Here is a 72,089-nt window from a genome sequence, read left to right as displayed (position 1 = left end):
ATTTAATTTGAATAAAATAAATTAGGCATCAAGTGCGTTAGAAAGCCAAATATTTTGGTACGTTTCGGTATGGCTGATCCGGCATGGCCAATTCGGCTTCAAATTAGCCAAAGTTTATAGTCAAAGTTTTGTTTATAGTTTTAAAATTAATTCAGTTTATAGTCAAAGTTTTGTTTATAGTTTTAAAATTAATTCAGCAACCAAATATATTTTTGTTTGAAAAAAAAATGAAATAAGTATTATTAACAGAAAAAATGTGTGCATTAAAAACTGAAAATATTTTTGTAGTTTTTATTCCTTAAAAAATTAATTAGAAAATAATTAACCAAAAAGAGTTTATTTTCTGTTAATTTTAAGTGACTAAAATGTATACTTTCAGTAATAAAACAATATTCTTACTTTATATTTCTATTTATATGAAATAAAGAACATACTTAGTAACAATATAAACCAAAAGCAAGAACGAATTTCACATTATATTATTTAAAGAAATATTTATTTATCAACATAACTCCAATTCTTCAAAATCACTTTGAATAGCCTATTGTCAACTGATGATGTCAATCGGTGGATTTGAGATGATGTGGTGCTGTAAGAAACTTCCAAAATCTTCCCATAAAGTTCATCCTTCGACGAAAATTTAACACCGGCTTCATAAACTTTCATCTTTATTATTGACTAGAGTTGCTCAATTGGTTTTGTCTTGAAAACAAAAGGTAGCGATGTCAACTAATTTCCTCCACTACTGCCTAATGACTTAATGTAGGATTTCGTAGCCTTGGCTAAGTGGAATGGCACATTGTTATGCATAAAAACCAATTTGCGGTGATGCGCCAATGGAAGGTCATCAAGCCATGGTGACAAATGCCCACTTAACAATAAAATAAGACTGGCCTATTAGTTCGCCACCTTCTGGCACTCGGAATGGTCCAATTAGTTGAATACAGATTATTCCAGCCTAAAACATGAAACATAAAGCCCTTTGTTATGCTCTTCTGGTGGAAGAAATTTAACTTCTCTGCGTTTCATAGCAATTTCAAAATTATATCACCCACACCAAAACGTGCCAAACTATATATATATATATATATATATATATATATATATATATATGGTTTGACACGTTTTGGTGTGGGTGATCCGGCATAGCCGATTCGGCGTCAAATTAACGGTTCGTCTTTATAGTCAAAGGTTTGTTTATAGTCTTAACATTAATTCAGTAAACTAAAATATATTTTTCTTTGAATAAAAATGAAATAAAATTATTATCAGAAAAATGTCTAAATTAAAAAAAAATCTGAAAATATTTTTTAGTTTTTATTCCTTAAAAAATTAATTATGAAATAATTAACCAAAAAGAGTATTGCAAAACATGATTTAAAAAAAAACAACAGTAAAAGTGATATGAATATAAAAACTTCGAGCAGTGTTTATTTAAATCACAACACAAAAACATACAACAACAGTTCGCTAGCAACAGCGAGATTATATTTTCATATTTTTTTTAATTAAAAAGAACTTAAAGATATTCTTAAGTTCTTAATATTTAAAAAATAAGTAAAAATAATTAACCAAAAAGAGAATTGCAAAAACATGATTTTCTCAAAAACAGTTAAAGTGATATATTTTCATATTATTTTTCTTATTTCTTAAAAACAGTTAAAGTGATATATTTGCATATTATTTTTCTTATTTCTTAAAAAAAATATTTAATTTATATAAAATGCTGACTGGTGTTGTAGTCACCGAAGTGTCCATCCGTCGAATCAGCCAAGCCGATCCGTTAATCAATTCAATAATAAAAATCTTACCTGTGTGTTTACATGTATGTGTGTATGTATGTTTGTATGTCTCGCAAAAACTTTCGACAGAGGCGACGGATTTTTATGAGACTGATATCGTTTTGAAGCTCGACCCTTTGGACGATAAATATCGAAAAGTTAGTTAAAAACATTAATTCCCATACCGTCAACTGGGCACTTTTCTACTGGGAGGGGTTGCTTTTTTCGCCGAGTTTTTCGAAAGTCATCCCTCTTTTCGATTGACTAGCCTTAATTTAAACATTCGTCATTTCCGGTTTGGCGATGGGCGCAACAGCAAAGACGTCACGTTTTTTTCATGTTCTATTCCTCCTTCGCGGTACGGGTTCGAGCCTGCCAGACTACTACCACTTATTTTATTTATTTTTTTTCTCAACACACATCTCCAAACACCCGGGCAACACCGGGCAACCAGGCTAGTATGTAATAAAGTAAAAATGATTTTCCACTATTTCTGCACTTCTTATAGAAAAATATATAACATTTTTGAGATAAATATTTCATAATAATTAAATATCTCATAATAATTATGTCATCTAAATATTAATTTAGTTGTCTGTATGTCTAGTGTCAAAAACACCATCATCATCATCATTGCAAACATAAATTAATGAAAAACAAATTACATATCTTTATTATTCGCTCTTTATATATCATTAACACCATTTTCTCTCCCAAAATTACCCCCTAAAAACATGGCTGTCTTTTTACGATTTCGAATTAGCTATTTTTATTTCATAATTTAAGAAGAAAGAAGTAATGGGGATAAAAAACCCTTTAATTAAAGAAATAAAATAAAAATTTGTGCCTATGTTACAAGAAAAGACCCCCCTTTCTTGGAAGTAAGAAAAATCATTAGATATAAAAATGAGATTAGATAGACCGAGATTCGAACCTTGTCACCAAGTTTCGGAAATAGATTCAGACAGGAATTCGCATTGTTTAATTTAATATAAAATAGTACATATGTTTGAGTAAAACGAATTTTGATTGTTCAATTCTGTTATGAAAACGGAATTAAAATAAGGTCAGTTAGAAGAACGAACGATAGAAAATTAAAAACATATTGAAAAATAAGTTAGGTCGAAAAGTAGGTTAGTGAAAGAATTCTTGTCTGCAGACATGTGCGGACCACGCATGTTCAGGTAACGTGGGTCATGCACGTTTTTGGCCATGCGTATGACGTCATGGCAGAAAATGAATTCTCAATATAGTTGGCTAGTTGGAGTGAGATTGGGAGTCGGGGAAACAGAGACGAGACAGAGAGACAGAGTCCAGAGTCGAGTCGGTCCGGTCCTTCTTTAGAAGCGAAGGGATAGAACATTAAACATGTAGTCGACTTTGAATTTCTGGATGTCATATTCATTTAGACCGGTCGGTGGAATAAAAGACACATCATATTTTGTAACAGCAGTCTCGTGCCTTCATTCTACAACAGATGGTAATGTGAAATAATATGAACTTTGTGTTCTCTCATATTATATGAATATTGTCTCTCTCATCGTTATAATGGTTGTATATAACTCATCTAAGTAATGTGCTCCCCTCTCCGTCTAAGTAATGATTGCCCTCTTCTCTGTGTTAAAGAACTGATCAATATTTCCACTCTCTAATATCTTTGTTAAAAGAAGAAACATCTAAAGAACTGTAAAATGTATAAATGCCGTTCTCCTCTTTCTCCTCTCTCTTTTATGTCTTCCCCTCATTAATATGTACCCGTCATCACAATATGAACCACCCGACTATACAACTCCTACTTACAAAACTGAAATCAGAGTGAAACAAAAGTCTTTCTTAATAAATACAAAAGATACATATAGATGTTTCTGTTACATGAAAACACAAAACGCCTTCAAGTCTCCCCGCTCCAAAAAATAAAATAAAAAAAAAGTAAGAAACTGTGATTATAAAACGTCCTAATATATTCATTGATCTTACCATTTCAGGTTGAAAAGTAAGATAGGACTCTTTTTTAACTCTTTGATTTTGTAAAAGTTAATTTCTTTCAGAAACTTTGTCCATTTAATATGTAATTAAGCTTCTCGTTTCGAATTGGACAGAATAGGACTTGATAATGATTTTTTAGATTATGTGTGAATTTGTCTACATCATCATCATCATTATCATGTATTGCACACGTGTGAGCCTAAAACAAACTTTTTATTTTAAAAAAAATCCAAGTGTCTGTAATTCATATCAATTGGACTGTTGTTTTTCGTCGATTCGTACGTTGAGTTATTTGGAAAATATGTGTGAATTTGTCAACATCATCATCATCATTATCATGTACTGCATAAGTGTGAGTCTAAAACACACTTTTTATTAAAAAAAAAACAAAAAAAAAAGGAAGGAGAAAAAAGACCACGAAGGAAAAAGGACAAAAACGGTCCAGCCGCTGATCACTTACTATGTATGACTTTTGGAATGTTCCTTCATGTGTATTTTACATGTATATGTGTGTACGTATGTATAGGCATATGTATGTATGTGCGTATATGTGTGCCTCTACATGATTATGGTTGCATGTGTGTGCACATGCATACGTATGTTGGCGTACATCTGTATGTACGCATGTGTTTATTGTCATGTGTATGTGGGGTGGAGAGGGCTCCCGTAACCGTGGTGAAGGCAATCCCTCTAGATAACATAAAGCGGGAGACCAGTACCCGCATTAAGCTGGTCTGCAGTTTGACTTGTTGATGGCTATCTTGCTTTTGCTTGTTGCTTGATGTCAACATTTTCAACTGAGAGAGAGATTTAGCTGTCGTACAAAGCTAAAACTCTGTAACATCATCTGTGTATAGATATTCCCTCAGCCATGGAAAAGTTGTGACGCGTGAAATGCTGGAAGCATGTAATAATTGATCTTCCATCATTATATGTATATATGTATGTATAGGTGTATGCATGTTCATCTACAGGCGAATGTACATGTGTGTATAGCTATGTGCATATGTATGTATATGTGTATATGCATGTATATATGTATGTGTGTGTATGTATATACGTATATATATTATTTGTATGTATGTGTATATATGAATGTGTGTACGTACATATATATGTGTGTGTATGTGTATATATGCATGTGTGTATGTACGCATATGTATACATGTATATGTGTATGTATGTGCATGTTTGTGCATGAGTGCATATTTATGTTTGTGTATGCATATGTAGGTAAGTGTATGTATATATATGTGCATATGTGTACATATGTGTATATGCATGTATATGTGTGTATGTATTTGTATATGTGTGTGTGTATTTATATGTATGTACATGTGCATGTATGCTTGTGTGTATGTATATTTATGTATGCGTATTATGCATTGTGTATGTTTATATGTGTGTATGTTTACAGATATGTATGTGTTTATGTGTATATATGTATATTTGCATATATATGTATGCCATTGACCGTCTTGTGTATGTTTATGTATGTATATGCATGTGTATCATGTATTGTGCATGTATGTATGCATACATGTGTGTTATATGTATGTGTGTATATGTATGTATGTGTGTATGTATGTGTATATATGTATGTATGCGTGCATGTATATATATGTATGTATGCTAGTGACCGTCTTCAGTGTCATGTCTGTCTGAGCATGTGAATTTTTCCGGCAGGACTAAACTCATTTTCGGATCATGGACTTTCAGTGCCTGACGGAGTGGCACTCGTCTGAGAAGACGTTGCAATGATCATCATATATATGTATATATATATATATATGTGTATATATGTATGTATATATATATATATATATATATATATATATATATATATATGTATATATATAATGGGTTTAATAAATCTGGATAGATTCTTTATATGTAAACTTATGAAGATATTAGAATCTCACCATATGAAGGTGGTGCATAACACAAAATGCATTTATAGATAAGAAAAATAAACATTGGTATATATGAAATTGTAAATCAATAAACTCATATATGCCCATATTTATTTTATCTTGTCTATAATTTTATCATATATGTATGTACTAACTGGGGGGGGGGCGCCCGGCTTTGCCCGGTCGTAGATTACGCTTAAGTACAATATGGTAATTTCCAGATTTCGTATATATCATTTTAGAGTCGTGATTTCAAACGTAAATAATGTACTTGGGCGCCATCGATTAGAATCGAAACCGAAAGCAAAACTGATGCATTCAAAGTTGGTGACGTTACCACTGTACTAACGTGACACGCATATGAACTGATTAAACTTAAACTAAAATGAATGTAACGACTGTATAACGATTTATTTCAATTTTGACCCATTTTAGATTCCTTAAATCTATTTTTACCGGCAAATGACCTATAAAACAACGGTCCATAGAAACCCAATCATTTCAGATCTATAGCACCGCTCTGCCACTTTCAGTTTTGGAAGAGATAGCGTTTTAAAATATGAAGATGGACAGCAGACAAACAGTAAGTTTTATTTATTATTGTGTGTGTGTGTGTGTGTGTGTGTGTGTGTGTGTGTGTGTGTGTGTGTGTGTGGCAAAACACCCAGTTACTGGTGACAAGTAGAATCTCATGTTTTGCTAGAATTTAACTGTGACTGAATTGATTATACAAAGGTAACATACAAGTGATAAGAAAGATAACATTAATTAAGTGATATATATGTATTAAATGCAAGTAAATTACCTTTTTTTAAAAATAAATTCACGTCACATTTTGTAAAATAAAATAAAATGAAAGCGCATGATTACTAAGCTTTTATCTACTTACAACTAATGTCAAAATTGTTTGTAAAATTCGTATTTAACAATCCACAATTTAATTTTAATTATCAAACAAAAATCAGACGAAACCTTCACATTCTAGGAATGGTAACTACAATTAAATAACACCTAATTTTCATATATTTTTAATCATTTTTTCTATGGTTATAATCAGGATTCAGTTCTGGGGTTCGAGAAGGAGTGAGTCACTCTCTCGACAACAGCACGTTCTGCCCTCTTCTTTTCCAATCAACCACACCTGGCTTCTCGCCACCAATGTCACACCGCACAATCCGAATACAAAATTCTTTTCAAGAGAAGATGTTCACGACTCTTTTCTCTCTGCTGACCCAGGTAATTTTTCCCTGCTTTTATATCCTCCTATCTAGAAAAAATAGGAAGAGACAGGGAGAAAAAATAGCTTCTCCAATCATGCTCTGCCTTCCCAAGATGCCCTTCGCGTATACAAATGCGCTGGCCATCCTTTCCTTCTTCTTTCCCAAAGAGCGATGCAGATACGCTCGGTATGTTTCTTTTTGTTTCTTCTTTTCTCACCATATACTCCACATTTTTAATCATTATGACATCATCTTCCTTAAGTAAAAAGCACATGATTAATAAACTTGAGCCCAACTACATCTCTTTGCCGAAATACCTTGTAAAATACGTATTTCGACTCAGCATAAAATAATAAAGGATCTCGATCTAATTATTACACAAAAACATCCATACGTGATCAGGGAGATAATAGCTATCAAATTCGAACACAAACCGAAACAAACCACATTGTTGCGTTTGGTCTCAAACTTTTACTCGTTATAAAAATAAAATGGTATCACATATTACACCAAACGGCGTAATAGGTGATGTTCACAATTTGTTGTCTGTCAATGCTATTTGAATCTGATGAAGGTAATCATTAAACCAAGCTCAATTGTCTTACATTTGATAAGAAGAACAAAGCCATCAAAGTGACATATACAGTTTAGATAGACTATTGTTCTTCATAAACCATCGTCATATCTTTGTTAAATCATATAAAATTACATGATTAGTACAATTGTTACGATATACGGCTATTTCATAGATAGATTATAAAATACATAATCTTATTGAGCAATAAATCATCTACAACGTTGATCTAATTCTTACACAAACAATTCTATACACGATCTATAACTACCCCTCACTAAACCACATTGTTTGGCTGCAAACCTTTACCCCTTTAAAAAATAAAATGGTATATAATTACACAAAACGACGTAATAATCGATGTACTTGGCTTATTGTCTGTCAATGTTGTTTAGTCAAAACTATACACAAGGTCTTGACTCGTTGACCTCAAATTCAAATGTTCTGCGTTCGACAAGCGAATGACCAATGTATCCCTTGCTAATAATCTTATTTGCCAACCTTAATTACGTCTCACAAAAACCTCTTATTTACAATGACAACTAATGTTAAATAATTGGACTCGGGGGCAGAAAACTTGATTACTGCGATCAAACGCAAACTTTTCTGCAGAATGTTTGCGATACTAAGTCACACACACATAAATTATCGAAGCTGAAATAAATAAAATAGTTTATTGCTATCTAGTTTCATTGGATAATACTAATAACTGTTAAAAATACGATATGGAATTATCTTGCCTAACATGTGATAACATTGATTTATTGCCGTCTTATGATAATATTTTTATTCATATATAATATCATTTAATCACACCGTACGATATTCTCTCCTGTCATCTGTTTCATAATTGATACATCTTGATTAATAAATCAATGACTAGCCCCTCTCCATTTCGACAGCGTATAGGAAACGATTTCTAAGCTAACTCTCGAACCAGCGCAGTGTTTAATTAATGTGATTCTTTTACAACTGCTCAACTTATGTTTCCTTTAGTCCTCAAATTCCATTAGTTATTTTTCTCACGAAGCGGGAAGAATTGTTGTTTTATTTAACGGTATCTATCAATTTAACACTTATCCTTGGTTAGTTTTTGACCTTTTGGTAAGATTCTCGGTGCAACTTTATTATAGTATGTCTTCGAAAAAATATATTTCAGATAAAACAATATTACCCACTTATGTGTCATGCTGAAATTAGTATAAATTCCAAGAATTCCAAAATATGGTCCAGTAGAAATAGATTATAAGTAAAAACAGAACTTTTTGAAGTTGCGATTTTTCACTGTAAATTAACCTTTAGAAGATCGAAATCAGGGGGGAGATAACTGCATTCCATCATTTAAGTTGTTTTGCGCAGAATCCGATGGCACTATCTTTCAGGTGGGGCATCTTGTTTTTTCTCGATCTACGGCGCGCTTGTTTCCGAAACACAGCTATTTCAGGTATTTGAAGTCATCAACACAGATCCATCCGATGACAGCAACGGTGCGTTAGGAGATCAATTTATATATATATATATATATATATATATATATATATATATATATATATATCTGTAGAAATATATTTTCTTATAATATAGATTAATCCTTATTTAAGAAGTGCAATATAATTATAGAGCAATATTGAGAATAAATGACAAAAACTTATATTCCAAAATTCATGATGCTGACCATCTTATAATTTATTCCTTTAATTCAGTTAACTTATACAATTATTGACAGTATCTGTTTCGTAGCGAAAAAATCAATCACATAATTATTATATCAATCAGTGAATCTATTATGCCCTTAACTCATCAGTGGAAATAGCAACAATCAATCCGTCAAAAGGAATTTAAGTGTGATTTGAAATGATTAAAAGTTAAGGACATAATAGAACCACTGATTGATATAATGATTAAGTGATTGATTTTGCGCTACGAAACAGATAGTGTTTAGAATTGTAAATGCCAACTAAATTAAAGGAATAAAGTATAAGATGGTCAGCATCATGAATTTTGGAATATAACTTTTTGTCATTTATTCTCTCCCCCCCCCTCTATCTCTCTCTCTCTTTATATATATATATATATATATATATATATATATATATATATATAAGTAGTGTATATATGGCTAGTCTAGTGATACAATTCTGCTTGAGGGGGGTTAACATCGACCAATAAAGAACATACTTTATATATCTGGATTGGAAAAGCCGCAAATCAAGAAGCCTTTGTTGTATTTACAGCAGCTTGATTTACCGACATATTCCCAATTGTATAGCTACACACTTGTCTTAGATTTTTATTATCCACATTTTCCGACAGTCTCCCCTGCTCGGAGCCATTTCTATCAGTAGATTGTCTTTCCCTCTAACTCCCTGCTGTCGACTAACCACTCTGATTGTAAACTCTTAATATTTTCCACGTGTCTCTTCAAAAAACATCTCTCTATCGAAATGACGTCATGAACGCGTATCACCACACGACCATCGTCGATCTCTAACGTTTTCATCCGTGTACATTTTTACCTATCAAATTCATTTTCCCCTAAGTTAAATTTCCAGGGAAGTATTTACTAGGGGGGTTTAATAAGTTTCCAGACTTTTGTGTACAGGCATATTAAATTGTTGTAGACTTTTGACAATTCAGTATGTTATTGTGATACAGCTTATGAGATGACTGACCAATTTTTATGATTTCAGGTTAAAATGAACAGCTACAGCAGGAATTAGAATACACCCTACTAAAGGTTGATAGTCACAACTATTGAATTTCAAAAATGTAATCTACAGGGTGGTCAAAAAGTCAGGTAACATGTTAAAGGTAGAAAAAACAATATGATCCATTATAATCTCTATTCGTTTAATATTATTTGTTTAAATATTTGAGTGTAATATATAAACTACCCCTCCTGATTTCTGGCTTTGGGGCTATGTAAAGGATAGCGTTTATGGCAAGAAGCCTGATACAATAGCGTCTTTAAAGTTATTTATTGAAGAGGAGATTGCGCGGATATCAGCTGACATGATTACACGTGTTACACAATCAGTGGTTAATCGCTTCCAGCGATTGATAGAGAGAAATGGACGACAATTAACAAAATACACATATTTCATGTTTGTTTCATTTTATATTTCAATGTATGGTACTTAAATATACGTGTATTGCTAATATCGTTTTTCTTTAAAATGTTACCTGACTTTTTGACCACCCTGTAGACATTAGGACACGTTAGAAGAATGAGAAGCAATAAATTCTGTTTTAAACTAGAAAAATACCACAGAAACGCATGAGAGGAGTAAGGAAGTCAGAACACCAGAGTTTATTGTCTTAATAAATATAAGGACCTTCGCGTTTCTATAGAGACAATGTGCATAGTTAGATGTCAGTGTGAGAACGGTAATAACTGTTTGTGAGAAACTGAAAATGGTCATGATCTGCTAGAAGTTTTACCGAAGGGTGCTCAGAGGAGATTAAAAAAAAAAAATGTCATGAAAGCAGGAAGATAGTCGAGCTGATCAATTCACATCCCTACAGTTTAGAACTTCCTACTTGTGACATTTGGTTTTCCCTAAGCTAAAGAAAAACCTTAGATACTGTCGTTATGAGACAATTGAAAAGATGAAAGAGGCTGTGACAAAGGCTATTGACTTGTACACACAAGCGGACTTCCATAAGGCCTTCCGAAGTTGTTGGGACGATACAACAAGTGCACTGCAGCCGGAGGAGATGACTTTGAAGGGAACTAAATTTTCATGTGTGTACTATCAATAAAAGTGTCCATGCGATAGGAGTCTGAAAACTTATAAAAAGCATATCGTATATATTTTATTTTACAACATGAATGGCAACCATAAAAATAATCGTTCAGCTTACTTTATGCTGCTCAGAAAAAAAACTAGATGAGACTACCTTTTCAAAAGAAAACCGGTAAACATTTTGTTTTAATGATTTCATCCATTTTCTCACACATACATACTCCCACATCATATATATATATATACATACATACATACATACATACATATATATATATATATATATATATATATATATATATACGTATGTGTATCTTCTATCGGATTTTTTTGATTATCAATTACTGATACTTATCGAAGAGAAAAATCTTATTTAAGGACACTTCCAGGCAATACAGTACATTCGTGTAAAATTTCAGAAAAATTGACCCTTTCGTTAAAGAGTCCATAGAGAACGAACTCACACACACGGACGAGGTTTCTTATACACACACACACACACGCATACACACACACATATATATGTGTGTGTGCTAGTGCGTTTGTGTGTGTGTTTTAATATATAGATATACATGTGTGTGTGTTTTAATGCTTCTATGTTCTGATTTTCGCTTACGAATGTTAAAATATGAAAGTTGGATATGCAACGGACAATTTAAATTTTGTCTCGACTGCTTTGTTCGAAACAAAATAGCAAGAGATAATCAAGCGTAAGTATTGACTGCGGTATTGTCCGATAGGTCACTTTCTCAAAGCAACGAGATGAACTATAAAACGAAGGTCACTCCAAATGCGGAGGACACTGAATTAGTTTAACCAATGTCAATCGGTCATTGATTGTTTCATTATATAATGAGAGGGAATCACTTATAAATCAAACGGAAACGTAATTTTTGTAAATTCCTTTTGAGTTTGTGCATCTTTAACGCCATTAGATTCATTTGAGGCGATCAATAAAATGAACACAATAGCTATTGAAAACTATTATTTATCTCTCTCTCTCTCTCTATATATATATATATATATATATATATATATATATATATATATATATATAGTCATCCACATACAGTATTGTTTCGCTGTATCAGAGCTCATCAGTCCGGCGAGACAGGCAACTACCTCAAGCCAGAATCGAAACTCGACCGCCCGTACTACAGCCAAGGCTCTAACCATTACGCTAATCGGCTGTTCATAATATATATATATATATATATATATATATATATATATATATATATATATATATATATATATATATATATATATATATATATATATATATATATATATATATATATATATATATATATATATATATATATATATATATATATATATATATATATATATATATATATATATATATATATATATATATATATATATATATTTTTCATGCCAGACTTTTATGTTAGATTGTATTAGGCGTTAACTTTAGTCAAAATCGCCTTTTACTTCTGTCATCGTTTTTTTTTTCGATATACGATCATCGACACTTACTTACGATTTTCCCTACCAGACCAAACTTCAGGAATGGAGAACTGTGATTTTTACTATCCTCGTGTTAGCCTGTGAAACTTGGTTCGTATATACCAAACTTTCAAAAGAACTGAAAAATGTTCATATTACCTGGCTTCGTAGATTGATGAAAATCAAATAAAATTACAAGATACCACGTACAGAGGTTTTAGGCGGGCCAAGCCTCTCGTCAATGTGTAGCCTATAGCAGCAGTCTCAGGTTCTTTAGGCGGGTCATATATGCCGCACGTAAATTTAGATTGCCAAAAGAGCTTCTTTTACGGTGAGCTGTTCAAAAGAAAAAGATCAGGGAAACGGGTTCGACGACAGCTGGAAAGTCTCTTTCAAACAGTTTGTATTCCAGTTCGGGGGGAAAACCTTGCTTACAACAGATGTACTAGACGTACCGCAAGACATAAAGAGTCTACAATTACTGAATCAGCACGTATTGAAAAACGCGATAAAAAAGGAGACGTATGTCTGTGTAAATATTTAACAAGTATACCCTCAAACTACTAGCCACATAAAACTAAGATTAACAGGGAATAGTAATTATACACACAGTATAATGAGTCAAATCTTTGTTTGGCTTGCTGAATAACGCGTACAGACATATATCGGCAAGTTGAAATGCGAAATGCTCACATAAAATTAATTTCTTCAAATCTGTTAATAATAAAACTTTATTATCGTTCTTTAATAATGGCAAGTGTAGAGAACCTTGGTGGAAAGCTGAATGTTTTGCTTTCGATTCTAGCTGATGGCACCAAGTCATTTCTTAAAAAAAATCTTTTGTAGTCATGCTATTGAATTAATAAATGCGGATGCATGCATGGCTGTTAATATATCTAAATGTATTTTACAGCAAGCAGAATAAAAATATTATATACAAGTTGTAAAAATAAAACTTTTTAATTTCTTACGTCTTTAAGACGATAAATATTTTTGACGATTATTTTTTGTCGTAAATTCGTCATAAATAAGCACAAGATTAAATGAAAAAGTCATACATTTTAAAGTAAATCTTTCACGACAGAGGACAAATACTAAGGCTTTCGATATGCCAAGAGCAATTGCCTTAGAAATGAAGCCTTTGTCGAGAGATTCGCTAATCATATGAGATATAATTGTTAGAACATCTGCTGTAGATCTAGCAGAACTGAAACCATATTGTGTGTCACTAAGAAGGTTATTTCTGCTGAAGTGGTTGACTACTTCTTTATTTAATATGGATTCCAGAAACTTACCCATGACACACAGGAGACTTATTGGTCTGTACTGAGAGGGAGATGACTTTTCGCCTGAATTCTTAAATAAAATGTATACTGATGAGGTTTTCCAGGGTGTTGGAAAGCACTTCTCCTTAAGGCAACGGTTAAACCGTTTTGTAATTATGGGGGCAAGTTCTGGTTGAAGCTTTTTAACACTATAATTGGAATACCCTCAGAGCCAGTTGCTTTACTAGAATCAAGGTTCTTGATTAGCTTGGTGACCTCATGCAGATATATTTGTATGTTGCATAGTGTGTTGTGTGTGATAGGAAGAAATACGGATAGATGATGGCCTTCGTCGGATAGGGTAGAATTAGCTGCAAAGTTCATGGCAAATAGTTTGGTCTTGTCTGATGCTGACGAGATTATCTCTGGTCCATTGATAATGGTTGGGATAGAACGCGCGCTTCTGTTCAGGATCCTATTGTAATATTATGACCCTTAAGGCTGTGATCATAACGTAGTATCTGTTAACTGTGGCAAGCGGGGTCAAGGGTCAAAACATTATTATTATTGTTATTGTATTCTTGTTAATTGATTTGAGCGACGGATTGCCGCTGGATCAGTTATTATGATTAGAAGAATAAACAATTAAATTGCGAAAGAAATAATTTACGTGTGAATCGCAAAAAGAATGTGAAAATAGAAAATATATGTAAACATTATTTTGGGGTTTTGAATAAACAAATAACTAGGTGGATTAGATTGGTATGAGACACGTAATTAAGTGACGTAAGAGAACACGTGATGTAGTTAGTTTTGGAGAGATTCAGGGAGTTGAGGATTGACCACCAGAGCAGACAGATGTCTAGGCAAGGGTGGACAGACAGCTAGGAGCGGGCTGTAAGAATAGAAAATGTAGAAAGTGCAGATCGTGTGAAAACCAATTGAGACAACTGTAATAAATTTATATTACAAAAATATAAAGAGTTGTTTTAATCGTTTCACAAATAAGAACAGTTGTCTCAATTATATGGTGCTGATCGCTTCATGGTTCGTCACGGAGCAGCAGGAAGTTAAAAGAACTCTTCAAGAAACAGGTATGAAGCATATATTATTCTTCTTATATATGAACTGTAAAAATGTCCCGTGTGATAAGTCTGATACAACATGACTCGGTTTACACGTCAATATCATGTCCCCTGGCTTAACAACATACATACGATTTATACGTTTATTATCTGTCAGTTAAAAGGACAATATCTTACTTCCACTAGATAACACATGACACGTTTTAATATATCATTTCCTCCAATATAAACCAATATACAACACTATTTGCAATTATCCAAAACTGGTGGGAACCAAGCCGCTGCTCAGTTACTTTGGATTTAACGGATTGAGCATATAGCCCTCTTGCATTTTTTATTACTCTTTTATAGTGGTTTCTGGCGGCCCTGAAAGCAGCTTTAGTCTCAGTGCATTCTAACTAACAGGCAGTTACATAGTTTATTTACAATCATGCTTCATAATTGTAATATTTTTACGTAATAGATCTGTGGGAGAATCATAAGACCCATCTCAGCCGAGATGTCTTGTACAAAGTTCAGCAAAAATTCTAATGCCACAATTTCAAATGAAATCTTAAATGAAGTTTTGTGGGATCTTCAGGAGAAGCCTCACTATTTAATTGGAAAAGATCTTTCAGAATATCGATTGCCATCATCTCATAGGAATGAACATACTTTTCATCATGACATTGTTCGTGAAACGTCATCCAACATACATGAGCTGAACAATCATGTGATTAGAAATGAGTCAAAACATCTAAATGGACAACACGTATATATGACTTCATTGTGTGTAGAGTAAATGATAATCTATGTGGCCTTTTAACCTAGATGCTCTAAATGGTACAGGGAAGATATTCTTTTAAAATCTTATTCTTGCAAAAGTAAGATCTAATGGTACCATTGCTGGTAGAAAAACAGCTGGGGTCATACTGCACACTCTACTTTCATGTGGCCTCTTGATTTAGCCTAGACATCTGAGAATGAATGTGCTTACAAAATTCCGCGAGGTTTCAACATGGCCGGTTTATTACAATGAACATGGAAACTTGGAGACTTGAAAGAAAATAACACTATAATGGGAGGTTTCACTGTTTTGCTCTCTGATGATTTTTGTCAAACCTTACTTGCAAAGGCACTAAATCAGATGAGATAAATGCACGTCTTAAGATATCACCTCTTTGGCCCAAAGTTTAAAAGTTCACCATTAATGTCAATATGAGGACACATTTATTTGATGGTAACCACGTTTTTGGTTTTCAGTTTGGAGAATATTGTTATGAGAACACATATTTATGATTGTCAGTCTACAGAACTTTTCTCAAATCAAATCCTTTCCATTGGCAATGGTTCAATAACATTGCGATCCTCGTTTTATCGTAATTTCCATGGCAAGTGCTCGTCTGAACTCCAATCTCTGGTCGCCAATCTTTCACGAAAAACACCCGTCTAGCTGAATCCACTGTGAAAAATTTCCCCCACTCTTTATCTGTGCCTAAATCAAAACGTGGATTCCATGAACAAAGCTTCTTTCTTAGAACTGCACGCCTGTGAAACTCTGTTCCGTCTGCCTGCTTCCCACCTGACTACAACTTGGATGTCTTCAAGTTCAACATTAACAAATTCCTAATGAACCGCCCCCCTAAGTAAACACTTTCAAATCTCCACACTAACTTACTGTACTTGCAATAACCCTTATCCCTGAGTGGCTTCCGGGCCTTGATAAGTGGTGACCACCGTGTAAAAAAAAAAGAATAGCGATATTCAAGCGCAAAAATTAGCATTTGACCAAATGTTAAATTCAGTTGTTGACCTAATGACTAAAGTTTCCTCTGATATTGCGAAAATTTCCACAATGGTGGATGGCTTTGTTAAATAGCAATTGTTGCTCCTAGAAATGATGCTGTTGATATGATCAGTTATAATTTCTTACAAGAGTTGCCTGGGTATGAGCATTCTCATAAGTTCATTGATTGTGTTCTTGATGAAGATCAGGAAGTAGAATTTCCTGTAGAATTTTTAAATTCATTACGACCTCCTTGAATGCAACACTATAACCTGATATTGAAGGAAAGAGCTCCCGTTATATGATCAAGAAATTGATCTACCAAAACTGTTATGACTAGGGCTATGACAACAGAATATTCTTTTCATTGTTTTGACTCTCGAGTATATATCCCACACAGACACAGTTAATCAATCGAGAACCACATCACTGTATATAAAAGCATATAAGATATAGACCAATACACACTCGCAGGTCAAAACAATGAAAAGAATATGCTGTTGTCCTAGTCCTAGTTATGACACCCGGTTAGCAATAAAATCTAGGTAAACTAATGTTGTGGAAGCCAGTATAATAACTGAAAATTTTAAAAAGTGAAACTATTAATTTTTCGGATTCACCTTATTCTTTCTGACATGCCATTTTAGTTCAAGCGTTTACAATTTCCAATAAAAATTAGTTTTACCATATCTATACATAAAGCTAAAGGACAAAGCCTAAAATGTGTTGGACTTAACTTCAGACACGTTGTTTTTCTCATGGCCAGTTGTGTGTTAGTCGCTCACGCATTGGAATCCTCTACATTTACACACGTTATATGGCCCACCCAAAATTCACTTCAAAATTCATTTCACTTCAAAATTAATGCTGCAGGTAGGTTTACCAGTTTTCAGATATGTACTGCTTGAAACTAATTTTGGATTACTTTATTAACAGAATGATGCAATCTTTACATATTAAATAATTAAGACAAAACATTTAACAGTTTTCAGATATACATTAAGATATAAAAGAATAATTGCAATTCGTGCATCGTATTTTGAAAGAAGAATGACTAAAGGATAAAAGATTAAACTGGACAAGAGCATTAGGACTCAATAAAATAAAATCCACCTAATGTTCCCACCTCATGAGGAATGTGGAAAAAGAAGACATTGTGAATTTGTAGGAAAAATTTTGGTGTGACATCAGTCAAAGAGGCAGGCTGTCAAGGGTGGAAGGTGCGAACTCGAAACCCGACCGATAAGGCGACAAATCATCAGGCTCGATCGCGTTTTAATTAGTATATTAATGAGAAAATATAAGTCTAATAGTGAAGATGTCGGCGGTTGAGTTGAGTTGAGTTGAGTTCTCGAGAAACGGACTGAACGTGCTAGAGCGGAGAATGTTCGAATGCTGCCAAGAACCCAGCCCAGTTTTTTTCTATTACGAGGGGCGTGCGATGAGTAATGCTTCTGACCCACTTTCCATAGTAGTAGAGCAACGAAATTTGGCACAGTTACTAGTTTTTCTCTACACAGGAACCACACAGAGTTATGCATTTCTCCCATGGTTCGATGCAGATCTGGAGACCGTTTTTGTATAACACCCGAGGCTGGTCCTCAAACCACGACGTGACTTCAGAAATCAAAGCTGCATCTTCTGGGAAACGCTTTCCTTTCAAAAACAACTTCATGGCTGGGAAGAGGTGAAAGTCAGAGGGTGCAAGGTCAGGAGAGTAAGGAGGATGGGGATTTCATAACCACACGCCCGAGCTACTGAACTGGCGACATGCGAGTTGTGGACCGGAGCGTTGTCCGGCAGAAGGAGGGTACCTTTACTGACCTTGCCCCGCCTCTTTATTTTGATAGCTTTCCTTAATTTACTCAAAAGTGAAGCATAATAGTCTCCTGTAATTGTGGTTCCCTTTGCCAGGAAATCTGTCATCACTACTCCGTCCTGGTTCCAGAAGACTGAGCATGACCTTGCCAGCGGAGGGCTGCACTCTTGCCTTCTTTGAAGGTGGTGAGTCCGAATGCTTCCACGTTCTCGCTTCTGGAATGCTGTGAGTAACCTGGGAATCCATCTGGTAGACACCTTATGCATATGCAATTGCCATGAATGATAGTTTCCACAGACCCTGTACTAATCTTGATATCTTGGGATATTTGGCGAATAGTAATACGCCGATCTTCCAAAATGGCAGCCTCAACTTGACGAACAGATGTCCCATCAATGGCAGAAGGGGGGCGACCATGTCTGGGAGCTGTTTCCACAAACTTCCGGCTATGTTTGAATTCACGATGCCAGCGTTTTACAAGGTCATATTATGAGGCATTATTACCATAAGTCTTTCATTTCATTAAAAGTTCCCTGTGGTGTGCGTTCTTTCAAATACAAAAACCGGATCACCGCTCGACATTCAACAGGCTCCATTTCACACCTGACTCAGTTCAAACACCTTCAAAACAGAAACCACAATTAGTTCAGAGGTGTAATTTGATACCTATCCCGTAGAGATATAACTCATTACACATGCAAAATTTCAGCTAGATCAGACATCTGGAAGTTGGTCAGAGGCATTACTTATTGCACGCCCCTCGTAGAAGCTTTCGGCTTTAAACATGGGCCGATACGGCCGAGATGTAAGTGGAAATTTTAAATGATTCGCGGAAATGTAAAAGTCGTGTTGAAAATTGAAAAGCATTGTCAAAGGAAGAATTGAATGAGTCGTTTCAAACTGCGAAGGTTGAAGACATGATGAAGTGAGTTGGACTTTCTTGTCTTTTTTTGTTTGTTATTCCAGTGGGATTCGTTGGTTTTTATTTAACTGTCATAGTAAAATGAACGTGTTGGAATGCGAGTCGGTCTATTTGTATATATTAAAAAGTCGTCGTTTTTAAACGAGGAATTTGGAATGAAATTCGGTTATATTTGTTGAAATATTTCGTTTGATCAATTTAGTAATTATGCACTTGAGGAGACGGAATATTTAAATATATCAAATACAATCTGGTAACGCCGAGTGCTTCGGCTAGTACATAATATTTCTAGTTTTGATTCCGTGAATTCTTCCGTTTTTTTTTCACGTATCCGTACATGCCGCAAACATATTATGCTGTTGTTATCCTTTAATAACCTCAAATTAATTTTAACCCCTTGAAAATATCATTACAAATTTATACGTCAGCAGAACGCAAATATTTAATAATTTTCGTAATTACATTAAATAGAGACTGATGTTGCGTTTCAACTTTGTGTTATATATGAGTCCATAATACTATCTTGTTAATTCTATATTTTAATAGGTAGTGACCAATTAATTAGACCTAAATGCCACTCGAGGTTAAATTCCTAATTCTATATTGTTATTACCTTTGGTATTATGCCAAGAAGCCACTAAAGGATGTGCTTAATGACTGTCAGATGAACAATGAGACAATAACGTGATGATTCTTAACAATGGAAATTTTGCAGAATTATATTATCTAATATATAAATGGCAAAATGTGTGTGTATGTCTGTATGTCTTCCAAAATATTTTTCTCAGCGGCATCTAATCGGGTCGAATCTGGTGCCATCTGACAGAGCGATGTCTCGGTCGAATATTATGTGAAAATTAAAAAAAAAACGGTAAATTATTTCGTATAGATATGATCGTTTAAAAGAAGGGAGTGTCGCAAAAATCGTTCCTTTTTAACCGACTTCGACAACCACGCATGCGCGTCTACCGTTCATTCGTGAATTGGTTTGAATAGCAAGAAAGAAAAAAAAAACAACGTTCTCTCCATGATCTCGTAATGGAGCAGTCGATATCCCGTCCGCGTCGTAAGCTCCGGGTTTCACGTTCGCGCCCATGTAACAGATTGATATTTTTTGTTGTTGTTGAAATTTGTAACATATAAACAGGTTTATTTATGTCAGTTTTTTTTATTTGCTTCTTGTTTATTTTCCCGTTTTTATCTCTTTTTTATTTTTCCATTCTCTTTTTTACGCTTCACCCTTGCTCAATATCCTTACTACACAACCTCTCCACACCCGGGCAACATCGGGTACCCCGCTAGTTTAAAATAAAGATAAGAATAAGGATAGGAGACATTATTAACAATTGAGGCGTGCAAAGAATTCGCATGGATGATAAGTTTGTGTTTTATAATATATAATCCCGCTAGTTTTATTTGGCGAATTCTTCCGCCGTTTTCACGTATTCGTACATCTCCGAAACATATTGCGTTGTGTTTTTTACATCTCCGAAATATATTGCGTGTTTTTTTTACATTTCCGAAACATATTGCGTTGTCATTTTCCTTAAAAAATCCAATCAGTTCACACATTTGTAAAAAACATTATTATTGCAAATTTATGAGTCTTCAGAACAAAAATATTTAATAATTACCGTAGTTTATTTGTTTTTTTATATGAACTTGTGCTCCGTTTCTACCTTGTGTTTTATATGGGAGTTGGTAATCCAATTTTGTTGTTGCTTTTATTTTTTACCCGGGAAGCAATAATTAATGAGGCTCAAAGGCCTCTTGAAGATAAGGTTAATAAGTATAAGGTAGACGATGATACAACGATGTAGAGATTGGTAGAATTTGGATATTTTAGATAAAAATAAGAATTGGAGGACAGCATTAATAAATGTGACTTGCGAGGAATTCGCTTCGATTATAAACGGAGGTTTTCTTTTACAATATACAATCGTTTTCGTTTTTAATCGGCGAATTTTTCACCATTTTGTTATTTTTCATTCAAAAACACCAAATCAAGTCAAAACTGTTGTAAAATATTTGCATACACGATCTACAGGGCGTACCACTTAAAAGTACCCCACAAAAGGTAGTATAGGGGAAAACATTTTTTATTGTTTAAATTACAAGTAGCATTGTTTACATTTCATATAAAATATGCTGGAAGTGCTACCCGTTTACATCAATAGACTTTTAGGTGCGTTTAACATTTGCAGATACTGCCTGTAGATCTATGATTATTCTCTTGATGGCGTTGATAATGTTCTACTTTAGTTGGTCTAGATTGTGAGGAATTTTTGCATAAACTTTTTGTTTTAAAGTCACCCAAAGATAAAAATCGCATGATGATAAGTCCGGGGAACATGGTGGCCAAAACGCTTTACCTGTTGTTCACTCTTCCGGAAACATGTCATCAACTAGTGTCAGTGATCTGTGAGACGTGTGGCATGTAGCGCTATCTTGTTGAAAACTGAATTGCATTTTGGCTTGTTCTGTAAGTTGGTCTTTAAGAGAAAGATTAGAGAGATCAGGCTACTTTTATGTGGGCCGCTTAATCTGAAAAAATAGAGAAAGATTAGTGATTGGGCTACTTTTAAGTGGGCCACCTTGTATATTTGATAGTGTTCGTAATTTATACGTTATATTAAAACTGGTGTTGTATTACAGGAAAGTTAATAATCTCTTCTTGTGGTTGCTTTTATTGTTTAGGAATGATTTAATAATTATTAAAGCCTAAAGGCCACTTGAGCTTAAAGATTAATACCTGTCAGATAGTGGGTGATATAACTACGCATCCGTTTCTAATGATAGAAATTCAAACCTTTTGTAAAATATTATCAAAAGAGCAAACGTATGCGCCTTGGAACGCAAATATTGCACATCTTCAGCGGAGTTGCTACGTGCATCAATGAAACGTAATTCAAAATGGCTAACAAACAACGGTTTCCTATGTGACCGTAAAATCAGCGACCGTCCAAAGTTATAAACGCAATGGCATTGTGCAGCTCTAACATTGCTAACATTGAAGAAAGCAGAGTAAAGATTGTTATAGAAAGCAAAATGCTGCGATGAATATTTGAAATTAAACGACCACATCTACGAGTAGCGTATTCGAAGGCATTTCAGCTTTACATATTCTGGTTCAGTCGAAGTTCTCAGAAGTCAAGGGGCCCACGACCTGGGGCTAACACTTGAATCGATATGCGATACATAGATATTCGAATATTCCATTTAAGTCTTTATCTCTCAAACACTGAGTTAGTAAAGAAATTGAGAACATAATTTTCCTCTCCCCAATTAACCATTTTCATAGGTTGTAGTATAACTTACGTTTTGGTTTCTTGGTCTTACTGAATTCCAGGACAACAATTTATCTAGTCTGGTGGAGTATCAAGCTTCGTGCTATTACTTGAGGTAACATCACTTGGAGAAAGTGCACCATTCCTCGGAAAAGTTAATGTGGGTTAGCCATAGTGAGGAAATCTTATTTGGGCAGCGAATACTATGTGATTTTGAATATTTGGTCAAGGTTTACTTCTATGGAAAAAATATCCTCATGCCAGGTTGTCCTTATAAGCTCCTGTACAGAGAGACCTTAGACACTCGAGGATTGTGTCTAGTAGGCATTCAAGTTCTCTCCGATCAGAAGTCACTATTCGTATGTTTAATTCACCGAGCTGGCGTTTATGCGACGAATTTGATTTGAGCCTGGAAGTCACGATCTCGTTTTTTTTTATACAAAAGTAACTTCGGAGTAACAGTGGCATAAATAATGCAATATAAGTAATACTCACCAGTAATTGATTTGGTATTTATAACAGTGGAAGATACGTCTTCGACTATCAATCCGGCGGGTTCATATTACAAGAGACATAAACAGGCAACAAGCTATAAATACTCGCCGAATTGGATCTTAAATAATAATAGTTCTCGTCTCTTAGGATGCCTTTATTGCACGGTTTACGTCCTACTCTGCTATTTTGTGTTACGATGGTCGCTCGTAATACCTAACATTGCCAAGCAAACTATACATAAATCTTTGGCCATTCTTACATTACTGTCTTCTTAAAGAGACCCTACAGAAGATTGTAGTCAACTCCAAATGTAATTGTGCTTGACATATTAGGATTCTTGCCATTAAGTGTGTTTCACGCTTTGGACACTTCGCCCGGAATTCACGTAATGATATTCTGAACGGATATCACTGCTTGAATGTTTAATCAATTAATCTGACCATCAAGTGACGCATTTGATTCGTGCCTGAAAGTCATGCTCGGGCTTTTATCCGAAACAAACATCGGGATAGCTGTGGCATAAATTATAAACATGTAAATACAGAAATAAGGTGTCGCTTACGTCATAGAAAAAGAGCATAGACGAAGAGTTGCTTATAAATGATATCAGTAGAGAAAACAAAATAAAAGCACTTGACTACTTAAGTATATTCTTATGTTTGTCCCACCTTGTTATCGTGACCGAATAAAAATCTTTATTATTTAATATAAAAATATTTTAGCCCAAATCACTGTGATCCATTATTAAAGTTTCGTAATTTACGTCACAGCTACTACAATGTTAGTTTCGTATAAAAACTAAATTGTGACTTCCAAGCACGAATCATACATCTCACTTTAATTTAAAATCGATTGATTAAACATTCGAACAGTAATTTCCGATTTTAATATAATGATTAGTTAAATTCAGGGAAAAGTGTGCAAAGCGTGGAATGCATTCAATAAGAATCGTAATATATCACGAATATTTACATTTGAAGTTTACTAAAATTGTTTATTGAGTCTCTTTAGAACGCAGTAATGTAAGAATGGTTAAAGATTGCTTCATAGTTCGTTTGAAAATATTATTTTCTAAAAAGTAGACCATGATATGAACAGTAATATAATGATTCCAAACTTATTAAGATTTACACAAAAAGTAGACCATGATATGAACAGTAATATAATGATTCCAAACTTATTAAGATTTACACAAAAAGTAGACCATGATATGAACAGTAATATAATGATTCCAAACTTATTAAGATTTACACAAAAAGTAGACCATGATATGAACAGTAATATAATGATTCCAAACTTATTAAGATTTACACAAAAAGTAGACCATGATATGAACAGTAATATAATGATTCCAAACTTATTAAGATTTACACAAAAAGTAGACCATGATATGAACAGTAATATAATGATTCCAAACTTATTAAGATTTACACAAAAAGTAGACCATGATATGAACAGTAATATAATGATTCCAAACTTATTAAGATTGTTGTCTTTAATTGTCTTACACATTTTGCACACTTTGCCTTGAATTCAACTAATCATGATATTTTGATCGGAAATCACGGATCGAATGTTTAATCAATCGATCTAAACTTTAAATGGCTTATTTTATTTATACTTGGAACCAATGTTCTGTCTTTAAGCCCAAATTTACGTGGATGTAGCTGTGAAATAAACTAGTAATTTTAAAAATTTATTCGATTGATGCGTGTACACATTTAGTTAGCACTTAATACCAGTTGGGGATACGTCTTTGACAGTCAGTCTGATTGTGTGATATAAGGAGAGGCATCAACAGGCAAATAATCTACAATGCTTGCCGAATCCTAAATTAAATATTAGTAGTGTCTTTTCTCTTTGGAAGTTTTATTGCACGGTTCATATCATGCTTTACTTTTTTGTGTAACGATAATTGCTTTTTAGTAAATATATTTTCAAACGACCCTGAAGCAATCTCTAACCATTCTCACAATTCTGCGTTCTAAAGAGACTCAATAAACAATTTTAGTAAATTTTAGTTTAGTAATTTAGTAATATTCTTGATATTTTACGATTCTTATTGAATGCATTCCACGCTTTGCATACTTTTCCCTGAATTTAACTAATCATATATTAAAATCAGAAATTACTGTTCGAATGTTCAATCATTCGATTTTGAATTAATGTGAGACATTTGATTCGTGTTTGGAAGTCACAATTTGGTTTTTATACGAAACTAACATCGGAGTAGCTGTGACGTAAATTACGAAACTTTACTAATGAATCCCAGTGATTTTGGCTAAAATATTTTTATATTAAATAATCAAGACTTCTATCCAGTCATGATAACAAGGCCAGACAAACATAAAACGATACTTAAGTTGTTAAGTGCTTCTATTTTGTTTTCTCTACTGACATGATTTATCAGCAACTCTTCGTCTATCCTCTTTTTCTATGACGTAAGCGACACCTTATTTATGTATTTACAAACTAAAGATAGATTAGAGCTTATTACCTGTTTCCTTAATTTTGAATCTCAATGAATATCACTGCTACTGTTGCTATGTATCTGATCAAATTTAATATTTTCGCTAGATTTAAAACAATATTTTTCACTAAACTCTCTCATTACATGCATACGTATGTTTTTATGATTCGGTAAATCAATTATTATTGATATAACAACGTAAAGTTAGTATGTTTGTCAATATTTATCATCGACTCTGTCCATCTTACAAAATTAAAATTTTATGTAGAATAGCCAGTTCCTCTTCTGGATCGTTGCACCATATTCTGTAAAAGAATAGTCTTTAATGTCTAATATTTCATATTAGCTTTTGCGATATCATTTTATGTTTTATAGGCGAAACATTTGTTTTCTTATACACATAAACATAAATAATAGTATACGCAGAGAAAAGCAGACAATAAAATCTTAGATTCTGATCTTAGTGAACTCGAATAAAATAGTGTAGCATTACTGCTAATAGAGGATTTTATTGTCTGCTTTTTTTTTCATCCTATTCTAGTTTGTAGTTCAACGGCAATAGGGGAACCTGGGGCAAAACGAGATACTTAAGGGAAAAAGAACTGTCGAGTCAAAGGTAGCATTGACATGTAAACCATATTCTGTGTACTGAGCATCAAAAGTATTGGAAAACAATGCGACAACAACAACAAAAGAAAAGATGAGATATTATTTTCAAAAGAAATACGGATGATTTATTCAGCTAACTGTATTGTCCCGTTTTCCCCTATGCTTGGGGCAAAACGGGATGGATCTTGGTCTCAATAAGTCAGTCTTCACAGAGCTCACAAATGAAGATTGGCGTTTTGTTGCATTCGTCTAGACATGCACAGCCGTAGTGTGTCCATTTCCTACAGTCCCCTTGACAGGCTACCCAGCTTTCTGCACTCTCAGAGTACAGTTCGTCACAGATCAAAATAGATAAACGGCAAGGCGTTACCACGTGATCTCTTGATCAGACTCCTCACGAAAGAGCTCTCTCTCTCTCTCTCTCTCTCTCTCTTTCTCTGTTTCAGTTATCTGTGGTGTCGCGTTTTACCCTGCTATCTCATTTTGCCCCAGGTTCCCCAAAGTCGCAGAACATCTCAGTTCTACATGATTACAAAACAACTTTGAAGAGAAAATATTTTACTATATGTTTAAAGAGGTCCAAGAGAATATTTTATAAAACATGAATTGTAATAATGTTAGACATTAAAACTGTTATCATTTATTGTATTCTATGATTTGCACATTTTGCTCAGAATCTAACTAATGATATTTCATTGGAAATCATTGCTTTAATGTGTAATCAATTGATCGCACTTTTAAGTCACACACTTTGCAATCGAACACTGACTTTTATACGGCACTAACATCGGAGTAGATGTGGCATGGCATATGAACGTAAAATAATGTATTGCTACGATGCATGCACACATTTTTATCACTTAATAACAGCGAATTCTAATCGTACATGACAACCAGACATAGGAAATATAAAAATATATTTAAGTTGACAAATGTATTGGCATTATTTTCTCTACTGACATCAAATAAGGCGGATTGTTTTCTTGCCCCTCCATGTTATTTTTTTATTATAAAACTAACTATTATTTATTTTATTATTATTTAATATTGTTTCTTTTTATAATAAAACTACAATTTATTTCTTTTTATTATACAACTACAGAAACCTATCAGTTTCGTTCACTACGAAACTCAATGAATTTCACGTCTACTATGATTAAGTATTTAACTTAATTTAATGTTTTCGCTATATTTAAATACTATTTTACACTAAACTCTCTAACTGGACGTATACCTTTTACTTTTTTTCATAATTCGGTAAATAAAGTAAAGTTAGTATGCTTGCGAACGTTTTCATCGCCTTCTTTCGTTTAGTTTCGTTTTTGAATAGCAATTTCTTATTTTGGACATAAAATAATAATATAGCATTGGTCCTAATTGGCAACTTGATTGTTTGGTTTTTCTTCTTATTCTGATTAGTTATACACTTTACTTGGCTTATGAAGAAGAACATGAAGTCCTACCTAACTAATATTCCTGGTGAACCAAGTGCAAAAGAGATCCAGACAATTACACTTAAGGGAACAGCGAGGATACTAAAAAGATCTCTCGGTTGGTTCCAATAAAAAGCAGGGCAATGTTAGCAGCTTGTTTGGCTGTACCATATCCAGCATTACAATCTTCAAAGGAAGAAAAGTTAAAAAAAAGAAAGAAAAACAGAAATGTGAGCAAATCGACCGCACTAATATTGAAATCAATGACTAAATTCTTAGAAAATAATACTAGCATGGTGATTATCGAAGGGTTACATTTAATGCTATTAAGACAAATATCCGTTCATTTAACAATTATAAGGATCTGTTGAAATGACTGAGTGTCATTCTTATATATTCGCTGCAGCCGATCGTCAAACTGTGTTTTTTCAGTCAATATAATTTCTAAAAATCAAACTTTTCATTGTCTCGAGTAATACAATCGGCAGCGTAATTAAAACATACAGTTGGTTATAAAAATATTTTGTTTCTTTAAAGTAACCTTTTCGTTTAGCGAATGACAGTTTTGACATTAGAGAAGACGTGCGAGGTGGGGGTCGATGTTTTCTTGTAATAAAGAAAAAGTATGTCAATTAGCTCGGCCGCCATGATCTCTCTCCCTTTCTCTCTCTCTTTCTATTTTTTCTATCTATCTTTCTCTCTATCTGTTGTCTGCTATCTATTTTATTGGCCCAGATGACGATGAATTGTCTAGAATTGTGGGTCAATCTCGCTGACCCAGTCTCTAGGGAATCTACGTCCCACATTTTGACTTCTTTGACGTCATTCTCAGGCATCAGCATCCAGGCTACTGACCGACTTTACTTTGATATCACTCCCGGGGGGAGTTGGATTATTCAACATCATGACGGATAGTATCCCACTCAAGAATCCAACATTCAAATACTTTGGTTCACGCATAATATAAATTTAGACAAATACATAAATGATACTGCCAAGTCTGATTTAATCAAGATGAGCTTGTATTTCTCACAACTTCATGTATGAAATATTTCTACACAGCCATGGATGATGTGTTATTGTCAAATCTGGACTGGTGCCTGAGACAATAGTCTCTGATTTTTTAACAGGGTCATAAAATATACCTTTATCTAATAGGTTTCAGACTACCAAGCTCGAACCCCTGGATTATCGTTGCAATGTTGCATCCTTATGCTTTTTTTACAAGTACTTCCACAGAATGTGTCTTGAAAAACTTGCTGAATTTCCCACACATAAATTAAATATCTTCGACAAATTTCACAAGCAGAAATATCACAATCTAACTGTAGATATCGCTGGTATCGATGGTAAGTTTTCCACTCTAATGGTTTCTATCTTTAACCCGTCGTTTGTACAGATCCCTTGTGTTTATACAACTGTACAAACTTGTGAAAAAACAATGTGTCGTGTTTCAAATTTCATATTTTAAAAATATATTCCACAATGCATAATGATCTGTTCATTAGTTTACGTAGTAGTGCTTCACTTAGAGGAAAGAAGATTTAAATCATACTTTAGAAGTGTGATACAGAGCAAAACAATTCATAGTTATTGATATTTAAAAAAATAATAAAAATGCTTATATCGGTTCAGATTATGCATTTTTAAAGAAATTATTTTAAAAAACTATTGTTCACCTAATATTAAATATATTGTCACTGAGGCGTAAAGGCCTTCTATTAATAAAGGGTCAGGCCTATAAAGACATTCTTTATGCTGAGTTGTGCCAAATATGTTTTTCACATTATATTAAAATGTTTGATTATTGTTAAATCAAAGAAACAGGGAGCAGAAAAGAATTCGAAAGTTAAGTAATTCGAGATCAAGAGCTATTCGAGTAAAACAGTTTTCTATGATATATGAATCTAAATAGTGAAGGGGTGAGATTTTATAGTGAAGGGGTGAGATTCTACTGCTTGTCGCATCCATTGAAATTATTTAATTTTGGAAGGAGCATATGTGCAGCAAGTTCATCAGAGAACATCCCGTGAAGTTTATTTTATCATGGAAGTCGCTCTGAACAAGGTACACAACTACTTGACACAATGAGCTAAGAAATACTACTTGAAAAGAAAAAAAAACTCATGATAAGCGTTAGATGTATAGAATCCGACCGAGAAAATAGTAATTCTCGTTTGTTTGTAAGAAATATCGCGTGTAAGATTTGGGAACTTTGGTCCTAAATAAGCGAAAGCAAGAGTTACGAGACTGCCGAAAATAAACCCAAGTCTACTTCATACTGTCTATAAACAAACACAGGTATGAAGCATTTTAGCGATGAGTCAGTGAATATATCTTCATAGACGGTGAGGAACATATTAGGTTAGAAGCTGTTGTTTGGACTCTGTCAAAAGACGAGAATAGTGGTTTGTACACCAACCACGATATAGCAAAAAATACGTAATGCATATATTTTCTATTATAGATTTTCCCGGGAAACATCAACGCACAGGTAGTAGATAATAAATATTTAAGTCGTTTATAAGTGTCTGAGTTAATTGCATTGGCAAGGCAAAGGTCTGTTAAGAAATCTGGAATGATGTATAACGGCTTCTGGATTTTGGGACAAGAACTGATTCATAGAATAGATCGGCTGGTGAAAGCATTCATAAAAGATGGCAGTTTTAATAAAACAATCTTTAAGCCGGAATTTATTGGCGCGACCTCTGTCAGTATTTTCAATTTTCTTTTTAAAATACAAAGGTGAACAGTTTTATCACTCTCGGTGTTATGTACGTTGCCATCAATGGCGAGTAACTACGAGAACTTTGTAACTAGGTCATCGGTTGTTGGTAATCGATTTTCAGTATAAAGATGTGGGTCACATGGATAAAAAGGGAAGTTGGTATCATTATCATAAGAGATTAAATAATTAATTAGATTTCAGCTAAATACAATCGTTTTATGCACTAGTTTAATACTCGTTCCCTTAGCAGTTTTCGCTAATTTCTATCTTAACATTGCGTCAATTGCTTTATAGATGCAACAAATGAAAAATATAAACATTTCTTACAAAACAAAACAGTACATTTTATTGGAGAAAAAGTAACTACGATTTTTTTTCTAAATTTTCGTGATGGAGATTGATTTGTATTATTTGGATGAATTAGATTTCTGCTCTTTTCTCCAGTATTGTCTTTAAAAGTATAACTTGTCGAATTCGGGAACCTTTCCTCAAATCCCCGTCACATAACAAATAATGTACAATGTAAAATTTTGCTTTAGATGTTATTCTTCTAGCAATCGAAGGTTCAATCTTCAGTGCAGGCGATGTTAAGTTTATATTGGTGAATTACTAAAGACTTCTACCTACTCATTGATTAAATAAAAAGACCCGTTCAAAATTTCGTGCAAATTTCGGAGTTCGAAATAAACAAGTCCTTAGGTCGACAAACTACACGGAAAAAGTTTGTAAATTACATCAGATGAAAATTGTAAGAACAACACCCAATTTAAGCTTAGTAGTTCGAATAATCAAAATAATACGATAAATATATTTACGTTCATCTCTTTTTAGTAAAACTCATAGGAAATTGTGTTTTTTAAATATACTTTATATCTACTTTCGTAAATAATTTTAATTTTAGAAAGCACATATCAATCAAAAAAGCCTTTAGACTCGTGTAAAAGATACTAGATAATTTGCATTATTTCCTAGACTACTGGTCTAATCTTAGATATTATTATAAAAAAAGTTTCTTTAGATGCGTCTTATCGAACTCCGAAATCTTTGTGCTGAACTCATTAATTGACATCCTAAAAATACTGCTTTACTTATATGTACTATGCCAATTCCTGTTTTGTTAAACATTTACACTTATGACTTAATAATAGTACAGAGAACGATAGATTATGTAAATAAGGAGTGGATCTCCTTCTAGCGGAAGAGTAGGGAAAACGTGAATGTAAATAAGGAGTGGATCTCCTTGTAGAGGAAGAGGGAAAACGTGAGAGAATAAAATGGCAAAAAGATACGAGAGAGATAATTAGATCATAGAAAATAAGTGAAATGAATTGCGTAGAAGGAATGACAGAAATATGGGGAATAAGAGAGTAAAGGAGAGAGAGAGAGAGAGAGAGAGAGAGAGGGAGATAGAGAGAGAGAGAGAACATGAATAGTATAGGCAGCGAAAACTTAATCTCGCTTTATTTGAATGCGTTCAGGCGCGTGTTTCTACTTTTTTATTTATTTTTTTTTTTACACAGTGATCACCACTTATCAAGGCCCGGAAGCCACTCAGGGATAAGGGTTAATGCAAGTACATTAAGTTAGTGAGGAGATTTGCTGATGTGTTTACTTAAGGGGGCGGTTCATTAGGAATTTGTTAACATTGGACTTGAAGACATCCAAATTGTAGTCCGGAGGGAAGCAGGCAGACGGAACAGAGTTCCACAGGCGTGCAGTTCTAAGAAAGAAGCTTTGTTCATGGAATCCGCGTTTTGATTTAGGCACAGATATAGAGTGGGGGAAATTTTTCACAGTGGATTTAGCTAGACGGGTGTTTCTCGTGAAAGATTGGCGAGGGGGGACCAGAGATTGGAGTTCAGACGAGCATCTGCCATGGAAATAACGATAAAACAAGGACAGGCTCGCAACGTCTCTTCTGTGGAAGAGAGGTTGCAGGGTAGAGAAAAGGGCATCCCCCACTAAGCCACGAAGTCTATTTTGTACTCTGTCAAGGCAGGATAGGCTGTTTTTAGTAGCTCCTGCCCAGATATGGCAACAGTATTCCATCCTTGGACGTACTTGGCTTTTATATAGATAGAGAATTGCATCAGTAGTGAGATATCTTCTGGAGCGGTATTCGATTCAGCTTTATTTATGGTACGAGATGCTTAAATATGTTTCCAGACTTTTTCGAATAGGCACTTTTATTAATCGTACACATATGAAACTCTAGTACACTTCGAAGTGATCTTCTGCAGCTACAATGCACTTTTACCGTTCAAAAAACTTCTTGAAGGCTCCATAGAAGTCCTCTTGTGTGGGCGTATCAATGACCCTCGTCACAGCCTCTTTCCTTTCCTCAATCGTCTCAATATGAAAGCCCCTAAGGTTTTCTTTGAGATTAAGGAAAAATAAAAAATCACAAAGGCAAGTCTTGACTATAAGGAGGTTAGGGAACTGCCTTGATGCTTATCTTGTTGTCATGACAACGTCTTTATTTCTGATCTTCTCTGAGTATGCTTTGGATAAACTTCGCGCAAATCTTTCGCATTTTCAGTTACTAACGAATAATTGTGCTTCCAATTCCCACAGTTACATCAAACGGTGCATTATGGTCTCTATAAATACATTACGGTTCTTATACATTAGATACTTTATTTGGTCCATCAACTCTGGTGCTCTGACTTCCTTACACCATTCCACACTTTTCATCGTCCCTCACTGACTTCCTGCATTTCTCGAATCTCCTGTGTCACTCCAAGTTTAAAACATATCTTTATTGTGCATTATTTTTCTAAATTGTCCTCACATCCAGATTGCATTTTTGATATTCACCAGTTGTGATAATCAGGCTTTAGCAATATATTCCAATTTCTGTTGTAGATTTTCATTTGAACCTTAAATCATAAAAAATATTGTCAGTCACCTTATAAGATGTATAGCAATAACGTACTGAATTTTCAAGAGTCTACGAAAATTTAAAATGCCTGCACAAAATGTCTGGCTTCGGAAAGAGTTGTGGAGCATCGCAGGCGTCTAACCACACAGCTGAGTATCGCTATTTCTGGTAAAAAACACACTTTTTATAACAAGTCACAACCCGGTGGAGAAACGGATCGTTCTTGCTGCGTAAAAGAAGGGAAGATGATACGTTATAATAGCGTTGCTTTTCGTTGTCTTTCCATTTGTGAGGCACTCATTTGTCAAGTTTATTTTTCTTTCCAATCTCTCTCAAGTGGTTAGAAATTGTAGTATACGTTACGTCTAATTAAGAAGCAAGTTCTGGAATAATTGTGCGGATTGGTTTTTACTAAGGCTCTTAATTGATCATTGCCAACATCCCATGGAAGATAACAACGCTCATTATCTTTAAGATTCTCGTTGTCGCCACAAAATTACTTAAAACACCATGCGTACGCTCAGTAATAGACTCTGGACGAAAAGCCTCGTTTATATCGCGAAATGTTTCAGCAACTTTTCGGCTTATTTTGAATTGAATTGAGAAATTAGTGCGAATTTGTTTTTTTTTCCATCATGTATTTCCGGGTGGCGGCATGTCCTTTATAGCAGCGGTTCCATCGCGATCTGAATGTCTACCATTCTTATCTGTTATGTGTCATATATATTTGTTTATTTTTGTAAGAAGAATTCCCATATCATTTCCTTTATTTTGAAACCAAAATGTTGCATTTGTGTGAATACTTCGTAGATATGGTTTTTGTGTCATGTTCTTGCTGGCTAAAACAATATGGTCAATTCATGTCGTGACACAGTCAAGACTGCGTATCATAGTGTCCATGACTTGTTGGCTCCAATTGCAAGTATTACATAGCTATAAAGGCCTTTGTGGATATTTGCAAATAGTAATTAAGAACTCTCATTTTTTACCGAGATTAAGACGTATGTGTCATTTAGGTTGATTTTCAGGAAAAAACACATAACCGTTTAGTGTTGTAAAAACTGGCCCAGATCTTGGTAGAGGGTAATCAAAGTCCTATACTGACGCACTGAAACCTGTCGGAAAATATGTAGTAAAACGAATTTTAACGTAAACGGTGGCAGCGCCTCACAATTTTCCATACATTTAATAAATTAAATTAATTATATATATATATATATATATATATATATATATATATATATATATATATATCCACTTACAGAAACAATTTATACTGCAATTAATATATTATAAATATAATAAATTAAAATGAATAAAATATGTTTATTTACAGAAATAATTAATATTGAAAGCATTACTTCATAAATATAATAAATTAAAATACATTAAATATGTTTCTGCACTGAAATATTTATTTGTGCAAGGATCTTTTTTAGAAATATAAAAAGTTAATAGTAATTAAATATGTTTTTACACAAATATTTAATACTGAAGTAATGTTCATATTTTTCTAAATAAAATTAAACTAAATAATTTTATTTACAGACTAAAATAATACTGAAATAATTTCTCATAAATATAATGAATTAATATGAACTCAATATGTTTATTCTCATAAATAATCTATGCTTAATTAAGTTTTTATAAATTAAAATAGATTAAATTAACACAAAAGAAAATAAATGAATATTTACTCTGATGGTTAAAAAATCGCATATAATAAATTAACTTATATGCATGTATGTCATAAATAAAATAAATATAAGTAAAAGGATATGTGTATCAGTTCAAAAATTATTAATTAAAAGTTATAATAAACATTAACTCAGTCGATGATATTGAAGAAAATATTTCGTTTAGTTCTCGACTTGCGCTACAATATTTATTGTGGAAAATTTACAAAGGAAGAAGTCGTTTGTCGAGGCGCTTGAAACAAAAAGTGGGATATTGAGCTAGGCTGACAACCCTAAGCGGCCAACAATTTTAATGTACAGCATTTCCCATTCTCTTTAATTTACCGGATTTTATACATGAGCAATTACCATTATCTCCACGCGCACAGAATCGAAGCGTACAACTTTAATGCGTGGATACTTCTACAGCAGAATGAGAAAAACAAATCTTTTTATTTCTGAGAGTGTCACAATAAAAATATTTTTGTTGTTATATTCATTTTTTTTTCTATTTTTCCTTCCGACATTTTCTTATTTCTTGATTCCGACGTTTATGGTTTCATCCCTTAACGCTTGAAGAAGTAGAAATTGCATAAATTCCTATATAACAGATAGAAATGTTTGTTGAAATAAATGTCGATATTATAAATAATGTAAGAGAGGAAGAGTCCACATCTAAAGTTTCATGTTAAGTTCAAAAAGATTATATGTAAGCATTGCATATATAGTTATTAGTCTATGTGAAGTAGGGTTATAAAGGATATTAATGTATTTCATGAAGTTTTGCTTGTAAAACATTAGTTATTATATCTTCTAACAAATAAGGAAAACGAATTCATGTAAAGTTCAAAAGATTACATGTAAGCATTGCATACATAGTTACTACTCTCCTTTGAATAGGGAAACAAGATATGATATTTCTTTCATGAAATATTATCTACAGTTTATTAGTAATAAACGATTTTAAACTGTATAATTGTATGATTAGATCGTTTATGATCTATAAAGCGTAGTTCTCTCTCTCTCTTTCTTTCTCTCTCTCCCCCTCTCTCTCTCTCTCTCTCTCTATATATATATATATATATATATATATATATATATACATATATAAATATATATATATATATATTTATATAAAATGGGTTAAGGAATTCCAACGAAAGAAAGATGTATATTTAAATAAGGGGGAAGTCAGTAACAATGTGTATATTTTAACATTATTTTATTATTCCGTGTCTTGGTTTTTCGTTTTTGTTAATACCTTTCATAGGTTTGTTAATACCTTTCCCAGTTTTGTTAATACCTTTCACAGTTTTGTTAATACCTTTCGTGTACACGCCTCAACCTCTTGGAAACACTTCAAATGAACTACGAAAATGCTATTTTTACATCTCCAACACATTTGAAAATAATTTCTGACGAGGACGCTTCACAGAACGTCTGAAACACGTAAAAACATTATTACAATGATCCAAACAGAATTCTCAATGAAAAACCAAGACACGGAATAATAAAATAATGTTAAAAAATACACATTGTTGGTGACTACCCCCTTATTTAAATATATATATATATATATATATATATATATAGTAATTTACTAACTAGCTCTATGTACGTATTGAGCACTTTTGAAGTAAATACTTAAAGTTTACGCGTAAATCTATTCTTTCGTATATTAATTTTATGTGAGTAAATGAAGTAGTTATACATATATCCTAGCAGGGTGGTCTAACGTTGCCAGGGATTAAATAATAATCATCAAATGTTGCACACTGACATATTTTTATCGTAATCGAAATGGGTAAAAATTCTCATTTTCAACCAAATTGATTGATTGCCTGATCTAATTGGGGACTCATCGCGATGCACCGGAAGGAAGTCTACATGCCTCACAATACATTGTATCTACATTACATTATAGGAAACCTACTGTTGATTTTGTGGAATTATTTTTTTATATATTGACTTGAATAAATTTTAAAATGCAAAAGCAAAGTATCATGTTTCTAATATGCTCTAAACAGAAACATTAATTTTGAACGCGGCCCTATCATATAAAAACTACTATTGATTTTATTGTTCTGAGCTTACTTCTTGTTCATTGATAATGGTTTCAATGTAAGTTTATAAAAAAGTCAAGTATTATAGCGCAGTCATACTTTAAACCGAAACATTTATTTCCAACACAAATTTGTCATTACAAAGGAACTACTGTTGATTTTATATGTCGGGCCTTTCCATTTGTGTGGTAATAAAACTTCTCTAATTCACCCGGGATATTAGACTGTGAAAGGTATTAACAAAAGTGTGAAAGGTATTAACAAAACTGTGAAAGGTATGAACAATAATGTAAAAGGTATGAACACAACAGTGAAAGGTATTAACAACACTAGGAAATGTATTAAAGCTGTAAAAAGTTGAACAAAACTGGAAAAGGTATAAATGAATCAGTGGAAGGTATTAACAAAATTATGAAAGGTATTAATAAAAATGGGAAAAGTATTAACAAAATTGTGAAAGGTATTAACAAAATTGTGAAAGGTATTAACAAAATTGTGAAAGGTATTAACAAAACTGGGAAAAGTATTAACAAGAGTGTGAAAGATATTAACAAAACTGGGAACGGGTTTAATAAAACTATGAAAGGTATAAACAAAATTGTGAATGGTATTAACAAAACTGTGAAAGGTATTGACAAATGTGTTAAAGGTATTAACAAAACTGTGAGAGGTATTGACAAATGTGTTAAAGGTATTAACAAAACTGTGAAAGGTATTAACAAACTGAGAAAGGTATTAACAAAACTATGAAAGGTATTAATAAAATAGTGAAAGGTATTAACAAAACTGTGAAAGGTATTAACAAAACTGTGAAAGGTATTAACAAAACTGTGAAAGGTATTAAAACTGTGAAAGGTTGAACAAAACTGTGAAAGGTATTAACAAAACAGTGAAAAGTATTAAAAAAATTATGAAAGGTATTAACAAAACTGGGAAAGGTATTAACAAAACTGTGAAAGGTATTAACAAACCTGTGAAAGGTATTAACATAACTGGGAAAGGTATTAAAAAAACTATGAAAGGTATTAACAAAACTGTGAAAGGTATTAACAAAATTGTGAAAGGTATTAATAAAACTGTGTAAGGTATTAACAAAATTGTGAAAGGTATTAACAAAAGTGTGAAAGGTATTAAAAAAAGTGTGAAAGGTTTTAACAAAACTGTGAAAGGTATTAACAAAATTGTGAAAGGTATTAACAAAATTGTGAAAGATATTAACAAAACTGTGAAAGGTATTAACAAAAGTGTGAAAGGTATTAACAAAAGTGTGAAAGGTATTAACAAAAGTGTGAAAGGTATTAACAAAATTGTGAAAGGTATTAACAAAATTGTGAAAGGTATTAATAAAACTGTGTAAGGTATTAACAAAATTGTGAAAGGTATTAACAAAAGTGTGAAAGGTATTAACAAAAGTGTGAAAGGTATTAACAAAAGTGTGAAAGGTATTAACAAAATTGTGAAAGGTATTAACAAAATTGTGAAAGGTATTAACAAAATTGTGAAAGGTATTAACAAAATTGTGAAAGGTATTAATAAAACTGTGTAAGGTATTAACAAAATTGTGAAAGGTATTAACAAAACTGTGAAAGGTATTAACAAAATTGTGAAAGGTATTAACAAAATTGTGAAAGGTATTAACAAAAGTGTGAAAGGTATTAACAAAAGTGTGAAAGGTATTAATAAAACTGTGAAAGGTATTAACAAAATTGTGAAAGGTATAACCAAAACTGTGAAAGGTATTAACAAAACAGTGAAAAGTATTAAAAAAAATTATGAAAGGTATTAACAAAACTGGGAAAGGTATTAACAAAACTGTGAAAGGTATTAACAAACCTGTGAAAGGTATTAACAAAATTGTGAAAGGTATTAACAAAATTGTGAAAGGTATTAACATAACTGGGAAAGGTATTAACAAAACAGTGAAAAGTATTAAAAAAAATTATGAAAGGTATTAACAAAATTGTGAAAGGTATTAACAAAACTGTGAAAGGTATTAATCAAAATTGTGAAAGGTATTAACAAAACTGTGAAAGGTATTAACAAAAGTGTGAAAGGTATTAACGAAACTGTGAAAGGTATTAACAAAAGTGTGAAAGGTATTAACAAAAGTGTGAAAGGTATTAACAAAATTGTGAAAGGTATTAACAAAAGTGTGAAAGGTATTAACAAAAGTGTGAAAGGTATTAACAAAATTGTGAAAGGTATTAACAAAAGTATGAAAAGTATTAACAAAAGTGTGAAAGGTATTAACAAAAGTGTGAAAGGTATTAACAAAATTGTGAAAGGTATTAACAAAAGTGTGAAAGGTATTAACAAAAGTGTGAAAGGTATTAACAAAATTGTGAAAGGTATTACCAAAAGTGTGAAAGGTATTAACAAAAGTATGAAAGGTATTAACAAAAGTGTGAAAGGTATTAACAAAATTGTGAAAGGTATTAACAAAAGTGTGGAAGGTATTAACAAAAGTGTGAAAGGTATTAACAAAAGTATGAAAGGTATTAACAAAAGTGTGAAAGGTATTAACAAAATTGTGAAAGGTATTAACAAAAGTGTGAAAGGTATTAACAAAATTGTGAAAGGTATTAACAAAAGTGTGAAAGGTATTAACAAAAGTGTGAAAGGTATTAACAAAAGTGTGAAAGGTATTAACAAAAGTGTGAAAGGTATTAACAAAACTGTGAAAGGTATTAATTAAAGTGTGAAAGGTATTAACAAAAGTGTGAAAGGTATTAACAAAATTGTGAAAGGTATTAACAAAAGTGTGAAAGGTATTAACAAAAGTGTGAAAGGTATTAACAAAATTGTGAAAGGTATTAACAAAACAGTGAAAAGTATTAAAAAAAATTATGAAAGGTATTAACAAAACTGGGAAAGGTATAAACAAAACTGTGAAAGGTATTAACAAACCTGTGAAAGGTATTAACAAAATTGTGAAAGGTATTAACAAAATTGTGAAAGGTATTAACATAACTGGGAAAGGTATTAACAAAACAGTTAAAAGTATTAAAAAAAATTATGAAAGGTATTAACAAAATTGTGAAAGGTATTAATAAAACTGTGTAAGGTATTAACAAAATTGTGAAAGGTATTAACAAAATTGTGAAAGGTATTAACAAAATTGTGAAAGGTATTAACAAAACTGTGAAAGGTATTAACAAAACTGTTAAAGGTATTAACAAAATTGTGAAAGGTATTAACAAAATTGTGAAAGGTATTAACAAAATTGTGAAAGGTATTAACAAAAGTGTGAAAGGTATTAACAAAACTGTTAAAGGTATTAACAAAATTGTGAAATGTATTACCAAAACTGCGAAAGGTATAAACAACACTGGGAAAAGTATTAACAAAATTGTGAAAGATATTAACAAAACTGCGAAAGGTATTAACAAAACTGGGAAATGTATTAACAAAAGTGTGAAAGGTATTAACAAAATTGTGAAAGGTATTAACACAAGTGTGAGAGGTATTAACAAAATTGTGACAGGTATTAACAAAAGTGTGAAAGGTATTAACAAAAGTGTGAAAGGTATTAACAAAATTGTGAAAGGTATTAACAAAATTGTGAAAGGTATTAACAAAACTGGGAAAGGTATTAACAAAACTGGGAAAGCTATTAACAAAAGTATGAAAGGTATTAACAAAAGTGTGAAAGGTATTAACAAAAGTGTGAAAGGTATTAACAAAATTGTGAAAGGTATTAACAAAAGTATGAAAGGTATTAACAAAAGTGTGAAAGGTATTAACAAAAGTATAGAAAGGTATTAACAAAATTGTGAAAGGTATTAACAAAAGTGTGAAAGGTATTAACAAAATTGTGAAAGGTATTAACAAAAGTATGAAAGGTATTAACAAAAGTGTGAAAGGTATTAACAAAAGTATGAAAGGTATTAACAAAATTGTGAAAGGTATTAATAAAAGTGTGAAAGGTATTAACAAAATTGTGAAAGGTATTAACACAAGTGTGAAAGGTATTAACAAAATTGTGAAAGGTATTAACAAAATTGTGAAAGGTATTAACAAAAGTGTGAAAGGTATTAACAAAAGTGTGAAAGGTATTAACAAAAGTGTGAAAGGTATTAACAAAATTGTGAAAGGTATTAACAAAAGTGTGAAAGGTATTAACAAAAGTGTGAAAGGTATTAACAAAATTGTGAAAGGTATTAACAAAAGTGTGAAAGGTATTAACAAAATTGTGAAAGGTATTAACAAAATTGTGAAAGGTATTAACAAAAGTGTGAAAGGTATTAACAAAAGTGTGAAAGGTATTAACAAAAGTGTGAAAGGTATTAACAAAAGTGTGAAAGGTATTAACAAAAGTGTGAAAGGTATTAACAAAAGTGTGAAAGGTATTAACAAAATTGTGAAAGGTATTAACAAAAGTGTAAAAGGTATAACACAAAATTGTGAAAGGTATTAACAAAATTGTGAAAGGTATTAACAAAAGTGTGAAAGGTATTAACAAAAGTGTGAAAGGTATTAACAAAAGTGTGAAAGGTATTAACAAAATTGTGAAAGGTATTAACAAAAGTGTGAAAGGTATTAACAAAAGTGTGAAAGGTATTAACAAAATTGTGAAAGGTATTAACAAAAGTGTGAAAGGTATTAACAAAATTGTGAAAGGTATTAACAAAAGTGTGAAAGGTATTAACAAAAGTGTGAAAGGTATTAACAAAATTGTGAAAGGTATTAACAAAAGTGTGAAAGGTATTAACAAAAGTGTGAAAGGTATTAACAAAATTGTGAAAGGTATTAACACAAGTGTGAAAGGTATTAACAAAAGTGTGAAAGGTATTAACAAAATTGTGAAAGGTATTAACAAAAGTGTGAAAGGTATTAACAAAATTGTGAAAGGTATTAACACAAGTGTGAGAGGTATTAACAAAAGTGTGAAAGGTATTAACAAAAGTGTGAAAGGTATTAACAAAATTGTGAAAGGTATTAACAAAAGTGTGAAAGGTATTAACAAAAGTGTGAAAGGTATTAACAAAAGTGTGAAAGGTATTAACAAAAGTGTGAAAGGTATTAACAAAATTGTGAAAGGTATTAACAAAAGTGTGAAAGGTATTAACAAAAGTGTGAAAGGTATTAACAAAAGTGTGAAAGGTATTAACAAAAGTGTGAAAGGTATTAACAAAACTGTGAAAGGTATTAATTAAAGTGTGAAAGGTATTAACAAAAGTGTGAAAGGTATTAACAAAATTGTGAAAGGTATTAACAAAAGTGTGAAAGGTATTAACAAAAGTGTGAAAGGTATTAACAAAATTGTGAAAGGTATTAACAAAACAGTGAAAAGTATTAAAAAAAATTATGAAAGGTATTAACAAAACTGGGAAAGGTATAAACAAAACTGTGAAAGGTATTAACAAACCTGTGAAAGGTATTAACAAAATTGTGAAAGGTATTAACAAAATTGTGAAAGGTATTAACATAACTGGGAAAGGTATTAACAAAACAGTTAAAAGTATAAAAAAAAATTATGAAAGGTATTAACAAAATTGTGAAAGGTATTAATAAAACTGTGTAAGGTATTAACAAAATTGTGAAAGGTATTAACAAAATTGTGAAAGGTATTAACAAAATTGTGAAAGGTATTAACAAAACTGTGAAAGGTATTAACAAAACTGTTAAAGGTATAAACAAAATTGTGAAAGGTATTAACAAAATTGTGAAAGGTATTAACAAAATTGTGAAAGGTATTAACAAAAGTGTGAAAGGTATTAACAAAACTGTTAAAGGTATTAACAAAATTGTGAAATGTATTACCAAAACTGCGAAAGGTATAAACAACACTGGGAAAAGTATTAACAAAATTGTGAAAGATATTAACAAAACTGTGAAAGGTATTAACAAAACTGGGAAATGTATTAACAAAAGTGTGAAAGGTATTAACAAAATTGTGAAAGGTATTAACACAAGTGTGAGAGGTATTAACAAAATTGTGACAGGTATTAACAAAAGTGTGAAAGGTATTAACAAAAGTGTGAAAGGTATTAACAAAATTGTGAAAGGTATTAACAAAATTGTGAAAGGTATTAACAAAACTGGGAAAGGTATTAACAAAACTGGGAAAGCTATTAACAAAAGTATGAAAGGTATTAACAAAAGTGTGAAAGGTATTAACAAAAGTGTGAAAGGTATTAACAAAATTGTGAAAGGTATTAACAAAAGTATGAAAGGTATTAACAAAAGTGTGAAAGGTATTAACAAAAGTATAGAAAGGTATTAACAAAATTGTGAAAGGTATTAACAAAAGTGTGAAAGGTATTAACAAAATTGTGAAAGGTATTAACAAAAGTATGAAAGGTATTAACAAAAGTGTGAAAGGTATATACAAAAGTATGAAAGGTATTAACAAAATTGTGAAAGGTATTAATAAAAGTGTGAAAGGTATTAACAAAATTGTGAAAGGTATTAACACAAGTGTGAAAGGTATTAACAAAATTGTGAAAGGTATTAACAAAATTGTGAAAGGTATTAACAAAAGTGTGAAAGGTATTAACAAAAGTGTGAAAGGTATTAACAAAAGTGTGAAAGGTATTAACAAAATTGTGAAAGGTATTAACAAAAGTGTGAAAGGTATTAACAAAAGTGTGAAAGGTATTAACAAAATTGTGAAAGGTATTAACAAAAGTGTGAAAGGTATTAACAAAATTGTGAAAGGTATTAACAAAATTGTGAAAGGTATTAACAAAAGTGTGAAAGGTATTAACAAAAGTGTGAAAGGTATTAACAAAAGTGTGAAAGGTATTAACAAAAGTGTGAAAGGTATTAACAAAAGTGTGAAAGGTATTAACAAAATTGTGAAAGGTATTAACAAAAGTGTAAAAGGTATTAACAAAATTGTGAAAGGTATTAACAAAATTGTGAAAGGTATTAACAAAAGTGTGAAAGGTATTAACAAAAGTGTGAAAGGTATTAACAAAAGTGTGAAAGGTATTAACAAAAGTGTGAAAGGTATTAACAAAATTGTGAAAGGTATTAACAAAAGTGTGAAAGGTATTAACAAAAGTGTGAAAGGTATTAACAAAATTGTGAAAGGTATTAACAAAAGTGTGAAAGGTATTAACAAAATTGTGAAAGGTATTAACAAAAGTGTGAAAGGTATTAACAAAAGTGTGAAAGGTATTAACAAAATTGTGAAAGGTATTAACAAAAGTGTGAAAGGTATTAACAAAAGTGTGAAAGGTATTAACAAAATTGTGAAAGGTATTAACACAAGTGTGAAAGGTATTAACAAAAGTGTGAAAGGTATTAACAAAATTGTGAAAGGTATTAACAAAAGTGTGAAAGGTATTAACAAAATTGTGAAAGGTATTAACACAAGTGTGAGAGGTATTAACAAAAGTGTGAAAGGTATTAACAAAAGTGTGAAAGGTATTAACAAAATTGTGAAAGGTATTAACAAAAGTGTGAAAGGTATTAACAAAATTGTGAAAGGTATTAACAAAAGTGTGAAAGGTATTAACAAAAGTGTGAAAGGTATTAACAAAATTGTGAAAGGTATTAACAAAAGTGTGAAAGGTATTAACAAAAGTGTGAAAGGTATTAACAAAATTGTGAAAGGTATTAACAAAAGTGTGAAAGGTATTAACAAAATTGTGAAAGGTATTAACACAAGTGTGAGAGGTATTAACAAAATTGTGAAAGGTATTAACAAAAGTGTGAAAGGTATTAACAAAAGTGTGAAAGGTATTAACAAAAGTGTGAAAGGTATTAACAAAATTGTGAAAGGTATTAACACAAGTGTGAAAGGTATTAAAAAAAGTGTGAAAGGTATTAACAAAACTGTGAAAGGTATTAACAAAAGTGTGAAAGGTATTAACCAAATTGTGAAAGGTATTAACACAAGTGTGAAAGGTATTAACAAAACTATGAAAGGTATTAACAAAACTGTGAAAGGTATTAACAAAAGTGTGAAAGGTATTAACAAAAGTGTGAAAGGTATTAACAAAATTGTGAAAGGTATTAACAAAAGTGTGAAAGGTATTAACAAAACTGTGAAAGGTATTAACAAAAGTGTGAAATGTATTAACAAAAGTGTGAAAGGTATTAACAAAACTGTGAAAGGTATTAACAAAAGTGTGAAAGGTATTAACAAAAGTGTGAAAGGTATTAACAAAAGTGTGAAAGGTATTAACAAAACTGTGAAAGGTATTAACAAAAGTGTGAAATGTATTAACAAAAGTGTGAAAGGTATTAACAAAACTGTGAAAGGTATTAACAAAAGTGTGAAAGGTATTAACAAAAGTGTGAAAGGTATTAACAAAATTGTGAAAGGTATTAACAAAAGTGTGAAAGGTATTAACAAAAGTGTGAAAGGTATTAACAAAATTGTGAAAGGTATTAACAAAAGTGTGAAAGGTATTAACAAAAGTATGAAAGGTATTAACAAAAGTGTGAAAGGTATTAAGAAAAGTGTGAAAGGTATTAACAAAAGTGTGAAAGGTATTAACAAAAGTGTGAAAGGTATTAACAAAAGTATGAAAGGTATTAACAAAAGTGTGAAAGGTATTAACAAAATTGTGAAAGGTATTAACAAAAGTGTGAAAGGTATTAACAAAATTGTGAAAGGTATTAACAAAAGTGTGAAAGGTATTAACAAAATTGTGAAAGGTATTAACAAAAGTGTGAAAGGTATTAACAAAAGTGTGAAAGGTATTAACAAAACTGTGAAAGGTATTAACAAAAGTGTGAAAGGTATTAACAAAAGTGTGAAAGGTATTAACAAAATTGTGAAAGGTATTAACAAAAGTGTGAAAGGTATTAACAAAAGTGTGAAAGGTATTAACAAAATTGTGAAAGGTATTAACAAAAGTATGAAAGGTATTAACAAAAGTGTGAAAGGTATTAACAAAAGTGTGAAAGGTATTAACAAAATTGTGAAAGGTATTAACAAAGTGTGAAAGGTATTAACAAAAGTGTGAAAGGTATTAACAAAAGTGTGAAAGGTATTAACAAAATTGTGAAAGGTATTAACAAAAGTGTGAAAGGTATTAACAAAAGTGTGAAAGGTATTAACAAAATTGTGAAAGGTATTTACAAAAGTGTGAAAGGTATTAACAAAAGTGTGAAAGGTATTAACAAAAGTGTGAAAGGTATTAACAAAAGTGTGAAAGGTATTAACAAAAGTGTGAAAGGTATTAACAAAAGTGTGAAAGGTATTAACAAAATTGTGAAAGGTATTAACAAAAGTGTGAAAGGTATTAACAAAATTGTGAAAGGTATTAACAAAATTGTGAAAGGTATTAACAAAAGTGTGAAAGGTATTAACAAAAGTGTGAAAGGTATTAACAAAAGTGTGAAAGGTATTACCAAAATTGTGAAAGGTATTAACAAAAGTGTGAAAGGTATTAACAAAAGTGTGAAAGGTATTAACAAAATTGTGAAAGGTATTAACAAAAGTGTGAAAGGTATTAACAAAAGTGTGAAAGGTATTAACAAAAGTGTGAAAGGTATTAACAAAAGTGTGAAAGGTATTAACAAAAGTGTGAAAGGTATTAACAAAAGTGTGAAAGGTATTAACAAAATTGTGAAAGGTATTAACAAAATTGTAAAAGGTATTAACAAAAGTGTGAAAGGTATTAACAAAAGTGTGAAAGGTATTAACAAAATTGTGAAAGGTATTAACAAAAGTGTGAAAGGTATTAACAAAATTGTGAAAGGTATTAACAAAAGTGTGAAAGGTATTAACAAAAGTGTGAAAGGTATTAACAAAATTGTGAAAGGTATTAACAAAAGTGTGAAAGGTATTAACAAAATTGTGAATGGTATTAACACAAGTGTGAGAGGTATTAACAAAAGTGTGAAAGGTATTAACAAAAGTGTGAAAGGTATTAACAAAATTGTGAAAGGTATTAACAAAAGTGTGAAAGGTATTAACAAAATTGTGAAAGGTATTAACAAAAGTGTGAAAGGTATTAACAAAAGTGTGAAAGGTATTAACAAAATTGTGAAAGGTATTAACAAAAGTGTGAAAGGTATTAACAAAAGTGTGAAAGGTATTAACAAAATTGTGAAAGGTATTAACAAAAGTGTGAAAGGTATTAACAAAACTGTGAAAGGTATTAACAAAAGTGTGAAAGGTATTAACAAAAGTGTGAAAGGTATTAACAAAATTGTGAAAGGTATTAACAAAAGTGTGAAAGGTATTAACAAAAGTGTGAAAGGTATTAACAAAATTGTGAAAGGTATTAACAAAAGTGTGAAAGGTATTAACAAAAGTATGAAAGGTATTAACAAAAGTGTGAAAGGTATTAAGAAAAGTGTGAAAGGTATTAACAAAAGTGTGAAAGGTATTAACAAAAGTGTGAAAGGTATTAACAAAAGTATGAAAGGTATTAACAAAAGTGTGAAAGGTATTAACAAAATTGTGAAAGGTATTAACAAAAGTGTGAAAGGTATTAACAAAATTGTGAAAGGTATTAACAAAAGTGTGAAAGGTATTAACAAAATTGTGAAAGGTATTAACAAAAGTGTGAAAGGTATTAACAAAAGTGTGAAAGGTATTAACAAAACTGTGAAAGGTATTAACAAAAGTGTGAAAGGTATTAACAAAAGTGTGAAAGGTATTAACAAAATTGTGAAAGGTATTAACAAAAGTGTGAAAGGTATTAACAAAAGTGTGAAAGGTATTAACAAAATTGTGAAAGGTATTAACAAAAGTATGAAAGGTATTAACAAAAGTGTGAAAGGTATTAACAAAAGTGTGAAAGGTATTAACAAAATTGTGAAAGGTATTAACAAAGTGTGAAAGGTATTAACAAAAGTGTGAAAGGTATTAACAAAAGTGTGAAAGGTATTAACAAAATTGTGAAAGGTATTAACAAAAGTGTGAAAGGTATTAACAAAAGTGTGAAAGGTATTAACAAAATTGTGAAAGGTATTTACAAAAGTGTGAAAGGTATTAACAAAAGTGTGAAAGGTATTAACAAAAGTGTGAAAGGTATTAACAAAAGTGTGAAAGGTATTAACAAAAGTGTGAAAGGTATTAACAAAAGTGTGAAAGGTATTAACAAAATTGTGAAAGGTATTAACAAAAGTGTGAAAGGTATTAACAAAATTGTGAAAGGTATTAACAAAATTGTGAAAGGTATTAACAAAAGTGTGAAAGGTATTAACAAAAGTGTGAAAGGTATTAACAAAAGTGTGAAAGGTATTACCAAAATTGTGAAAGGTATTAACAAAAGTGTGAAAGGTATTAACAAAAGTGTGAAAGGTATTAACAAAATTGTGAAAGGTATTAACAAAAGTGTGAAAGGTATTAACAAAAGTGTGAAAGGTATTAACAAAAGTGTGAAAGGTATTAACAAAAGTGTGAAAGGTATTAACAAAAGTGTGAAAGGTATTAACAAAATTGTGAAAGGTATTAACAAAATTGTAAAAGGTATTAACAAAAGTGTGAAAGGTATTAACAAAAGTGTGAAAGGTATTAACAAAATTGTGAAAGGTATTAACAAAAGTGTGAAAGGTATTAACAAAATTGTGAAAGGTATTAACAAAAGTGTGAAAGGTATTAACAAAAGTGTGAAAGGTATTAACAAAATTGTGAAAGGTATTAACAAAAGTGTGAAAGGTATTAACAAAATTGTGAAAGGTATTAACACAAGTGTGAGAGGTATTAACAAAAGTGTGAAAGGTATTAACAAAAGTGTGAAAGGTATTAACAAAATTGTGAAAGGTATTAACAAAAGTGTGAAAGGTATTAACAAAATTGTGAAAGGTATTAACAAAAGTGTGAAAGGTATTAACAAAAGTGTGAAAGGTATTAACAAAATTGTGAAAGGTATTAACAAAAGTGTGAAAGGTATTAACAAAAGTGTGAAAGGTATTAACAAAATTGTGAAAGGTATTAACAAAAGTGTGAAAGGTATTAACAAAATTGTGAAAGGTATTAACACAAGTGTGAGAGGTATTAACAAAATTGTGAAAGGTATTAACAAAAGTGTGAAAGGTATTAACAAAAGTGTGAAAGGTATTAACAAAAGTGTGAAAGGTATTAACAAAATTGTGAAAGGTATTAACAAAAGTGTGAAAGGTATTAACAAAAGTGTGAAAGGTATTAACAAAACTGTGAAAGGTATTAACAAAAGTGTGAAAGGTATTAACAAAATTGTGAAAGGTATTAACACAAGTGTGAAAGGTATTAACAAAACTATGAAATGTATTAACAAAACTGTGAAAGGTATTAACAAAAGTGTGAAAGGTATTAACAAAAGTGTGAAAGGTATTAACAAAATTGTGAAAGGTATTAACAAAAGTGTGAAAGGTATTAACAAAACTGTGAAAGGTATTAACAAAAGTGTGAAATGTATTAACAAAAGTGTGAAAGGTATTAACAAAACTGTGAAAGGTATTAACAAAAGTGTGAAAGGTATTAACAAAAGTGTGAAAGGTATTAACAAAATTGTGAAAGGTATTAACAAAAGTGTGAAAGGTATTAACAAAAGTGTGAAAGGTATTAACAAAATTGTGAAAGGTATTAACAAAAGTATGAAAGGTATTAACAAAAGTGTGAAAGGTATTAACAAAAGTGTGAAAGGTATTAACAAAATTGTGAAAGGTATTAACAAAAGTGTGAAAGGTATTAACAAAAGTGTGAAAGGTATTAACAAAATTGTGAAAGGTATTAACAAAAGTGTGAAAGGTATTAACAAAAGTATGAAAGGAATTAACAAAAGTGTGAAAGGTATTAACAAAACTGTGAAAGGTATTAACAAAAGTGTGAAAGGTATTAACAAAAGTGTGAAAGGTATTAACAAAAGTGTGAAAGGTATTAACAAAACTGTGAAAGGTATTAACAAAAGTGTGAAATGTATTAACAAAAGTGTGAAAGGTATTAACAAAACTGTGAAAGGTATTAACAAAAGTGTGAAAGGTATTAACAAAAGTGTGAAAGGTATTAACAAAATTGTGAAAGGTATTAACAAAATTGTGAAAGGTATTAACAAAAGTATGAAAGGTATTAACAAAAGTGTGAAAGGTATTAACAAAAGTGTGAAAGGTATTAACAAAATTGTGAAAGGTATTAACAAAAGTGTGAAAGGTATTAACAAAAGTGTGAAAGGTATTAACAAAATTGTGAAAGGTATTAACAAAAGTGTGAAAGGTATTAACAAAAGTATGAAAGGTATTAACAAAAGTGTGAAAGGTATTAAGAAAAGTGTGAAAGGTATTAACAAAAGTGTGAAAGGTATTAACAAAAGTGTGAAAGGTATTAACAAAAGTATGAAAGGTATTAACAAAAGTGTGAAAGGTATTAACAAAATTGTGAAAGGTATTAACAAAAGTGTGAAAGGTATTAACAAAATTGTGAAAGGTATTAACAAAAGTGTGAAAGGTATTAACAAAATTGTGAAAGGTATTAACAAAAGTGTGAAAGGTATTAACAAAAGTGTGAAAGGTATTAACAAAACTGTGAAAGGTATTAACAAAAGTGTGAAAGGTATTAACAAAAGTGTGAAAGGTATTAACAAAATTGTGAAAGGTATTAACAAAAGTGTGAAAGGTATTAACAAAAGTGTGAAAGGTATTAACAAAATTGTGAAAGGTATTAACAAAAGTATGAAAGGTATTAACAAAAGTGTGAAAGGTATTAACAAAAGTGTGAAAGGTATTAACAAAATTGTGAAAGGTATTAACAAAGTGTGAAAGGTATTAACAAAAGTGTGAAAGGTATTAACAAAAGTGTGAAAGGTATTAACAAAATTGTGAAAGGTATTAACAAAAGTGTGAAAGGTATTAACAAAAGTGTGAAAGGTATTAACAAAATTGTGAAAGGTATTAACAAAAGTGTGAAAGGTATTAACAAAAGTGTGAAAGGTATTAACAAAAGTGTGAAAGGTATTAACAAAAGTGTGAAAGGTATTAACAAAAGTGTGAAAGGTATTAACAAAAGTGTGAAAGGTATTAACAAAATTGTGAAAGGTATTAACAAAAGTGTGAAAGGTATTAACAAAATTGTGAAAGGTATTAACAAAATTGTGAAAGGTATTAACAAAAGTGTGAAAGGTATTAACAAAAGTGTGAAAGGTATTAACAAAAGTGTAGAAGGTATTACCAAAATTGTGAAAGGTATTAACAAAAGTGTGAAAGGTATTAACAAAAGTGTGAAAGGTATTAACAAAATTGTGAAAGGTATTAACAAAAGTGTGAAAGGTATTAACAAAAGTGTGAAAGGTATTAACAAAAGTGTGAAAGGTATTAACAAAAGTGTGAAAGGTATTAACAAAAGTGTGAAAGGTATTAACAAAAGTGTGAAAGGTATTAACAAAATTGTGAAAGGTATTAACAAAATTGTAAAAGGTATTAACAAAAGTGTGAAAGGTATTAACAAAAGTGTGAAAGGTATTAACAAAATTGTGAAAGGTATTAACAAAAGTGTGAAAGGTATTAACAAAATTGTGAAAGGTATTAACAAAAGTGTGAAAGGTATTAACAAAAGTGTGAAAGGTATTAACAAAATTGTGAAAGGTATTAACAAAAGTGTGAAAGGTATTAACAAAATTGTGAAAGGTATTAACACAAGTGTGAGAGGTATTAACAAAAGTGTGAAAGGTATTAACAAAAGTGTGAAAGGTATTAACAAAATTGTGAAAGGTATTAACAAAAGTGTGAAAGGTATTAACAAAATTGTGAAAGGTATTAACAAAAGTGTGAAAGGTATTAACAAAAGTGTGAAAGGTATTAACAAAATTGTGAAAGGTATTAACAAAAGTGTGAAAGGTATTAACAAAAGTGTGAAAGGTATTAACAAAATTGTGAAAGGTATTAACAAAAGTGTGAAAGGTATTAACAAAATTGTGAAAGGTATTAACACAAGTGTGAGAGGTATTAACAAAATTGTGAAAGGTATTAACAAAAGTCTGAAAGGTATTAACAAAAGTGTGAAAGGTATTAACAAAAGTGTGAAAGGTATTAACAAAATTGTGAAAGGTATTAACAAAAGTGTGAAAGGTATTAACAAAAGTGTGAAAGGTATTAACAAAACTGTGAAAGGTATTAACAAAAGTGTGAAAGGTATTAACAAAATTGTGAAAGGTATTAACACAAGTGTGAAAGGTATTAACAAAACTATGAAATGTATTAACAAAACTGTGAAAGGTATTAACAAAAGTGTGAAAGGTATTAACAAAAGTGTGAAAGGTATTAACAAAATTGTGAAAGGTATTAACAAAAGTGTGAAAGGTATTAACAAAACTGTGAAAGGTATTAACAAAAGTGTGAAATGTATTAACAAAAGTGTGAAAGGTATTAACAAAACTGTGAAAGGTATTAACAAAAGTGTGAAAGGTATTAACAAAAGTGTGAAAGGTATTAACAAAATTGTGAAAGGTATTAACAAAAGTGTGAAAGGTATTAACAAAAGTGTGAAAGGTATTAACAAAATTGTGAAAGGTATTAACAAAAGTATGAAAGGTATTAACAAAAGTGTGAAAGGTATTAACAAAAGTGTGAAAGGTATTAACAAAATTGTGAAAGGTATTAACAAAAGTGTGAAAGGTATTAACAAAAGTGTGAAAGGTATTAACAAAATTGTGAAAGGTATTAACAAAAGTGTGAAAGGTATTAACAAAAGTATGAAAGGAATTAACAAAAGTGTGAAAGGTATTAACAAAAGTGTGAAAGGTATTAACAAAAGTGTGAAAGGTATTAACAAAAGTGTGAAAGGTATTAACAAAAGTATGAAAGGTATTAACAAAAGTGTGAAAGGTATTAACAAAATTGTGAAAGGTATTAACAAAAGTGTGAAAGGTATTAACAAAATTGTGAAAGGTATTAACAAAAGTGTGAAAGGTATTAACAAAATTGTGAAAGGTATTAACAAAAGTGTGAAAGGTATTAACAAAAGTGTGAAAGGTATTAACAAAACTGTGAAAGGTATTAACAAAAGTGTGAAAGGTATTAACAAAAGTGTGAAAGGTATTAACAAAATTGTGAAAGGTATTAACAAAAGTGTGAAAGGTATTAACAAAAGTGTGAAAGGTATTAACAAAATTGTGAAAGGTATTAACAAAAGTATGAAAGGTATTAACAAAAGTGTGAAAGGTATTAACAAAAGTGTGAAAGGTATTAACAAAATTGTGAAAGGTATTAACAAAGTGTGAAAGGTATTAACAAAAGTGTGAAAGGTATTAACAAAAGTGTGAAAGGTATTAACAAAATTGTGAAAGGTATTAACAAAAGTGTGAAAGGTATTAACAAAAGTGTGAAAGGTATTAACAAAATTGTGAAAGGTATTAACAAAAGTGTGAAAGGTATTAACAAAAGTGTGAAAGGTATTAACAAAAGTGTGAAAGGTATTAACAAAAGTGTGAAAGGTATTAACAAAAGTGTGAAAGGTATTAACAAAAGTGTGAAAGGTATTAACAAAAGTGTGAAAGGTATTAACAAAATTGTGAAAGGTATTAACAAAAGTGTGAAAGGTATTAACAAAATTGTGAAAGGTATTAACAAAATTGTGAAAGGTATTAACAAAAGTGTGAAAGGTATTAACAAAAGTGTGAAAGGTATTAACAAAAGTGTGAAAGGTATTACCAAAATTGTGAAAGGTATTAACAAAAGTGTGAAAGGTATTAACAAAAGTGTGAAAGGTATTAACAAAATTGTGAAAGGTATTAACAAAAGTGTGAAAGGTATTAACAAAAGTGTGAAAGGTATTAACAAAATTGTGAAAGGTATTAACAAAAGTGTGAAAGGTATTAACAAAAGTGTGAAAGGTATTAACAAAAGTGTGAAAGGTATTAACAAAATTGTGAAAGGTATTAACAAAAGTGTGAAAGGTATTAACAAAATTGTGAAAGGTATTAACAAAATTGTGAAAGGTATTAACAAAAGTGTGAAAGGTATTAACAAAAGTGTGAAACGTATTAACAAAAGTGTGAAAGGTATTAACAAAATTGTGAAAGGTATTAACAAAAGTGTGAAAGGTATTAACAAAAGTGTGAAAGGTATTAACAAAATTGTGAAAGGTATTAACAAAACTGTGAAATGTATTAACAAAAGTGTGAAAGGTATTAACAAAATTGTGAAAGGTATTAACAAAAGTGTGAAAGGTATTAACAAAACTGTGAAAGGTATTAACAAAACTGTGAAAGATATTAACACAAGTGTGAAAGGTATTAACAAAACTGTGAAAGGTATTAACAAAACTGTGAAAGGTATTAACAAAAGTGTGAAAGGTATTAACACAAGTGTGAGAGGTATTAACAAAATTGTGAAAGGTATTAACAAAAGTGTGAAAGGTATTAACAAAATTGTGAAAGGTATTAACAAAAGTGTGAAAGGTATTAACAAAAGTGTGAAAGGTATTAACAAAATTGTGAAAGGTATTAACAAAAGTGTGAAAGGTATTAACAAAATTGTGAAAGGTATTAACACAAGTGTGAGAGGTATTAACAAAATTGTGAAAGGTATTAACAAAAGTGTGAAAGGTATTAACAAAAGTGTGAAAGGTATTAACAAAAGTGTGAAAGGTATTAACAAAATTGTGAAAGGTATTAACACAAGTGTGAAAGGTATTAACAAAAGTGTGAAAGGTATTAACAAAACTGTGAAAGGTATTAACAAAAGTGTGAAAGGTATTAACAAAATTGTGAAAGGTATTAACACAAGTGTGAAAGGTATTAACAAAACTATGAAAGGTATTAACAAAACTGTGAAAGGTATTAACAAAAGTGTGAAAGGTATTAACAAAAGTGTGAAAGGTATTAACAAAATTGTGAAAGGTATTAACAAAAGTGTGAAAGGTATTAACAAAACTGTGAAAGGTATTAACAAAAGTGTGAAATGTATTAACAAAAGTGTGAAAGGTATTAACAAAACTGTGAAAGGTATTAACAAAAGTGTGAAAGGTATTAACAAAAGTGTGAAAGGTATTAACAAAATTGTGAAAGGTATTAACAAAAGTGTGAAAGGTATTAACAAAAGTGTGAAAGGTATTAACAAAATTGTGAAAGGTATTAACAAAAGTATGAAAGGTATTAACAAAAGTGTGAAAGGTATTAACAAAAGTGTGAAAGGTATTAACAAAATTGTGAAAGGTATTAACAAAAGTGTGAAAGGTATTAACAAAAGTGTGAAAGGTATTAACAAAATTGTGAAAGGTATTAACAAAAGTGTGAAAGGTATTAACAAAAGTATGAAAGGTATTAACAAAAGTGTGAAAGGTATTAACAAAAGTGTGAAAGGTATTAACAAAAGTGTGAAAGGTATTAACAAAAGTGTGAAAGGTATTAACAAAAGTATGAAAGGTATTAACAAAAGTGTGAAAGGTATTAACAAAATTGTGAAAGGTATTAACAAAAGTGTGAAAGGTATTAACAAAATTGTGAAAGGTATTAACAAAAGTGTGAAAGGTATTAACAAAATTGTGAAAGGTATTAACAAAAGTGTGAAAGGTATTAACAAAAGTGTGAAAGGTATTAACAAAACTGTGAAAGGTATTAACAAAAGTGTGAAAGGTATTAACAAAAGTGTGAAAGGTATTAACAAAATTGTGAAAGGTATTAACAAAAGTGTGAAAGGTATTAACAAAAGTGTGAAAGGTATTAACAAAATTGTGAAAGGTATTAACAAAAGTATGAAAGGTATTAACAAAAGTGTGAAAGGTATTAACAAAAGTGTGAAAGGTATTAACAAAATTGTGAAAGGTATTAACAAAAGTGTGAAAGGTATTAACAAAAGTGTGAAAGGTATTAACAAAAGTGTGAAAGGTATTAACAAAATTGTGAAAGGTATTAACAAAAGTGTGAAAGGTATTAACAAAAGTGTGAAAGGCATTAACAAAAGTGTGAAAGGTATTAACAAAAGTGTGAAAGGTATTAACAAAAGTGTGAAAGGTATTAACAAAAGTGTGAAAGGTATTAACAAAAGTGTGAAAGGTATTAACAAAAGTGTGAAAGGTATTAACAAAAGTGTGAAAGGTATTAACAAAATTGTGAAAGGTATTAACAAAAGTGTGAAAGGTATTAACAAAATTGTGAAAGGTATTAACAAAATTGTGAAAGGTATTAACAAAAGTGTGAAAGGTATTAACAAAAGTGTGAAACGTATTAACAAAAGTGTGAAAGGTATTAACAAAATTGTGAAAGGTATTAACAAAATTGTGAAAGGTATTAACAAAAGTGTGAAAGGTATTAACAAAATTGTGAAAGGTATTAACAAAACTGTGAAAGGTATTAACAAAAGTGTGAAAGGTATTAACAAAATTGTGAAAGGTATTAACAAAAGTGTGAAAGGTATTAACAAAAGTGTGAAAGGTATTAACAAAAGTGTGAAAGGTATTAACAAAAGTGTGAAAGGTATTAACAAAATTGTGAAAGGTATTAACAAAAGTGTGAAAGGTATTAACAAAATTGTGAAAGGTATTAACAAAATTGTGAAAGGTATTAACAAAAGTGTGAAAGGTATTAACAAAAGTGTGAAACGTATTAACAAAAGTGTGAAAGGTATTAACAAAATTGTGAAAGGTATTAACAAAAGTGTGAAAGGTATTAACAAAAGTGTGAAAGGTATTAACAAAATTGTGAAAGGTATTAACAAAACCGTGAAAGGTATTAACAAAAGTGTGAAAGGTATTAACAAAATTGTGAAAGGTATTAACAAAAGTGTGAAAGGTATTAACAAAACTGTGAAAGGTATTAACAAAACTGTGAAAGATATTAACACAAGTGTGAAAGGTATTAACAAAACTGTGAAAGGTATTAACAAAACTGTGAAAGATATTAACACAAGTGTGAAAGGTATTAACAAAACTGTGAAAGGTATTAACAAAAGTGTGAAAGGTATTAACAAAATTGTGAAAGGTATTAACAAAATTGTGAAAGGTATTAACAAAATTGTGAAAGGTATTAACAAAACTGTGAAGGTATTACCAAAACTGTTAAAAGTATAAAACAAAACTGTGAAAGGTATTAGAAAACTGTGAAATGTATTAACAAAACTACGAAAGATATTAACAAAACTGTGAAAGATATTAACAAATGTGTGAACGGTATTAACAAAATTGTGAAAGGTATAAACAAAACTATGAAAGGTATTAAAAAAACTGTGAAAGGTATAAACAAAATTATGAAAGGTATTAACTAAACTGTCTTTTCCTTATTTACTCGGATTATATAAATTATAGATTATCGATACTTATCGAAGACATTCCAACAGAAATCCTATCAAAGAATATTGTCAGGCACATATGAAATTACATAAAAATTGGCCCAGAAATTTTTGAGTAGATAGGGAACAAACTCACATACGTAGAGATAGAGATCAAATAATTATATGACACATGATCATGGAAATTATTTTATATTTAGCCTTAATGAAAATATGGATATTATTTAATATTTAGCCTTAAAAAAAATATGGATATTATTTAATATTTAGCCTTAATGAAAATATGGATAATATTTACTATTTAGCCTTAATAAAAATATAGATATTATTTAATATTTAGCCTTAATAAATATATGGATATTATTTAATATTTAGCGTTAATGAAAATATGGATATTATTTACTATTTAGCCTTAATAAAAATATGGATATTATTTAATATTTAGCCTTAATAAATATATGGATATTAATTAATATTTAGCCTTAATGAAAATATGGATCTTATGTAATATTTAGCCTTAATGAAAATACGGAATATTATATAATATTTAACCTTAATGAAAATATGGATCCTTAATGAAAATATTGATATTATTTAATATTTAGCCTTAATGAAAATATGGATATTATGTAATATTAAGCCTTAATGAAAATACTGATATTAATTAATATTTAGCCTTAATGAAAATATGGATATTATTTAATATTTAGCCTTAATGAAAATACTGATATTATTTAATATTTAGTCTTAATGAAAATATGGATATTATTTAATATTTAGCCTTAATGAAAATATTGATATTATTTTATATTTAGCCTTAATGAAAATATGGATATTATGTAATATTTAGCCTTAATGAAAATATGGATATTATTAAATATTTAGTCTTAATGAAAATATTGATATTATTTTATATTTAGCCTCAATGAAAATATTGATATTAATTAATATTTAGCCTTAATGAAAATATGGATATTATGTAATATTTAGCCTTAATGAAAATATTGATATTATTTAATATTTAGCCTTAATGAAAATATGGATATTATTTAATATTACACCTTAATGACAATATGGATATTATTTAATATTTAGCCTTAATTAAAATATTGATATTAATTAATATTTAGCCTTAATGAAAATATGGATATTATGTAATATTTAGCCTTAATGAAAATATGGATATTATTTAATATTTAGCCTTAATAAAAATATGGATATTATTTAATATTTAGCCTTAATGAAAATATGCATATTATTTAATATTTAGCCTTAATAAATATATGGATATTATTTAATATTTAGCCTTAATGAAAATATGCATATTATTTAATATTTAGCCTTAGTGAAAATATGGATATTATTAAATATTTAGCCTTAGTGAAAATATGGATATTATTTAATATTTAGCCTTAATAAAAATATGCATATTATTTAATATTTAGCCTTAGTGAAAATATGGATATTATTTAATATTTAGCCTTAATGAAAATATGCATATTATTTAATATTTAGCCTTAGTGAAAGTATCAATATTATTTAATATTTAGCCTTAATGAAAATATGCATATTATTTAATATTTAGCCTTAATGAAAATATGGATATTATTTAATATTTAGCCTTAGTGAAAATATAAATATTATTTAATATTTAGCCTTAATGAAAATATGCATATTATTTAATATTTAGCCTTAATGAAAATATCGATATTATTTAATATTTAGCCTTTGTGCAAATATCAATATTATTTAATATTTAGCCTTAATGAAAATATGCATATTATTTAATATTTAGCCTTAGTGAAAATATGGATATTATTTAATATTTAGCGTTAGTGAAAATATCAATATTATTTAATATTTAGCCTTAATGAAAATATGGATATTATTTAATATTTAGCCTTAATAAAAATATGGATATTATTTAATATTTAGCCTTAATGAAAATATGGATATTATTTAATATTTAGCCTTAATAAAAATATGGATATTATTTAATATTTAGCCTTAATTAAAATATGGATATTATTTACTATTTAGCCTTAATAAAAATATGGATATTATTTAATATTTAGCCTTAATAAATATATGGATATTATTTAATATTTAGCGTTAATGAAAATATGGATATTATTTACTATTTAGCCTTAATAAAAATATGGATATTATTTAATATTTAGCCTTAATAAATATATGGATATTAATTAATATTTAGCCTTAATGAAAATATGGATCTTATGTAATATTTAGCCTTAATTAAAATACGGAATATTATATAATATTTAACCTTAATTAAAATATGGATATTATTTAATATTTAGCCTTAATGAAAATATGGATATTATTTAATATTACACCTTAATGACAATATGGATATTATTTAATATTTAGCCTTAATTAAAATATTGATATTAATTAATATTTAGCCTTAATGAAAATATGGATATTATGTAATATTTAGCCTTAATGAAAATATGGATATTATTTAATATTTAGCCTTAATAAAAATATGGATATTATTTAATATTTAGCCTTAATAAAAATATGGATATTATTTAATATTTAGCCTTAATGAAAATATGGATATTATTTAATATTTAGCCTTAATGAAAATATGGATATTATTTAATATTTAGCGTTAGTGACAATATCAATATTATTTAATATGTAGCCTAAGTGAAAATTTGCATATTATTTAATATTTAGCCTTAATAAAAATATGGATATTATTTAATATTAAGCCTTAATAAAAATATGGATATTATTTAATATTTAGCCTTAGTGAAAATATCAATATTATTTAATATTTAGCCTTAATGAAAATATTCATATTATTTAATATTTAGCCTTAGTGAAAATATGGATATTATTTAATATTTAGCCTTAATAAAAATATGGATATTATTAAATATTTAGCCTTAATGAAAATATGGATATTATTTAATATTTAGCCTTAATGAAAATATGGATATTATTTAATATTTAGCCTTAGTGAAAATATCAATATTATTTAATATTTAGCCTTAATGAAAATATGCATATTATTTAATATTTAGCCTTAGTGAAAATATGGATATTATTTAATATTTAGCCTTAATAAAAATATGGATATTATTTAATATTTAGCCTTAGCGAAAATATGGATATTATTTAATATTTAGCGTTAATGAAAATATGGATATTATTTAATATTTAGCCTTAATGAAAATATGCATATTATTTAATATTTAGCCTTAGTGAAAATATGGATATTATGTAATATTTAGCCTCAGTGAAAATATGGATATTATTTAATATTTAGCCTTAGTGAAAATATGGATATCATTTAATATTTAGCCTTAATGAAAATATGGATATTATTTAATATTTAGCCTTAGTGAAAATATGGATATTATTTAATATTTAGCCTTAATAAAAATATGGATATTATTTAATATTTAGCCTTAATGAAAATATGCATATTATTTAATATTTAGCCTTAGTGAAAATATGCATATTATTTAATATTTAGCCTTAATAAAAATATTGATATTATTTAATATTTAGCCTTAATGAAAATATGGATATTATTTAATATTTAGCCTTAATTAAAATATGGATATTATTTAATATTTAGCGTTAGTGAAAATATCAATATTATTTAATATTTAGCCTTAATGAAAATATGCATATTATGTAATATTTAGCCTTAGTGAAAATATGGATATTATTTAATATTTAGCCTTAATAAAAATATGGATATTATTTAATATTTAGCCTTAGCGAAAATATGGATATTATTTAATATTTAGCCTTAATGAAAATATGGATATTATTTAATATTTAGCCTTAATGAAAATATGCATATTATTTAATATTTAGCCTTAGTGAAAATATGGATATTATTTAATATTTAGCCTCAGTGAAAATATGGATATTATTTAATATTTAGCCTTAGTGAAAATATGGATATCATTTAATATTTAGCCTTAATGAAAATATGGATATTATTTAATATTTAGCCTTAATGAAAATATGGATATTATTTAATATTTAGCCTGAGTGAAAATATGGATACTAATTAATATTTAGCCTTAATAAAAATATGGATACTATTTAATATTTAGCCTGAGTGAAAATATGCATATTATTTAATATTTAGCCTGAGTGAAAATATGGATATTATATAAATACACATATTAACATGTAAACATTGATATTATATAAATACAGATAGTGTGCTCCCAAAGTAATGCATCCTGTTTTTCTTTATCTTTAATGGATGAGACGGATTACACATTGTACTTTTGGAATGAGTAAAATCATGCAATAATGACCTGAAACTTTTATCTCTCTGTTGCAGATATTGACAGTGTGAAACTTTAAGAAAGGAACCTTGTCATGGACGTGCGTCAGAGGTAGTTATGCATCATTGGATTTCTGGAAAATTTGCATTAATATTAGGGTTACTATGTAGAAAAACATTTGCGTATAAAAGGTCGTTTGTTTTAATGGTACCACTCCCGTTTTCGTAGCTCTATTTTAAGTAAAAATAGGATGATTTACGTTTTGAAGAACCATTTTATTACAAAGCGATCTCCGGATGCCTATGCAAAGCTGTCGTTCATCGCTGGCAAAAGTGTATTCAGAATGGTTGTTACTATGTAGAAAATAAATTTTAGAGCAGTAAAGGTTACTCATTTAAATGCTACTATTCTCATATCCATAGCACATTGATTTTTGTTGATATGTTCTATGATTTTTAACTGATATTTATATCGTTATTATTGACAGTATTTTATTTTATATTAACCATTAAATCACCATATAGTTTGTAAAAATACTTTTATTGTTTGAAAGTAGTTTTATTGCTTAATTTTATAAATGTCTACCTATTTGAAAACCATATACTTTTGATATTTAAAATATGTTTTTATTACAGTTTCATTGAAACGTAATAACATATTATTTAATTTTGTTTAAATAATTCTTACTTAATTGTGGTTTTCCAATATGTAATTTCTTATAGTTTTCTGAATATTAACTTTTCATATCTGAGAGATAGACATGTCTCATACATGTCATTTCTTTCAGAATTGCATGATTATACACCAATGAAAAAATAAAAGATAATGATACATACTTGAAACTACTTTTATTAAAAAGACCTTAGTCTTCAATTAAGAACATTGTGTATGAAGTCGGTAACAACATTTTGAAATAAGTAACAGAAGGCAATTCGTAATATAATGTTATTTTTTGCGTCTGAAAATTTCCATTGCTAAAGTCTCCACTGGAAATAAATTGGTATTTTCTTTTAACGTCAAACTGTAGAAGGTTGAAGGTTACATCGACCCGAACACTGTTAAAATATTTGAGTAAAACAAATTACCATGTTTTGAGTTGTTTGCAAAAATGCGTCCCATTTTGGAATTTATTGGTTTGAAAAGATAACGTTTTTTCTTTGCAATCCATTTATAACAATATATCCGAAAATGTTGTGATCGGGTAACACGTTCAACTAAATAAAATAAGAATAATTACATTTTTTAAGAAAACATAAACAAAATTCCATTCGTGGAAAAATATTCCACTTTCAGGCATCTTTATTTTTCTTTTTTTTCCAGTTTAATTTCAAATTTCACCAAAGAATTTTTTTATTAGTTTCTTTGATCCATAAACGAGTTTTCACTGAATCGCGAATTTCAATTTTCAATTTCATTCGATTTGTTTATTTTTTTTGTATTTCTTTTATTGATTTTTTAAATGTTAATAAAACACAAACATCTTCCTGGCACGATGTCACATTTCTCAGAACTCCTACGCTTTATTATTTGAAGTAACCCTTCAGAAGCCTGGTAGTAGCATGGACTGTGAGATCAACCCTACAATACAGGAGTGAACGATACAATTGTCGCTATAGAAAAGACAGCACAGTTCTATTTCCATTTGAAGAAAACCGGTTACCTTTTTTGTAGCAGACCATCTACTAATTGGCCAGTTGCGTACAAATCTCAAGAACGATAAAAAGCCTTCTGTCATGTCTGAAAGTGAAATAATGTTTAACGAGTGAAATTAGAAATGCGTCGCTGTATAGCTTATGCTCTCTACCATTCCAAGTTAGAACACCATGCCCATTGCCAGCACCATTAAAATGCATTGCTAGATTTCATGAATAATAGAGACGTGCCTAGGGCGATGAAGAAGTTTCTGACCACGATTATGGTCTTTGGTGTGATTTCAAGAGATGGCCACAATACGCCACCTCAAATATTAGAAATCTACTTGAAACTCAACACGAAAGTGTACTTGGATGTGCTGAACACTGTGGTGATCTGTTAGTACAATCAGGTTGCCGCTGGGAGATCCTGGGTGTAGCAGCAGGACTCGACGTCGGCCCACAAGCCTAAAAGGACATAGGCTTGGCTTCACAAGGAGTGCTGTGATTTTGTACCTTTCTCTGACTGCCCCATCCTCCACCGACCTGAACTCGCTAGACTACATAGTTTATCGAGGCAGTGATTGAGGCTGAAGGCGACTGCATTGAATAGATGTTAAGTTTATTACATAATCAAATCACTTTAATTGATTTTTCAATGAATGTTTCAAAATAAAGCTGCGGTGTTTTTTAGGACAACAGATTTATCTTCCACCCTGTATTTGTAATAAAATTATCTTAAATTAAAAGAAAATCAAATCCCCTCTACATATAATATTGAATGACCTACACAGTGTGTGTAAGTTGCCTGAAATGAAAATAGTTTTTAATTGAAGAAAGTAATAAAGTACGAAAGAAAACTGCAGAATGTCTTCAAGCGTTTTATCATCCAGTGGAGTAATACCTTGCTTGGTTGTTTAACCGCTGTGTTAATTTCAATGCGTCTGAATGTTGTCTTTCAAAGTTTTGTTGAAATGAAAATTAATTGATCAAAGTGTGAACTGTCGAACTCAGAAACTGTACTGAATTTCTAATGGAGCAGTTCGTTTAATCCACAGAGGTTACATGCCTTTCCAGGACCCGTAGATTAAATGTTCTATTTTAAATTTCCTGCAGATTCTCTAGTTTGATAAAAAAATATAAAGTTATGCAAAATACAGCAAAAGAACCCCGGAACTTACATGTTAGTGAGAATGATCAATTTCATGAATAATTCAAATAATACAATTATTTCTCTTTTGCTCTATTTCTTCAGATATATTATAAAAAAGAACCCTTCAATTAGAAAAGTTATTTTGTGTCACTTTCAGTTGCATTGTCACCTCCATTTCTCACTACAAATATTTCTAATATTTTATCAAATCAAATTTATTTGTAGACAATGCAGCAACCTATATAAAAGAAAAGTTACAAAATATATGCGTCTATGTACCGTCTAATTCTAACTGAATCTAATTATTGTTTCAGGTAAATGCCTTTGCACAAAACGAAAGTCGCTTCTTAGTCTCAGATAATCTCATTACTTGATAATCTGTTTTTCTTGGGTGTGCGGCTTTAACTGTTGGTTAATACACGGGTTTCGCTACGAGCCTTGGTATGCTACAGTCACAATACTCCGCAAGAATGAATTATAAGCAAAATGAAAGTATTATTTCACTTATTCAAATAGTCATATATGTTCTATGAAATAAGCAAATGCTTTTATGCAAAATTACAATTAAAAAATATATCCGTCTATACATCATCTAACTCTAAGAAAACTTTAAGCTTTGATAAGGTAAACATTGTCACTACTTCCTCTTGTAGCAGATAAACCCACCTTTTAATGAAATGAAAGCTATCATAGCACATTTTTGTGAGTTTTCTGAACACCACGAATTGTCGCTAGCGTGAAAATAATCTCCAAAAGTATATTTACATTCCCGTTATATCAGTCTTCTAGCTGCATTCATGAGAGAAAATAATCAAAAGATGGTATTCCAATTATAGTACTCAAAAAACTTCAACCTGAACTAGCGCCCATTCTTACAAAACTGTTTAAACGTTGTCTTAAGGAGTTTAATAGTTTCCCATCTCCCTGGAAAATTTCATCAGTATGCCCTGTATTTAAGAATTCAGGTGATCGCTCATCCCCCTCTCAGTACAGACCAATAAGTCTCCTGTGCGTCATGAGTAAGTTGCTGGAATCTGTGTTAAATACAGAAGTAATCAACCATCTCAACAAAAATAACCTTCTTAGTGACACTCAATATGGTTTCCGTTCTGCTAGATCTACAGCAGATGTGCTTACAGTTTTATCTCATAGGATTAGCGAATCTCTCGACAGAGACAACCTTTCTAGGGCAATTGCTCTTGACATATCTAAGGCCTTTGATAGGGTATGGCATAAAGGTTTACTTCATAAGATCTCTAGCTATGGTATTGCTGGAAATGTCTTCTCAATTATTAAATCATTTCTTTCTGATAGGTTCATAAGAGTAGTAGTTGAGGGGCAAAAATCAGAAGCTCACAGTATTAATACCGGTGTCCCTCAGGGGTCCATCGTGGGCCCAACTCTTTTCCTGATCTACATTAATGATCTTCCAAATCACATCCTTACATCATTTGTAGACATTTATGCTGACGACACTACCATTTATGGTAGCACATCTAAGACAGTAAACGACCAAGTTCTCTCCAATTCTCTCTCCTCTGATTTTGAGCACGTAGTACAATGGGGTAAGGAGTGGCTGGTTACTTTTAATGCATCTAAAACCAAGCTTCTCTCTTTACATCATCAATATTCTCATCCACATCTGGCATCAATTGAAATGAATGGCTCTCGTCTTCAGGAGGCCTCAAGTTTTGACAAGCTTCTTGGCTTGACCATTACTCCTGATCTTAAATGGAACACGTTCATCAAATCTGTTACCAAGGCCGCTGGAAAAATGGTGGGATCTTTCTATCGATCCGGTAGATATCTCACTGCTGATGCTATTCTCTATCTATATAAGAGCCAGGTACGTCCAAGGATGGAATACTGTTGCCACATCTGGGCAGGAGCTGCTAGAAAGGACTTGGCATGCCTTGATAGAGTTCAAAATAGACTTCGTAGCCTCGTAGGAGATGTCCTTTTCTCTTCCTTGCAACCTCTATCTCACAGAAAAGATGTTGCGAGTTTGTCTCTGATGTATCGTTATTTTCATGGAAAGTGTTCGACTGAGCTTCAATCTATGGTCCCCCCTCGCCAAACTTTCACAAGAAACACTCGTCTAGCTGTAAACACTATCAATAATTTCCCCCACTCTTTATCTGTGCCTTAACCTAAACGTAGATTCCATGAACAAAGCTTCTTTCTTAGAACTGCACGCCTGTGGAATTGTCTTCCGTTTTCCTGCTTTCCGGCTGACTACAATATGGTTGTCTTGAAGTCTAACGTAAATAAGTTCTTGATGAACCGTTTCATATAAGTTATCAAATTTACCAAATTTTCATTACTAATGATTACTATATTGTCCAATTTCTACTGTACACTCTTTAACCCTTATCCTTGAGTGGCCTCTTGGCCTTGATAATGTGTTGATGCCTATGTAAAAAAAAAAAAGAAAGATCAGCTGCTATTATGCATCCAGCGTTGTCTTAAACTGTCTGGACGTCTGCTCGCTAACTACGGCTTCTGACAGCTTCTTTCACGGCACAGCTAGCCGTACTGAATGAGTAGTCATTTGACAATGAAGAATGGGAACAAAAATGGATGGTCACATTCAATGCCGCCAAGACTAAGTTTGCTCCCTCCAATAGTTACAAGAAACCTTCTCAACCACCAATAGCTATAACTAAAGATACATTACATGAAAGTACTTCTTTCAAACTCCTCGACTTTATGTTCACATGGAATATAAGCTGGAACAGATACATTGAGAGCATTGCCAAGGCCGCTGCGAAAAAGGGTGGCTCTCTCTACCGTGCTAGAAAAGCTACTTACACCTGAAAGTATCCTGTATCTCTACAAGGCCACCATTCACCCATGTATGGGGTGTTATTGTCACGTTTGGGCTGGTTCATCTGCTACGAATCTCTCATCTCTGGACAGGGTTTAAAAGAGAGTCGTCAACCTGATAGGTCCTAAACTGTCATCAAAGCTTTAACCGCGGTCCCATCAACAAAATATTGCAGCCCTTTGCCCGTTTTATAAATATTTTAATGGTGAATACTCCGAAAGAACTACAATCCCTTGTACCCTTTAAACGTAAATATCCCGACAAACCTGACAAGCAGCAACCCCCACCCCTACACAGTAGATATCCCTAAATCTAAAAAGTCTTCTAATAGTTTCTTCCATAAACTGCTAGACTTTGGAACTCTCTTCCGACTTCCTGTTTTCCCAACTGTACTGACATGCAGGATTTCAAGTGTAATGTGAACAGACATTTTTCTGCTCAACTTCCTTCCTATTATCCCTGAAACTTATGTCCCCTATGTTAGCCCTCTATATCAACGTGGCACTGTACCTTATTTGCGGTGAAAATGGAATAATAATAAAAAAATACAACTTTTCTGGGTTTCTGTGGTAGCGTTTCTCTGTAACTGATGTGAAATAGAGGTTACTAATTTAGAACAAGAACAAAGCGAATGAACTTTTCTTGACTTCAACCATTTGTCTCGATTAGGTCTTTCTCGGTACATAAAATGACTTCTTGTTTGCCGGTGGTGTTATCCTAGTCATACCGGTTGCCGTAGGGTACGAGTGCAGCATTAAACCCCTAACATAGGATTTAATATATTAAACCCCTAATATGGGGTTATGAGCATTCCTTTGTGAATGACAATCGGTCATAGCACAATATTAGTAAGCGAACACATTTTCAAAGAATTACGCCTCTTTCAAGTGAAAATGTCGTAATTGTCTTCAATTATCTCCAATCGAACTCTTCAAAAACGAAAACAACAGAAAGCTAAAATACAAAAGTGCACATTCTCTTAATCAAATAGATCGCAAGTAGGATCAATAAGTGGCAGTTGTGGAGAAAGAAAAGAAATATGAGAAATAAAAACGGCTAATTATATAAAACGCATTACTCCTTATATCACACGTTTTTTTAGACAACATTTGCCACGTATTTCATACATGGTCGGACCTCAATAACCTGAATAGAAGCTTGCCCACAATCATGTCTGTCGTTCATTTTATTCGTGGGGCCAGCATCCTCACTCTGTAAAAAGAACCCCTCGCTACAAAAACATCTACAAAAAAGTTGTAGATGGCTTATGCCCCTCAAGGGGCTATGGATGAATGGACATTTTCGCTCTCAGGATCCGGGAATTCTAGTTATGGTCAATCCGTTGATATTTTATAATATTTCGTTTGCAGCATATTTAACCGAAACGTTAGCATATACTAACATTTATCCCACTGATCTACTCTAATATTTAACAGTAGTAGTCGTAGTAGCAGCCATAAAAGTAGTTGTTATTGCTGCGAATTATCCATACATTTATTATGAATCAGATGATATATTTCTAGTAAGAATTTTTCTAGACAAAAATTCGATATTTACGAAAGTGAGCATATAAAGGTTATAAATACAGTAGAACCCCAGGATACGACATTAATCCGTGCTGGGGTTAGAATCGTAAGGTGGAATCGCCGGATGACGGGGTCTTAGCAAAATTTTATACGGTACATATTAAAAATTAGTAGAAAAATGCAGTACAGTATATAATACACATGTAGATAATCGAATAACAGTATAAGTAACATCGTAAGGCGGGAAAATACCGTAACCAGAGAAAAGATCGTAATCCACATCGTAACCTGAAAAAAAAAAAAATCCTAGGGCAGCCGTATCCCGGGGTTTTACTGTACCCCATGTTAAAGCAATTCTCTGGATTTAGTTAGTTGTCCGTGCATGACGTTTACTCACTTAGCCACAGTCACTTTAGTCCTGTTGTTCCTGTTCACTTTCATCCCCACGAGGGCAGAGTAAGACACAAAGTCGGTTTTTAATGTGAGGAAAATGCAGCTCCCTAGAAAAGGGCACTCTGGATAGGAACAAAAATTGTCTCCGTCATGAAGGATTTCTCCTTCATTTATTCAGGATAGAAAAGGTGAATAGTAGCACCAGAACAGATACTACACTGTGATTTTGGTCCGAATTACTGTTATTGTTGTTTATGTGTAAATGCATATATCAACGTTAACTTCTGTCCAATATGAGTTTACTATCATCATCAGTAGTAGTAGTAGTTGCAGTAGTAGTAGTAGTAGTCGTGATGTCAGTAATATTTTTATCGTATTCTTCGACTCATCAGATATTTCTACAATTCTTTGTGCCAAATTTGGCGCACTTCTGTCAAGTAGTGTTAGATTTCTTAGTTGTTATTGCGCTTATAATATTGTTTATATTATTATAGTTATACTTGCTTTTTGTAAAAAATACATTGAAATAATGAAAGAATTCTGTTCAGCTTTAACTCATTCGTATGTATACTTTTGCCACTATTCGTCTTTTGTTTATAATTCTCATTTATTTCTTTGATCCCAACTCGATTTGGATATTACATCGCGCTGTTGAATAGCAAACGTCTATAATACTGTTTTATTTTTCTTTAAAGTATGTTTACTTTTAATTTAGTTACTTTTACGGATATTTTTACGAATAACAGCAAAGAATAGACGAGAAATCTAATTAAATTATATAAAAGCCAGAAACATTTTAGCATATCCACCATTAAAAAGCTATGATATAAAAAAAAGAAATGGTTCGAAATTGAATGACATTTTCAATATGGCTTTCTGTTGACTCAAAGTAGGAAGAAAGACGCCTATTTCTTTCGCTAGATTAATCATTTAACCCAAAATATAAAACCATGCAAAATTTTATTTTATTTTGTTGATCCTTATCTGATTGTTTTCTGAGTTTTGTTTAAGATGAAAGATCTCATACAGATTTTTCTCATCTGACCTTTCAAGAGCTCACAGCTTTTTGTTGTAAAACATGTTTCAGCTGTAAAAATGTAAATTGTTTTATATTTTATGGAAATAAATTGTCCTTCATCTAAACACAAGAAAATATATGCGTGATTCGCAAAATAGAAAGTTTGTTATAAATATACAGTGTAAGCCAAAATTGAAGTTATGGTCAATACTTAAATATTTTATGTTTATCATTTAACTAGCATGAACCGTATCCTGATCTTGCCCGGTGAAAATAAAAAAAAACCACAAACCTTCATATATTCAAATACCCAATACTCCAATCGAATTAAGATGGCATTCTGTGCTTATTTACTACAAAAAAACAAGTTCCATCTAGTCTTTGTGACGTCACTGCCATGATAAGTAGTTCTTACAACTTTTTCTAGAAAAAATCCATTCTAATCGACTTACAGTACGTAGGAAATTTAACATATCCTAAACGGACCGAATGTAATTATTGTTTCAGATGAATGCCGTTACACAAAACAAAAGTCACTTCTTAGATAATCTGATTATTTGATAATCTGTTTTCCTTGGTGGTGCGATCTTAACTGTTGGTTAATACACGGGTTGCACTACGAGCCTTGGTATGCTACAGTCACAATACTCCACAAGAATGAACTATAAGCAAAATGAAAGTATTATTTCACTTATTCAAATTGTCATATATGTTCGCATGAAATAAGAAAATGATCTTATGCAAAATTACTATTTAAAAAATGTATTTCTCGGTTATGTACGGCATAATCACGATGCCACACATGTTCTCGTTAGATCACTCAAGTTAAGCAACCTTGAACCTGGTCAGTACAAGATGGTTGACCAATTTTGGAATTTCAGGCACCTCCCTCTCTTTTCTCCGTTACGCGAGTTAAGACATTTGATGAATAATAGTGTTTCGACTGTAAACATAACTTTTTCTCCCATTCACACCGAACAAGGAACATCGCCACTGAGATTTAAGGGTCTACTGTGAATTAGTTACCATATCTAAAGAGGCATTCTTAGTAGGGAGTTGAGTAGCAAAATTTATGTTGTTGCAGATGCGCCGAAATGGTGAAGGTACCAATCGACCGGGCAACCAATAAAGTAGACATAAAACAAAAAGGTAACGGCAATAGCAAAAACGTGATAACAAACACGGATGGTCGGTTAAAGACGCCGGATATCGTGATTTATTTTATCAAGCCAACACACAAAAGTATATGGCTATGGAGAACATGTATGAGGCTTATCCTTGGCCAGAACGGGCATCTCGTGGGTTTGAGATTCTTGGGTTCCTGCGGTAACCCTACTAATCGGACGTCGAAAGGTACTAGAATTGGTACCTGGATGGCAGGGGACTCGACATTGGACATTTTTGAACACTGAAAACCAGAAGCTGAACGTCAATGGTCACTGAAACTTGATGTCAGTGGACACTTTTGGACACTGAAAACCGGAGGCTGAACGTTAATGGCGACTGGAACTTGATGTCAGTGGACACTCGAAATAGGGCGAGACGTCATTGGGCAATGGATTGGGTAAATGTAACCACCGCGGGTACCGGAGCAATCTGGAGATGCAGGAGAGGTAGCTGGATGCCATCAGAGTCAGTGGGAGCTGGAAGTTGCAGGTGTCGCTAGAAAATTCATGACTGAGCTAAAGTCACTGCAAGCTGCCGGAGAAAGTTTGCGCTGCTAGAGTCTGCTGGAGTCGCTGTTTGTAGAGTGTAATCTACGACAGCAAACAGTAGAAGAGAGTGAAGTGTATATCGCGCGCAGGTAACTTGTGGTGGTTAGTTCTCAATAGGGCTGTTTGAATCGCAATAAGTCCCTTCGGCTGCTGGGTTCGAACAACTTGACTCGGAGCGTCAAAGTTACATTTCAGGATACTCCTTGCGTCCTCCTCGTCTTAAGGAGATTTTTGCCGAGA

Source organism: Euprymna scolopes, chromosome 16, assembly GCF_053919585.1.
Source record: "Euprymna scolopes isolate OS-2025 chromosome 16, ASM5391958v1, whole genome shotgun sequence".
In the NCBI taxonomy this organism is placed as follows: domain Eukaryota; kingdom Metazoa; phylum Mollusca; class Cephalopoda; order Sepiida; family Sepiolidae; genus Euprymna; species Euprymna scolopes.
Note: the sequence above shows the minus strand (reverse complement) of the source record.